The following is a 52,642-nucleotide window of genomic DNA, read 5'->3' as shown; positions in this document are numbered from 1 at the left end:
TGTGTCTGCAATACTGGGGATCGAACCCAGAAATATTCCACCTCTGAGCTACACCTATTTATTTATTTAGATATTTAGATACTGGCGTTTAAAAGAAGGACCTTCTACCCCCAAGCTACATCCTCTGCCCTATTTTATTTTGTATTTTGAAACAGGGTCTCTCTAAATCACCAAGTGCTAGCCTCGAACCTGTGATCTTCCTGTCTCAGCCTCTCAAGTACTGGGATGCACAGGTGAGTGCCACCATGCCCGGCCTTGGTTCATGGTTCATTTATTAGCCTGGCTGAAACATGGCATCATTTCTCTAAGCCTTGGCCAGTATGGATGTCACTACAATGTGTCCCCAACTTCAGGATGTGGCTCCAGGGACCGTACGCTCCACTTCTAACAGCACTTGGCTTTCAGCATCCTGGTGGCTTACATTATCAAGAAGAGGGGAAATTGCGACTAGGCTAGAGAGGGTTGTTCTCTCCTCCCCTGTGGAAACTCTCCTCTCCCTTTCTGTGTACGACCGAGGCTTTGGCTACTGACCTCTGGGCAGACAGAGCCTCGTTGCCTTTCTCTGGAAGCTTCCTGAATTCCACTAGGACTCAGGGAAAGCCCACTAGCATAGCCCCAGGTCCCCAAGTGCCCTGAAATCAGGGTGTGATCCTGTCCTAGTGGGGAAGACAGCTGTGAGAAGGGGAAGCGCAGGTTCCTTTGGGTTCCTCGGTCCCAGTCCTACACCCCACAGCTGTGGACACTGAGACCAGCTGGCCAGTGCCTTCTGCCCGCGCTCTGAGCCTACACTGCCACCTGCCGGCTCCCTGCTGCCACTGTTCTAAGTGAACAAGGCGGCTGCCAGTGGGGAAAGCCTTCTCCCACTTTAAAACCCACTGCCATGCCGGGCGTGGTGGCGCACGCTTGTAATCCTTGCACTTGGGAGGCGGAGACAGGAGGATCACGCAGGTTTGAAGCCAGCCTCGCTGGCTTAAGAGACCCTGTTTCCAAATAAAAAAATGTAAAATAGGTCTGGGAGTGTAGCCCGGAGGTAGAAGGGCTTCCAGGAACCCCAGTACCACCAAAAAGAAAATAATAATAATAATAATAATAATAATAATAATAATAATAGTAATGGGCTGAGGGTATCACTTGGAGATAGAATGTCCCTGGGTTCAATTCCCAGTGTGTATATATATATATATATATATTAAAAAGCAAAGAGGTATAAGGTCCTAGGCAGGGTAGTAGCTCAGCGGCAGACCACTTGCTCTGCATGCATGAAGTCCTGCGTTCCATACCCAATACCACAAAAAAAGCCCCTAGCCAGCTCCCAAGGGCTCAGTTCTCCTGGCTCTGAGCCACCCTGCCCTGCCAAGGAGGGACCTTACCTCATTGTCCTCTGAAGCCGCAGGCCAGCGGGATGGACGCAGGCTGGCTATTGAGGCTAGCACTTCTCCACACCCCAGGCAAGGGCATTCAAAAGGAAGCCAGGCCCCAGGAAGCTGGGGCTACCCTACCCATTGCTCCCTCCTGGAAGTGCACACCTCCGCGAGCCTGGAGGCAAGAGGCCCCAGGGCCCTGGCTTGGCCCAGTGTGTCCTAGAGTGAGTGGGCCACAGGGAAATTTTACTTCCAAAAGACTGCTTAAGAGCCCCAAGCCATGTTCCTCCTCCAGGAAGCACACTGCGAGAAAGAAACGCTGACCTGGATGAAAAGAGTGAGTCGTGGAGGGGCTGGAAGTCAACGGGTACAGGAGGTGAGGGAGGAGGGGCAGCTGGGAGAGCAGAGAGGGCGGTTCAGTCTGGATTTTCCCCACAGTCCTCCACGAGGTGACCCAGGATATTACTGGAGGAGCAGGGAGTTTAGCGGAAGGAAGGCAGGCTGGCAAAAGCACATTACTGGGCCATCACCACCCTGGGCCGTCACCACCCTGGGCCAGTCCCTCAGACTCACCATCCCCGTGTTCCCGCCCCTTGGCCAGTGGCTGGTTGAGGCGTGCCCCTGGCCGCCAGCTCCCTGGCATGTCCAAGCTGCCCCAGTAGCCAGCACAGCCTGCTCCTATGGCCCAGAGTCTCAAGCAGGAGGCAGGAGAAGCCTCCCAGGTGCCACACAGAGCAGGCTGGGGCGTGGAGTTTGCATGCTTTTGTTTTGGGGTCAAAGCAAGAACAGAGCCTAGCCTAGGCCCTGCCCCACGGGGAGGGGATGTGGACAGGGCTGAGCACAGGCCCAGGACCCTCAGATCGATGGCACACACCCCCACCCCAGCAACAAGCCACACAAGGCCAGACTGTACAGTTTGGTCTCCCCCTTCCGTAACTTCCTTCTGGGCTTCCTGACTGAGGTGGGAGGTAGGCAGAGGCAGGCCCCCGCCATTTCTCCCAGCGCCCAGCCTGGCCTGGCCTGTGGAAGCCCAGATACTCTCTGCTTCCCTGGCAGCCTCTTCAGAGCCACCAGGAGTGGGCTTGACCCTGCACCAGGTAAGGCTGCTCTCAAAACCTTCATGAGGACCTCGTCAGCCACTGCCCAAGGAAGCAGCGGAGGGCTGGCTTGGGGTCTGGGAGCAGGCAGCCCTCGCCCACAGGGCCAGGCGGCTCTGGGCAGGGACCTTTCCTGACTCTGTCTCACAGAAGTGGCCCTTGCTCTGGGTGACTGCTGCAGAGGGGGCAGCCCAGCCCCCCACGTCTGCCCCAAGCTTGCCACTAGAGTTCTGGAGCTCATCTGCTTCCTGGAAGGAGGAGCTTGGGTCCCTGTGGGCAGGCACCCCACCAACATGTCTCAGGGAGGGGCTGGGCTCTGCTTGGGGGCAGCAGTGTGCCCCTCATACCTACCCACTTGGGACCCATTTTACAGTGGGAGACACTGAGGGCTAAAGAGGTGTGGTCAACAACCAGTAGGTGGCACGAAGCTCCTGACCATTGGACTACGCTATCTGTCTGGAGAGAGGAGGCAAGGAGCGCATAAGAGCCTGGGAGGGACGTGACTTTGGAAAGATGCTGAGAGCTTTTACCTCTTCCAGCACTAGTCTCGGCTGCTGGTGGGGAGCAGGATAGCTGGGGCATTTCCCCAGCTCGGACACTTGCTGGTGACTTGAGAAGGTCTTGTTGTTTCTTTGAGCCCCAGTATACCCCTCTTGAAGATGAGAGAGAAGATAACATGATCATGGGCGAGGCTTTCCTTTGGCCAGATCCTCTTCCACGCCTGCTTCTTTGGAACTCTGGTGTTGGCCATCAGCCCTTGGTCCTGCCTGGCCCTGCCCCTCTCACCACTCCATTGGGCTTGTCCCCCCTCAAACAAACACTATTGTTTGTTCCAGATGTGCACTGAGAGTTGTGCCTATTGGGTGCGGCTTGTGCTTTCCAGACACTTGCAGGTCACCCTCCTGGGCAGGCAGGGCTCCCGGCCACCTCAGAGGCTGAGTTTGCACTGGTCCAGGCCCTCCATGAGCAGGACTCCGAGCAGTAGTGTTTGAGATCCTTCCTGGCCAGAGTCACAGATAAGGTCCTTCACAGAACTGCAGGCACACAGGTCCTCGGGCCAGGCACAGAGAAACTGGCCAAACTTGATGGTGGACACATCTCCTAGAGGCCAGTGAAGGCCCACAGCTGCCCCTAGAGGGCCCAGCCAGGCCCAGATCCCGGGGCTACAGGAAGGCCTCTCTGAAGGGGGGGTGCAATAGGGCCCTGGCCAAGGCACTGACCAGCAGCAACCCTGTCAGTGTCTCTAGGCCCATCTGAGGTCTTAGCAATCCCCATAGCCCCTGATCTCCCTTGAGCCAGCCCTGTGCCAGCACACAACTTGGAAAGTGAGGACATCCTTGCTGCTACAATGACCTCCTCCTGCACTAGACCTCCTTCTTCCCCAAGGACATTTGTCTGAGCAGCCTAAAGGGAAACCAACCCCAGACCCAGCCCTGGCCTTCCTGGGTGCGGTGGCTGTCCCATCGGATAGCAGCGGCAAGCAGCCCCCAGTCACCATTGCCAGCCAGCTCTGTCTAACTCCAGATCCCAGATCTGCACGGAGTCCTGAGACCAGAGCTGGCAGCAAAGAGGGGGCTGGGCAACCTTGGCACAAGCCTGGCTCCTCCAAGTGCCTCCTCGGAGATGGATGAGCTCCATGAGTCCCTCTCCCCCTGACTGGGCCCCTGGCTCCAGCGGGCCAACCTGGAGGCTTCCCAGGCCCAGGGGTGAAGAGCACAGGCAACTACGGCCTCTTGTAGGGCTAAAAGCAATGCTATCATTATTTTGTCTCTCAAATTAGTCCAGCCTGGCCATTAGAAGCTCCTTCATGTGGCCCTGTGACGTGTTTTTTTTTTTTTCTTTGCGGGTCTGAGGATGGAACCCAGGGCCATTTGACCTCTGAGCTACACCCCCTACCCTATATTTTTATTCTTTATTTTGAAACAGGGTCTCACTAAGTTGCAGAGGGCCTCACTAAGTAGCTGAGGCTGTCCGCAAACCATGATCCTCCAGTCTACAGCCTCCCGAACGTGGGGATTACAAACATGCGCCACCACGCCCGGCCTCCTCTTTTTCTTTTAGCATTTTCTTACCTCTAGCACCATGAGATGCTCCAGGATCATCTAGTGACTTCCCTGCTGTGTCCCTGGAATCACCTCTTTCTGCTGGGAGCCCTGGTCCCTCTACTAGAGAGTGTTCAGACACCATGCTGCAGGTGCCAGGTGTGCTCACTGGTCCCAGCTCAAGGTCAGCTGGACCCCAAAGCGAGGGCCACTGTTCACTGCTCATTTCTCTAGGCATTTCTGGAACTGCCAAGTTCTACTCATCCTTGGCTACAGATATACAGATCTTCTCTGTGCATTAGGGGAAGGGGACGGAGGGTATGAGGCCATCTGGCCCATAGAGAGGGAGGTCTGCCAAGAAATGTGACAACAGATTAGAAAACCATCAGTTCATGTAAGGAACCCCAGGCCTCATCAGTACAAAAAAGAGGTGTCGGTTTCCCAGCATGAGAAGCAACCTCGGCACTGCCGGCCCCCGTGCTCACACGACAGAATGTTAGGTGTGGAGTCAGAGTCCCCCTGGGAAACGAGAGCAGTTTTTAAAAGAAAAGAAAGGTCAACTGCTCTCCCCGTGGTCCGTAACTGCAGAAAGGCCCCAAGACACTTTTCAGAGGTACAGCCCCAAGACTCAGGCTGGGCCAAGCCGGACCAAGGCACAGGTCAGTCAAGATGGTCTCCATTGGCCTGTGAGAGCCACACATGCATGGCACCATGATGGAAAAGTGTTGGTGACTGCAGTTAAGGAGACCACTAACCTCGCCAGGCCCAGGTTTTCCAAGCACCTCAGCTGAACTAACATTTACAGGGCACTTGCTATGGAGCAGGCCCTGGTCTGAACCCCTTCTACACAGCAGCTCCATTTTCCTCACAATCCTGAGAAGCTCCCAAATTACTTAATTAAGATAACCAGGGCCGACGAGAGGTGGAATGGCATGCCAATGGTTTACCTAATTCTGGAAAGCATAGAGGTAGAGAGGTGGTTCTCAAAGGGAGGTTCCTGAACCAGCAAACTCAGCTGTCACCTGAAACATTGCTAGAAAAGAAATCCTCGGGCCCATCCCTGGAGGCTGAATTAGAAACTGTAAAGGTCGGGCCCAGAAGCTGCAATTTTTAAATTTTATTTTATTATTATTATTATTTTATTTTTTTGGTGGTACTAGGGTTCCTGAAAACCCTTCTACCTCCGAGCTACACTTCCAGACCTATTTTTATATTTTTATTTGGAAACAGGGTCTCGTAAGTCAGCGAGGCTGGCTTTGAACCTGCGCGATCCTCCTGTCTCCGCCTCCCAAGTGCGGGGATTACAAGCGTGCCCACCACGCCCGGCATCTTAACAAGCCCTCATGCGACTCAGATGTGCCAAAGCCTGAGAACCACTGAGCTAGACCTCCTGACTGCACAGGACCTGGGAGTCAGCAGCAGCTGTGATCAGCCAAAGCAGTCCTTCCCAAAGTGTGTTCCAAGGAGCACCAGGGCTTGTGAGGTTAAGGGCAGCCCCCAGATCAGGAGTCCCAGCAGCAAATAAGCTGGAGAGGCTCTGGCCGAAACAAAGCTCAACAAGGCGTTGTTCCTGCAGGACTCCTTGAGTTTTGCATAGGCTACTGTGCCTTGTACATCTCAGAGTACATGCGTGATTGCCCACACTATCAGGACTCTCTTCTCGAAGCATCTATTAACCCTCCCCAGGACACCCATATTCCACAAAGCCAGTCTGGTGAGCACTAGTCTTGAAGAAGGAAAACCTGAGAAATAAAGACATTCGAGATCGCTTCTGGGAAGGGCAGCAAATGCCAACACCCTCTGGATTCCGTGGGGCAGGCTGTCTCTTTGCTTTAGAATAACAGCGTAAACCAGAGGAACACAAAATTCCCTCCAGCCTCAGGGGAACTGCAAGGTTGGGGTCATTAGGAAGAGAAAGGCCACGCCAGCAGCCATGGGCCTTTGGTGAGCAATCCTAAGCCATGCACAGAGGAGCCAGGCTACATAGGATGCTGTTATATTCCCAACAACGGAGGCCTGACATTTCCAAGAGCCCATCAGTTATTTTAATAACTAACTCTCCAGGGTGGACAGGCCAAGGGGGTTAATGTTACTCATCCCACAGATAAGTAAACATTTAGTAAGTACCTCTACCTGACCCTGGGGCTCAAGGAACACAGAGGTGGCCCAGGTTCAGCAGGGTAGACAGGTTTCAAAAACATCTTTTACCTGTTGTGAGTTTTAATATTGCCACCTTTCCCCAGGGATCCCCTTTCCCTGGATTCCCTGAGGAATTGTATTCCTCAGGTAGGGGGCACATCTCATCCAGAAGGGCTTGGATAGAATTAAAGAAGCAAACAGAGAAACTTAAAGGTGAAAACAGACTAGGTGGCATCATTCGCAGGGTGATATTTGATCATTTGTGAATCTGGTCACTCAGGGGATAGGACCAAGGAGAAGATGGTCTCACTTCTCCCAGGGCTACACAGCATCAAAAGCAACGGAGCCACAGACATCACAACACAGGGTGATGAGGGCAATGTGACAAGATATGGGCCCCTAGGGCATGAGGTACTGAAACCTCATCATGGGGCCCATCTGTGGGCGCATTTCCCTGGCCCCAGAAGGCCTCTAGCAAAGTCCTGATATCCTAGTTCTACTCTGGAAAGGGTCATTATCCAAATATGAATTAAAATGTGAATGGGAGCAGCCAGGCCCGTTGCCAACCTTGACCAGAGAGAATCTCCAGCAGCCAAGCCTTACAGCTAAGCCACCGGAGGAAGGAAACCACAAACCAGGAAGAGGAACCTCCCAGAACCAGAAAGAGAAATGTATTTCTACCGTGTGTGTGTGGTGGGGGGGGGGGGTGCTGAGGATTGTACCCTGTACCACATACAAGCATTCTATCTCTGAGCTACGTACTCAGCCCTTTTAACTTTTTTGTGTGTGTGCGTGTGGGGGCGGGGGTACTGGGGTTCCTGGAAGCCCTTCTACCTCCGGGCTACACTCCCAGACCTATTTTATACTTTTTTATTTTTGGAAACAGGGTCTCTTAAGCCAGTGCATGTGGCTTCGAACCTGTCCGATCCTCCTGTCTCTGCCTCCGAAGTGCGGGGATTACGAGCATGCACCACCACGCCCAGCTCCCTTTTAACTTTTTAAAATTTTGAAATAGAGTCTTGCTAAATTGCGGAGGGCCTCACTAAATTGCTAAGGCTGACCTGATTCTCCTGTGTCTCAGACTCTCAAGTATTGGGATTATAAGTATGTGCCGCTAAGCCTGGCTATGAAAGTTTTAATAGTCTTAATCGTATATTGGTCATGTGAAACCTAAACACTTACATGTAAACTGAAAAATAAGAATTCAATATGAGAATTCAAGTGGACAGGGTGGCAACATTCCTGTTATCCTGGTACTTGGGAAGCTGAGAAAGGAGGATCACAGGTTCAAGGATAGCCTCAGCAATTTAGTAAGGCTCTTAGCCACTTAGAACTTGTTTCAAAATAAAAAATAAAGTAGGGCTGGGGATATATCCTCTGGATAGAATGCCCCTCGATGTAATCCTCAATACCACACACACAAAAAAAAAAAAATGTATGAAAGAATTCAAGTAGAGCCAGGCATGGTGGGGAACTCCTATAATCCCACTACTTGGGACGATGAGGCAGGAGGATCACAAGTTCAAGGCCAACCTCAGCATTTAGCAAGGCTCTCAGCAACTTAGTGAGACCCTGTTTCAAAATAAAAAGTAGAGCCGGGCGTGGTGGCGCATGCTTGTAATCCCTGCACTTGGGAGGCAGACAGGAGGATCGCGCAGGTTCGAAGCCAGAGCAAGAGACCCTGTTTCCAAATAAAAATATAAAAATATAAAAATATAAAAATAGGTCTGGGAGTGTAGCCTGGAGGTAGAAGGGCTTCCAGGAACCCCAGTACCACCAAATAAATAAATAAATAAATAAAGTTCCATTTTCAGGCTCTCCAGTGTATGTGCCAGCACACTGCTGTTTCTTCTTTCATTTCCTACTGATTTTGTAATAAAGATTTGTTAAAGCTGCACCAAGCTACCTATTAGTTTAAAAAAATAATAAAATAAAATAAGAAGTAAAATAGGGCTGGGGGGGGGGGTGTGGCTCAGAGGTAGAGTGCCTCTGAGTTCAATCCCTAGTACCACTACCAAAAAAAAAATGCGAGTGGAAGAAAATGTATATAGAATTTAAGGAAACAAGCAAGATTCAGAGCAGCTGAGATAGCTCTCAGTACACTGATTTTCAGCCCCACATATCCCCGGCCTCAGAGTAAGAATGGGCAATGCTAACAGGTCTGAAATGTCATTGCACTGGCATACCTCCCCTGGCTTTTTGAGGATGCCAGCCTCTGCCATGGGCCTGACCAGCTGTTCCCAAGAGGCTCTAGAAAGGCCCCCATGTCTATGAACGAGGCCCTGTCATGCCTACAGCTGTCATCTGTGCTTCCCTGGCCCTGGCACATGTGAAGAGCCAGAGCAATGCCATGACAGGCTTCAATAAAGGCTTTAAGTATAGTAGGCCTAATCCCCCCACCCCTTCCCTGGAATAACCACAAGATGTCGCACCTGATCTACCTCTAGCAACAGCATATCTGCATAAGACACCGTGTCTGGTATTCTTAGGAACCTGAGTAGGGCCATAACGGCCAAAGGCACAAAATCTAAACCAAACCAATCAGGGAACGCTGAGACACCTATGTTAAATGTCATCCAATTACATCTCTTGCTATGTTTAAATTTCCCGCTCAACTGTAAAACCCTCTAAAACCCCGCCGTACCATTGTCCAAAGCGCACACGCGCTCGCTCCCTCTCCCTCTCCCCCTCTCCCCCCCCTCTCTCTCACACACACACACACACACACACACACACACACACACACACACACACACACACAACTGCTGCGATGGTGAAGAAGGGAGCCCAAGCTCGAGCTTGTAATAAAACGACCCTCGAGTGTTTGCATTGGATTCAGCTCCTTGGTGGTCTTTGGGGATTCAAGATCTGGGCATAAAACACGGTGGCTTTCACAAATATCTGGGACCCTGCCTCCCAGAAGCAGCTCTTGTGCAAGCTGGCTCTGTCGATCTTAGGCGTGATTTCTGAGCTGGGAGGTTTTTGTCACCCGCCCCCGCCCCCACCCCCAATGCTGCTCATACAGCCTTCTCTCCATGGTGCCAGGGTGGGAGTGCAGTGGGCTCTTTATAGACCCATACAAACTGTGTTAGGAAACATGGTATTTTAAAAACAAAAACATTAAGCTGGGTGTGTTGGTGCATGCTTGTAATCCCAGCATTTGGGAGGCTGAGACAGGACTGTGGTTCGCGGACAGCCTCAGCTACTTAGTGAGGCCCTCTGCAACTCAGTGAGACCTGGTTTCAAAATAAAGAATAAAAAAATAGGGCTGAGGGTGTAGCTCAGAGATAGAATGCCCCTGGGTTCCATCCCCAGTACAGCAAAATAATAAATAAATAAATAAATAAATAAATAAATAAATTTATTTATTCTACTGACAAAAGTATGCTGCAGGGAGCTAGTCACTGGTGTAGAAAGCACTCAAAAATTAACACTGGTGTAAAAAGCACTCAAAAATTAAAGTGAAGGATTTATTAGCTACCATGTAGCAAGAGAAAAATCATACTTCTCCCAAAAATGAGTGCTCAAAGTGAGCCAAAGGGAAAATACTGGACTGTTCATTTATAAATTCCCAAAGATGGCCCCAACATGTCAGGATTCCTGGCAGCAAAAGTTCCAGCCTTCCTCAGTTTTCTGGTCCCCAGTATTTGGACTATAGGTGCTGAGGTCACAGTCCCCCCTTGGCTGCTACCCTTTATCCAGCTGACGAGGCCCAAGAGCTGACCACAAGCCTGGAGCCCTGAGCTGGCAGCTCTATTTTAGGGATGGGCCCACCAGGGAGCCTGGAACCACTGGGAGGCAGAGGCTGCACACATAGCTGTGCTTTATCAGGGTTCACAGCCATGCTCCTCGTGTTTGCGCCCAACGTTCTCCAGAATGCCAGGTGCAGCAACACTTCAAAAGCCTTTGTTGGACCCCAGCTCTCCTGTCCATCTGCCCAGAGGGAATGTCTACTTGGTCCATGCCTTCAGCACAGGGCTCTAGCCGTGCAAAACTCAGATGTGTTCTGAGCTAACAGAGATGGTTTCCTGCTCTATGGCCCAACATGTCCCCTTGGGTGGAAAAACACTTCCACAAGACTTGAGGCCACTTGTGCCTCTCCCTGGGACACTCAGTGACTCAAAGATGATGCTTCTCACACGAGGACACTGGGAGTGAGGAGCCTTGGGCAAAGCGCAGGCTCCCTTCATGAGCTGGTGGCAGTGAGGCAGGCCTTTGGAAACTGGGCACCTCAGGAGTGGACACATGGTTCTCCTGTGGTCACCACAGTCCAGACAACAAAGGGGAGAAGCCACAGCAGCCTAATGTTGAGAACTCACTGGACACAAGGCTCCAGCCAAACAAGAAAACTTGGTAAAAGTCTAGAAATTCTGACTGTCCTTGAGAACTGCACGGTGACACAATGAGACGGGCTCCACTTGCTGCCGGCGCTCCCCACACAGATGCCAGGGGCTGCGGCAAGGAAGACGGGTTAAGGGGGTAGCTCTGAGGACAGGCGGCCTGGCTTCCAGGTCAAAATCGTGCCAGCCCCACTGTGCGCCACCGAGTGCTCATGGAGAGTTCCTAATCTCTCTGGGCTTCAAATTCCTCGTGTGGGACGCAAGACTACTACCTTGCCCCCATGGTGGTCCAGACGCACACTGCCCCCATAACGTCCACACACAGCAGGCGATATACTCAGAGTCACAATCCCTCCATCCAGCAGTGGAGGCCACGAGCAGAGGGACCAAGGGAATGTGAGGCTACAGAGGCCAAAAGGCGCCGGGCGTGGTGGCGCACGCTGGTAATCTCAGCATTTGGGAGGCTGAGACAGGAGGATCAGGGTTCATGGTCAGCCTCAGCTACTACTTAGAGAGGCCCTCTGCAACTCAGTGAGACCTTGTTTCAAGATAAAGAATTTAAAAATAGGGCTGGGGGTGTAGTTTGGAGGTAGAATCCTCCTGGGTTCAATCCCCAGTACCACAAAAAAAAAAAAAAAAAAAAAAAGCCAAAGGGCACGTTGAACCCATTGGTCCCACTTGTCATTTACCCACAAGGCCAGAGTCCCACAGTGAAGACACTGGCCAAGGAGAAAAGACCAAGAGGAAAAGAAGTCTGGCTGGATGAAAATCCTCCTAAGGGCGGATTTCCCTACGTCGCTCCTAAGGGCTAGCCTGGTGGCAGCGGGCATCCCTCCTCGCATGCTCCTCCGGACGTTTCCCGGCCTACAGGCCATGCTTCCAGTTCTCTGGAGTTAATATCCGGGCTCGGTTTTTTTCAAAGAGTTCTAACATTTTCTCCATGTTGTAGTCAGCCTCGATCACCTGGAAATGAGACACACGGGTCATGGAGCTGCGCTGACCTGGACATCACCCTCCTCCACAGACGGACACAGGGAGGTGGAGGCAAGAAGGAAGCAGGTGGGGAGCCGGGGCACCTGAGGCCCCAGGCAGAGGATCAGGGCCAAGCAGCTCCCAGCTCTAGGACACCCACATGCTGAGCCACGTGCCACCCAAGGACCCCAACAGTTGTCCCCGCAGTGAGCTCATGACAAACCTCTCGTCATTTTATAACCTCCAATTATGTTATAATAAGGGGAAATAAACTTTAAAAATCTACCATAGTCATCTCTCCCTTGTGAGCAGCCCGGCGCTTGCAAGAGCTGTGGGTAAGTGTGTGTGCAGTGCGGCCGCGCGGGAAGGCTTGGTCCCCACTGTGCCTACACCAGCCCTTGCTGTGTACGCCCCCCCTGGGGAAATTGGGAACAGCAAATTAGAACACAAGGGCATGGGCGAGGAAATACCTATGGGGCGACACATGAGTGTCAGTTAGCAGAGGCGTGTGTCAGCAAGAGAAAGGAGGGCTGCTATGAGAAGCGACACAGGCCTCCAGGGCACAGGGTCCTACACACCCCAGACCCTCCCGCGGGCATCACCATGTGACAGCCCGCAGCAGCTGACCATCCTTCTCAGGCCCCTGATCACCCAGTGAAGGTAAACGGTGGCTCTGCGTCATTCACTGAGGAAGGGAAATCACATCAAGGGGACCACCATCCCCAAAGATTCAGAGCCACACCAGGGCCCTTGGCTTCCATGCCTGGGGCGCCCCCCTGTGGCCAATGCCAGGATGAGACCTGCTACTACAAACACCCCCTGAAAGGGCACCGGGGCGATTGCCTCCCTCAGGCTGCCAACTCACTCCAGTCTAAAACTGAGGACTGAGAGAGAGGTGTCCTTCCAGCTTCCCACCCTTTCTCCTTCCCACCCTTTCTCCTAAATCCTCAAGCTCAGCCAGGCGTGGTGGCTTGGGAGCACCTCGAGCTCAGCCAGTACTTGGGAGGCTGAGGCAGGAAGACAGCAGGTTCACAGCCAGCCTCGGCAACTTAGCCCTCTGCAACTTAGTGAAACTGTTTTCAAATAGGAAATAAAATTGGGCTGAGAGTATAACTTGGAGGTAGAATGCTTTGGGTTCAATCCCCAATACCAAAATAAATCAATCTTCGTGCTCCAAAGGGCCCCCCTCCCATCTGCAGAGTGGCTGAGGTTCCCTGGGTCACCTGGCCCGGGAGAAGGGCATCGTGCCCCGAGAGGGGAGATGGACTCACCAGGACAGGGGCCGCCATGGGGAAGAAGCTTCCTGAGATGAGCCACTCCTCGTAGAGGTGGTGAACAGCTTTCAGGTACTCCTGCCAGGGAAACAAGGTGTGGGCTGTTGGGAGCAGGGAGGGGTGAAAGTCCTCCCATCAGGGGTCTCAGCAAGGGCAAGAAGTTCTCAGTGACCCTGGGGAGGTGACTTGGACAAAGAAAACCTACAACAGCCAACCTGGCTGGGGGTGGGGACAAGCTCCCCGGGGCCTGTGAGCATGAACACTGCCCCACCCCAGTCGGTTCCCCACCTGCCGACTCTCATTTCCTGCCCCCCTCCAGCAGCAGGGCCCCAGCTCCATCACCACGCCCACCCGCCCACTTGGGGAACAGATGTCCTGGCAGCCTCCGCCCTCCCTCTGGCTTGCCACCCAGAGGCTCTGACCCACCCTTTGCTACCTCACCAGACCTCATCACAGAGGGGTTCTCTGCACCATCAACACCACCGCACAAAGTCTGTTTGGCAGATGGTCCCCAAGCCCCAGCACACGTGGTCTCCAGCAATCAGCCCGTGCGTGCGACCGCCCACGGGCCCCTCCACAAGCGCAGACCCAGGCGTGTGTGAACCGTGCCGCCAGATCCGCCTACAGGCTTATCAGAATCATTAAGACAAGCGCGTGGATAACAGCTTGGAAGGACTCCAGACTTGGCACCTCCTGGGACTATCTGGGTCACCTGGAGCCGCCCTGCCTTGTATCAGCACAACCTGGCCACCTGCTCCGCTCGGCTCCACCTGCAATCAGTCCTGGCCCTGGATGCCCACGGTGAGGCCCAGCCCACCCTCGTGGCTCGAAGCTGGACAACACCAGGCTGGGCAGGCTTCAGGCGCCCACAGGGCCTCAGTGCACAACGTCCTACTAACTGCTTGCAGAGCCTCCGTCTGTACACCCCGGGGCAGCTGGTCACTAGAGGCCTTCAGCTCAATATTAACTGAGAAACTACTAGGTGCTGGGGCCCAGGGCACATGCTGAGGCTGCAGAGGGAGTGAGATCAAATCTTTAAAAGATCACAACTTTGTAAGGGTTTGGGGAAAAGCGGTATAAACAAAACTGGAAGCAAGCTGTGCCAAGAGCTGTCAACATAGTAAGCCTATGGGCAAGAAGAATGCAGGGAGAAGTCAGGGAAGGCTTTCCAGAGGAGGTGACATCTGATCTGAACTTTAAAGTCAAAGGAAACCAGCACCAGAAGGCACAGTGATGTAACTCCATAGCAGCCCAACTAGCCCCTTATGGTCAGAGCGTGGAAGGCAGGAATGCAGGTGATAACGCCAGGAGGCCATTGGGCCTGAGTCACGTGTGACCCCACAGCCACTGGAGACTGGATTTTGGAAGGAGACATGGGAGCGAAGGACCAGAACAAGAACAGTCCAGGCCCATTTCAAGAGTCCCAATTAGAGCTGTCGTGGCCCCAAGACAAACAACAGAAGGGCATGGCTGCCCTGTGCTGGGCGAGCAGGACCAAACACTGAGCACAGGGCCACACAAGGTACTGTGCTGAGCATGAGGGAGGGAAAGGCCAGGCCCTGCCAGGGAGGGGGCCTCACGGGAGGTGCGGGGCCAGCGGCTCTGAACATGCACAGGGTCCCTGCTGCAGGGCAGGTGACAGGGGACGGGGAGGGGCCCGGCTGAGGTGGACCCTGCAGCCTCTCACCAGCGGAATGACCTTCTCCTCTTCCCGGCACCTCATCTTTAGTCTCTCGTAACAGGTCTCAGGAGTGGTCCGGAGATAAACTGAGGTTAAAAAAAACAGGGGCTCTGATCATTCTGCTCATGGTTTGAGAGAGAAGCAGGGAGAGGAAGGCACCCGGTGGGAGGTGAAGGCACAGACCGGAGCCAGCTGCTCTTCACCACTGGCCCGCTGCCGACCCTGTCCCTTCCCGTGTCACCAGCCCCGCGGGATCCCTCTGAGCTGCACACGTTTCCAGCTGGACACAGCTAGGCAGGGGCCTGGCACAAGACGGCCCTCTGTAAAGTTGTTTCCACGCCTCCTCACAACCCAGAAAAGCCATGAAATCACAAGGTCTGAGAGGAGCTGACCTGGGGGAGGAACAGCAGATGGAGCCAAGGTCAGGGCTCCCCACCTGGGACCAGAGCCCCCAAATCCTGTCTGCCCCCGGGGGGAGGTGGGGAAGGCTGAACCAATTAAATTAATGCAGGGAAACAATCATTGGTGGCTGGTGCCATCCCCAGCCACTGCCCTGCGTGTGCATGTGCGTGTCCCTGCAAGGGGGGGACGCTGCCAAGCACCTCACAGGCCAGGGGAGCGCCCTGGAGGATGGCCGGGGGAGGGGAGGTCTCACCTATCAGATCAACGGACACATCAATGTTTCTCACGATCCAGTCAAACCATTCGGACAGAATCACATAGTCCACTTCGGGCATCTTCCCACTGTGGTGAGTAGTCATAGGAGTTAGGTCACTCGTGAGAGTTCCTGGGGCGGGTCACCCCCCCCCAAAGGATCTGGGGATGCTCTGCTCAGAGGCAGTCACCACGCACGGCAGCACGGCATGGTCCTCAGGATGCTGCACGTACAGTCGTGGCAGGACCCAGCGTCCCTGACCTGCCCCGCCGTGGTGGCCCACGCTGCAGGACAGGAAAATTTATCTGGAGTTTGAACTCCAAGCAGAGAAAGGCCCTTCAAAGCTTATCCCCTGAGGAAAACTGATCTGCAAAGCAATTTCACTCCTAGAAATTTATTTGTGAAAATAATCATAGACGTTCACAGCAGCACTATTTAATACAAAACTGAAAGCTGGCATATCTATTTAATTTTTTAAAAACTGCAATAACTGAAGGGTGATACTGTAAAGGGATAACAAGGAAAACACTCAGAATCTAATGTTCAGTGAAAGCAGCATAATATAAAACTGTGTATACAGTATGACTTCAACCATGTTTTTAAAAATATTCACAGGTTTTGAAATGATTGGGAAGAAAGACGGGCACAGTGGCACACGCCTGTGATCCCAGTACCTCGGAGGCTCAGACAAGAGGATTGCAAGTTCAAGGCTGGCCTCAGCAATTTTGTGAAACCCTGCTTCAAGATAAAAGATAAAAGGGCTGGAGTGTAGCTCAGAGGTAGAATGTCCCTGTGTTCAATCCCCATATATAAAAAAAGGAGAGAGCGAGAGAGAAAAAACAAACACCAAATGTTGACAGGGCTTTTCCCTAAGCTGTAGAACTATAGGTGATTCTTTCTCTATTTCTTTCTTTCTTTCTCTCTTTCTTTCTGTATTTCCTAAATTTTAATATATTAGTTCTCAAATCAAGAGTGGGGGTGGGAACATTTTACATATTTTAAATGTTGTCTTAAAAAGAAAGAAAACCAAGAATAGAGAAAGGAAGGAAAAGCCCAGGAGTGAGGGAGACCTGGCGTCTGCTCCTGGCATCACCGTGGGTGCCTCCACTGAGACCGGGACAGGGATGGGAGTGGAAGCGGCGGGGCAGGGGGGCACAAGCCCAGGGGCAGCTGGGGGTCCCCAAAGGCCCAGGAGGATTCTCCCACTCCCTGCAGAGCCACCTGCAGCTCGTGCAGACCCACCTCACTCTGCATGGGGCAGGCTGTAGGGAGGGTGTGCTGCGTGCAGGGCCTCTACCAGGACTGGAGGAGGCCTGGCCGGCAGGCAGCACCTGCCCCTGCCCAGCTGTGGGCAAGCCAACCGATAAATCAGAACAGAAAGCTCACGTAAACCCTAGCTACCTGTAGACATTCTTTCCTTTTGTTTCCCCAAGGCCTTGTGAGGCCAGTTTTAGTCCCGATTTCTAGATGAGAACACCTGAGGCCTAGAGAAGTTAGGCTGCGCCCTGTCTGAGCAGGCTTTCCACCTGGCTCTCCTGACCCCAAACCCATGTGCTCTCCACAAGCCTCCCTGTTCTGTCACCTGTGGCGCTGTCCTGAGTCAGGCCCTGTCTCCGTGGCCTGAGCTCAAGGAAATAGCAGCTCTCAGGGCCAGGACCCAGGCTGGGTGCCTTGCCTGGACAGGTGCGGGAGGGTGGGGCGTCCAGCCCCAGGCCCAGCAGGAAGGGAGAAAGACCCGCCTGTCATTCCAACATGCCAGGTGAGCCAGCCACCACGTCCCCCTGGGCCCCACCCCATCCTTCTCCATCTGATCTTAGAAAAAGGAAAACCAGGCAAACCTAGAAAAACTTTGTGTTCCATTCTTCAGCCCGGGGCAGTCACACAATCACCTTGGAGGCCTCTTTATTTCTTTAGCTGCAAGGAGCCTTCTCAACACCGTCAGCTTTTCATTTCAGCCCAGTGCCCACACTTCAGAAGTTCTTGTCTTTAGGGACACAGTGTAGCCAGAAACCTTCCTCTTCAACAATTAACACACCCCTCCCAATCCCTGGTACCATAATTTCACCCACCTTCTTCCCACTCCACCAACCCTGCTGGAGTGGGGTGCCAAGAGAGGTGGGTCTCGCCCTAGGTGAGCTTTTCACTTGTTCAAACCCTGCAAGAATGCCCTTCAAGAAACTTCCCTTTGGGGAGATGCAAAATTCCAATGTGTGCCGGGGGGGGGGGTTCTAGAAACCTGAGCAATGGCCGCAGACAGCAAGGCCATGCCTGCTGTACGCCCTTCTCCCCAGGGCCCCACAGAGCCTTGGCAGCCAGTCGCCCCTGCCTTGTGAAAGGGTGCCTCCTCACAGCACAGCAGAAGCTCTTTGCAAAGCATCCCAGGGAGTGAGGAAACGCCAGCTCCCAGACAGGAGCTGAGGCCCCGCACGTGCCAGGGCCCAGCTCAACTCCAGCAGGTAGGAAACAAAACACCCTGCTCCCAGTATGGGCAAAGAATCCAGCCACATTTGCTACAGGTGTCTAACAACTACAGGGATCCGGCTTGACATGACCCCAGCCGTCTTGGTTGTAACCCCCATCTTGCCCACCAGGTGACCCTGGCACGCATCCTAAGCCCTACAGGACACACAAAGTCATTAGCCAGCCAGCTGAGCGTGGTATGGCAGTCACTGACGCCTGGCCTGCTTTTTAGGTGATGCTGGGTATGTAATCATTTTGAGATGGCCAGGTACATTTCGGTTGACAAAGGTGGTCCCCCTTTGTCCAGGTTAGCAGGTAAGCCTTTCCCTCCTGCTTTGGAGTGCAGGGATTCTCATGTCTTAATGGTGCCCGAGATATACAGTGTCGGTGAGTCTCTAACTGTGGTCTGTTCAATCCTGGACCTGCCTCTTTCAGCGGTCCTCGGCACCTCCCACCTTTGGCAGCTGTTCTCATACACCAAGGCCAAGTTTTCCAAACCAATGGCAGTAATCAGTAATTGGGGAGAGCAGAAATCTCTTAAAATCTACTTCTTTAATAGATGACCCACCACACTGAAGGAACCTGGTGCTGGAAGGAAAGAGAGCATTAAAAAATAAAAAAAGCCCAAACTCTATTATCCATCCAATTCATACCTCTGCAGCTCTGGCCAAAAATACTCTCCACTGTTTCTCAAGAGAAAAACACCTGTGGCCTGCAGCTCAGGGCCTGGGAGTAAATCCAAAAAGCTTTAAGACAAAAATAACACAACAAAACCTCCACCAACCAAACCCCAGGCAACAAATGTGAAGTGAAGAAAGCGCAGGCCAGCCTCAGGAAACAGGAAATCCTGCAGGATAAGACAGCCTCGGACCCTCTTGCACTCATCACCCCCAGTGGCAGAGGCCCCAAGGAAGCCGCCGGGGCCGAATGGGGAAAGGCCGGAGGCAGGACCGAGGCTGGACGAGGGCTCCGGTGCACCCGGGCCGCTGGCTTCTGCTGGGCCTTACTTCTCAGAGCACACGCCCTAATGAGAATGAGGCCTCACCTGGGTGCTTATGAGAAACGCAGTAGCTTGAAGGCAGCAGAGCCCTGTGCTCAACCCCAACACCACAGATTAAAAGAGAAAGAATACATGCAGATTGCCAACCCCACCGCAGGCCTGAAGCAGGACCTGCGTGTTAACGGGTGTGCAGGTGATGCCTTTAGTAACACAGGAAGGTGTCTTTAGTAACACAGGAAGGTGCCTTTAGTAACACCAGTGTGGGGAGAGGTGGGGCCGCCCACTGGCATCACTGGAGAGCTTCAGCCAGATTTGGGGCTTCCAGTGGGCCCTGAAGCCTTGGACCTGAAAGAGAAGTGTAGATCTAGTCCCTCGCCACCTCCTCACTTCTTGCTTGCCCAAACATGAGCAGAAAAGCTTCCCCTGCCTTGCGTAGTTTACTGCATAATCAGACAGGGGCTTTATTTATTTGTTTGTTTGTTTATTGCGGGTCTGGGATGGAATTCAGGGGCATTATACCTCTGAGCTACATCCCCTGCCCTATTTTTTATTCTTTATTTTGAAACAGGGTCTCACTGAGTTGCGGAGGGCCTCACTAAGTCGCTGAGGCTGTCCCCAAAACGTGATCATCCAGCCTCAGCCTCCCAAATGCTGGGATTACAAGCGTGTACCACTATGCCCAGCAAGGGCTGCTTTAAAAGCTCTTCTCAAGTTTCTTAACTGCCAAATAAGACCAACAACCAGAAAATCAATGTAGTTCCTGTCCCCGGGTCCTGGCCTGCCCTCAAGCACAAGAGCACAGCACCCCACCCCGTGCCCAGCGACGCAGGCTTCTCAACGCCTCTTCTCCTTGGTTCTCTGCCTCCTGACATGGCTGAGGGAGGGGTACTTCAAGCTGCATGCACCCACTTTTCTCAGTGGTAAGTATGCAAACCATTGTTTTACATATGAACAAAAGAACATATTATGGCACAAAATGGAAAATGAAAACAAATTCCTAGAATAAGACGACTTGGAAGAAACGTCGAGGTTGTTAGCCAGTTGCTACTCCAGGCCATGGTGCTGGGGAGGAAGGTGAGGAGGCAGCACCCGTGGGGGCCTTCCTGTCTCCAGAGAACCTCGGGCAAAGAGTCTAAGGCTCACCGTCCTCTCCCACTCCCCTGAAAACTGTGGTGGTGACCCTGCCCCGGGTGCCAGGCGCTGCCCGCAGGCTCTGGAGCTCCCAGGGCACGTGCGACCACAGCCTTGAGCTCCTTCATCGAGGGTCCTGAGGCTCCACCACGTCCTCAGGGGGATGCGCGCCCCTTGGAGGCTGCATGTCCTTAAGATGACTGGTTACCAAGAGCAGAAACAAGGGCACTGTAAACTCCTCTGTGCTTCACTGTCCCAGAAACCCAAACCACAGGTGCCAGAGGGCAGCTGGGAGGCGGCTGGGAGGTGGCATTCATACAAAGTCACCAGGACAGAAAAAGAATATTTTAAAAGTTCTATCTTGCTGAGCATAAAGGCACACACTTGTGATCCCCGTACTTCAGAGGCTGAGACAGGAGGATCGCAGGTTTGCAGCCAGCCTCAGCTACTTAGTGGGGCCCTCTGCAACTTAGTGAGACCTTGTTTCAAAATAAAGAATAGCCAGGCATGGTGGTGCATGCTTGTAATCCCAGATTCTGGGAGGCTGAGACAGGAGGATCACAGTTCACAGACAGCCTCGGCTACTTAGTGAAACCCTTTGCAACTCAGTGAGACCCTGTTTCAAAATAAAGAATAAAAATTAGGGCTGGAGATACAGCTTGTAGGTAGAATGCCCGAGTTCCAATCCTAGTACTACAAAAATAAATAAATATATAAATAAATAAATAAATAAATAAATAATCAGGCTGGTGTTATAGCTTGGAGGTAGAATGCTCCTGGGTTCAATCCTCAGTACCAGAAAAAAAAAAAGTTATATCTTCCATTGGGGATAGTGACACATGCTTGTAATCCTACTATTTGGGAGGCTGAGACAGGAGGATCACTGGTTCACAGCCAGCCTCAGCAACTTAGTTAGGTTCTCAGCAACTTAGCAAGACCCTATTTCAAACTAAAAATTAAAAAATAGGGTTGGAGATAGAGCTCAGAGGTAAAATGCCCCTTAGTCCAATACCCAGTGCCATTAAAGAAAAAAGTCACAACTTTCTATGCTATCCACAAACCGCCTAGGGCGAGGCCCATGCTACCCAAATCAATCAGCCTCGGAGACTGGGAACCCAGAACTGACTCATCAGAAGTGTAGCGGTGGAGTGCAGGCAGGGGTGAGGCACCAACGCCCCACATGTGGCCAGGGAGGGGCAAAGACAAACAGCTCCCGGAAATTCTTCTGGCATCAGAAGGCGCCACCTCATATCAGGACCGGCTCCCCCAGGGAATGACGGCAGTGTCCCAAGCTCAAGGTAGAAAGAAAGAGGTGGGAAGTTGGGGGTGGAGGGCCAGGCACACAGCTGCAACCTGTGACCAATGGAACGCGGGCAAATGTGGAACAAAGGCCTGAAAAAGTGCTCATGCATCTCTTCCAGGCTCTTGCCCTCTGCCATCCGACAGGATGTGAGCACCCGGGCTCGCTTTCTGGTCCCCAAAGAGGACGTAAGGAGGAGAGAGAAGTCACTCCAGTCACCCTGCCAAGACCAGCCTAGCCCAGCCAATCCCCACACCTCACCACACCCAGCCAAGGTCAGGAAGCTACGGGCTGACCACCCTGCCGACCTGTCAACAATGCAAGCAGGTTACCCAGGCTTGCGGTCATTTGTCATACAGTGTTACTATGGCAACAGGTAACTGATCCTGCATGGCAGGTACCATCAACTGAGTGAATTGAATGGAAGTTCCAAGTTCGTTTCAAAAAACCAATGGCTTAATAAGGTATCAAGGATACAAACTATAGTACCTTCTATACAGGTTTTCTACAAAAATGTATCTTGCACTGTGAATTGACCGCTCCATCAGCCGTACAGGTGACGTCTAAAAGAAAACAAAAAGCAACTCACTACCTCGAGTGAAGAGCAGAGGTCAGGAGGCCTTGGAAAACCTGTGCAGCCCCAGTCACACGCCCATACTGACTGAACACAGGAACCGAGAGGCCGGGGAGCAGGACGGGGACTGAGGAGAAGCCTGGGCTGACGCTACTCAGCCCGGTCCTCCCCAGGCCCTGAACACGCAACCTCAGCTGCAGGGACAGCACAGCGGGGCAGGGCGGAGGGCTGCCTGCCGCCACCTTCCCAGGAGAGACAGGCACACTGGGGGCACAGCACATTGGTTAAAGGTCTACACAGGGTGAACGCAGTGCAGTGGAGGATCCAGGGCCTGAGGCAGAGCCCCGAGAAGGGTGGGTGGGGCGGCATTCTGGGCAGGCTGTGGCCAGCATGGGGGAGTGACAGGCCATCGCCCCTGCCTGCCAGGGTGCCCACATCTCCACAGACGACCTTCCCCCTCGTCCAGTGTCCACTTGGGAAGCAGGCGGGGCTCTTGCCCTTGACGCCAAGTGGGCAACACTGCTCTCACTCTGCGTGGCCCGCCTGCAGGATACAGGATACGGTCGGCACCTCAGAGAATCATTCAGAGCCCTCAATCAAATCAGCTTCCTCTCCCTGGTTGTCTGTCAGTGCCTCCAACCTCCATGCATCCATCTTTTCCCATCCTCTTCATCCTGTGGCCTCACGCCATCTTTCCCTGGCTCCCCATTCACCCACCTCTCTGCTCATTCTCCCTCACCTGCCCGGCTTGCGCACTCTCTTTCTGCCTCCCTAAAAAGGTAGATTTCCACCTGGGTGCCATTATATTTAGATATCATTAGGTATGCTCTGGGTCTGCAGTTGAATGCCCACTTGGGGACGTGTGGTAACGAGCTAACTGCAGACCAGAGGATATTCAGAGAGAAAGAAATTCAGTCGCCAACAAGGTTCTGCTCACATTCTTCAATTTTAAAAAATACTATTTGTGTGACTAGAAGAACGATAACTATAGCTCAGGCGCCCTGGATCAAACCGCCTAGCCCAGTCCAGTGACTGAGCAAGTGTAACTGGCTGTGGGGTGTCCCGTCCCTTCCTAGAGAGCCTCTAACTCGGGTGTCATAGGTTGTATATAGCTTTGACCCACAGGTGCCCATCAGGGCCTCCAGAGCCACCCTATTGTCTAAGACAGTCTGTCCTGAACCACATCCCTGCTGCTGGAAGGACTTAAGCCACCTTGCGTGCTGTTGGCTGAGCCAGAGCAGGCCACCTGACCCAAGCTGAACCAATCATATTCTTTCGCACAAGCATTTGAACTAAGAGCCTGACTCCACGAAGGTTATATCTGTGGTTCTCAAACATGCAAACACACAAAGCATGCATCCAGGGCACCTAGACAGCTTGATAAAGCACAGATTGCTGGGCCTTATTCCCAGAATTTGACCCAGTGGGTTTAAGGTGAGACCAGAAAATGTGCACTTGCAACAAGTTCCCAGGAGATGCCGCTACTGCCGGTCAGAACCCACACTCTGAGAAGAGCTGAGTTAAACGGTGCTGAGCCGAGCAGTGGTAGGTCACCAAAACGTGAGCCCAGGCTGGCATCAGAGCGGCCGCCTGGTGGCTGGGGACGCTGGAGGCTGGTCCTCAGAGAGCGGCAGGGCAGACGAGCTGCCGGAACAGAGAAGGCTGTGAAGCGCTAAGGGCCCGGCTGGGCTTCCTTGTGCGATTTCCCATCCTGGCAATCACACTCCCTAAATGTGAAGACAGTTTTGTGTGAGAGGGTGAAACTGAGCATCTGAAACATACCTGGGGACGAGTGTGCTGGTCCAGCATGGTGAGCTGCACGTACGTCTGCAGTGTGAGGCCCCATCGACAGGCATCCTGGTACATCAGACCCTGCAGAAGGGAGAACATAGCACACGCCGTCAAGGTGGCACCTGCAGACCCTCTCGGTCACTGAAAACCACCTCAAGAAGGCCACGTGACCTGGGCCGGGCCACAGATGAACCCAGGATGGCCGCAGGGTCCTCAGGACAGAGTGCACAAAGCCAGTAAGCCAGGACAGGGCGGCTCAGTAACAGCGAGGCCAGGGTGTCCCCCAGGGAACACGCATTCAGTTGTTCAATAAATGTTCTTTAGCCAGTCATGGTGGCGCATGCCTGGAACCCTGTACCTGGGAGGCTGAGACAGAGGCTCAAAGGTTCAAAGACAGCCTCAGCAATGTAGCAAGACTCTCAGCAACGAGCAAGTCCCTGTTTCAAAACAAAAAATAAAGCCGGGTATGGTAGCTTACACAGTAATCCCAGTACTCGGGAGGCTGAAACAGGAGGACTGTGGGTTTAAAGCCAGACTCAGCGACTATGCAAGACCCTGTTTCAAAAAAAAAAAAAAATGGGCTGGGGGTATAGCTCAGAGGTAGGATGTTCCTGGGTTTAATCCCCAATTACCACAAAATATGAAAAATAAACTAAGTAATGTTATTAGAGCCCCCTGTGGTCTGTTCTGTAACCAACAGCCAAAGTGACCTACTAAAGCTAAATCAGTTCTGTGCCCCTCCTGCCCAGATGGGCATGGGGCCACAGAGTCACTGTCACCCTATCTCCCCTCACCTTCTCCCTCCGGCCAGTCAGCTTCCAGCAGACAAGCTTCCCTGTGTTCTACAAACCCTGAGCAGGACCACCTCGGAGCCTTTTCACCTCTAGATGCCTGTGGCGTCCCCTCCTTGTGTCTGGGTCTCTGCTCAAATGCCACCTTATCAGATGTGTGTTCCCCCAGCTATCTTATCTAAAATAGAAGCCCACCCATCACAACCACCATCGCCCACAGACACAAGACTCCCAGCTCCAGTCTTCCCACTAATCATCTTTTTCTGTTCTTTCTTGCATCGTTGCCTTTTGTTTTTCTCTTGGTACAAACACATGACACTCCAATACTCTGCAATGAGAACTGCAGACCCTCCTAACTGCAGTAAAAGAAAATTTCAGAAAGGCCAGGAATCAGGGGGCTGCAGTAACAGACACCTTTCTGCAACAGAGAACCAGATTGATGGACCAACATTTCTCACAAAAGCATCTGATGGGGTGTGTCCATAGAGCGCCTAAGGAGATGCAGCCTCCCTCGGTGGCCTGAGCAGCCTGCAGCCTAAGGCAAAACTTTAAGTAAAGTGATTCAGCAGAAAAGGGGCTAAGATGGAGCCTGGAGGAAGCTACGAAGGCGTGGTTTCCCCACTCATTATGGGTGGGGAGACTGAGCGGTTTTTCCCTTTCTACCTTTAAAGGAGCTTTCCACACACATGAATGGCTCATGTACTGGCCTGGGATTGGCTGTAAACTACGTGCTAGTGATCTTTATCCCGGATAGGCTAGACTATTTCTCATGGGAATTCCCCTCGTGGTTTGGTGCTATATATATGATTCTTTGGAGAAAAATAAACGAGATCTTGTTTGACATATCTCCCGGCTCTGTGTGGTGATCGGGCCGTCGGTACTCATCATCTCGTCAAGCCCCGCCGCTGTTGGACTGGTTCCCAACAAGCATCAATCTTCCTCTTCTGTCCAGAGTGGAAACTTGTGTAAAATCTCTCTCTACTGTTATTTCTTATTATAACACTCTCACTGGAAGTCTGTGCCAAGGACTCTGCGTTCTGAGGCTGTGATTCTGTCCTGTGATGTGTCACCTAAAACCCCTGAAGAGGCAGCACAGGCTTCCACGTCCCAGGACCTTAGACAATTGGTTTAAGCTGCAGCTTCCTCCGATGAAAAATAAATTATCATTCCTGTGACATGGCATGGTAACCCAGAACCAACATCTCTTTAAGCCTTCTCTGGCAGGCCCCAGGTTGTAACCATCCCTTTCCAGCAGGCCTAGCAGAGCCTTCTGAATGGGGAAGGGAGAAGAGACATGGGTACTTTAGAGCCTCTGCTTCCTGGGTTCGCCCTGGGAAAGCTGACGGTGGCTTCCGGCGAGCCAGAGGCAGACCCTGTTACTGGACATTGCCCAACACAAACCCAGACCAGGGTTTAACCAAAGAACCCAGTTACCCAGAGCCAGGTGCTGAGGAGCTAGGCCCAAGGAATCCTGGGTTCTTGTAACCACTTGGAATAGTCCGAGATACTGGACAGGTGTGCCTGGGCTCTGTGCACCTATCCCTGAGCCTCGGAGATCCTTGATCCCAGAACACCAACATGCTGCCATGTTCCGCGAGTCCTTCCTATTCTCCTCCAGCTCAGCTAATGAAGAGGAAGATGCCTGGGCAGGCTTGAGCTCAGGTGCCAGCACCATGATTCCCAGGGACCTAAGGGGAAGCTGGCAGTGTGTGCAAGAAACAAGCCACTCACCAGAGGATTGTGGCCACGGACATTTCTCCACTTGGACACAGGCTCCATTAACACCTGGAAAGAAAGAAGACATCAGAGAGCTGCTGTTCCCCAGCTCTGAGCTCTGACACTGTGCAAGTATGAAGAGAGAGAGTCAGAGGCACTGTCAAGATCTGGGTGATATAAGCCGGGTGTGGTGGCGCACGCTTGTAATCCCAGCATTCAGGAGGCTGAGACGGGAGGATTGCCATTCGCAGACAGTCTCAGCTACTCAGTGAGGCCCTTTGCAACCCAGTGAGACCCTGTTTCAAAATAAAGAATAAAAAATAGGGCCAGGGGTGTAGCTCGAAGATAGAATGCCCCTGGGTTCTACCCCTAAGTACCACACACAAAAAAAAGACCTGGGTGGCGAGGATGGGCCAAAGAAGCTGAGCAACCCCTGCGGCCACAAGCCCATCTGGATACAGCCTCCTGCGACTTCCAGAGAGGGTCTGAGAACCGAACAGCAGCTGAGATCTGAAGGGTGAGTGTCTTCCTAAAACCAACCAAGTCCTTTACACCAGAGAAGAACCAAACAAGCACATGGCCACTGGAGCCAGACAGCCTGGACTGGGATCTGGCCCCTCCACATACCGGCCATGTGTATTAGTCAGGGTTCTCTAGAGTGTCAGAACCAATGGGATAAATATAGAAATAAATGTATATGAGATGAGGTTAATTAGGGAGATTGGCTCATGCAATTATGGGGGCTGAGAACTCTGTCCCACTACAGGGGGTGTGCAGGCTGGAGACACTGGGACGCTGGCAGCACGGCTCGGTCCTGGTCTGAAAGCCCCAGAACCAAGGAAGCCAATGGTGTAACTCTCAGCCTGAGGCTAAAGGCCCAAGCACCCAGGGGCCTCTGGTTTAGGTCCTGAAGTCCCAAGGCCAGAGAGCCTGGAGCTTGATGTCCAGGGACTGAAGCTAGAGTGTCCCAGGCCTCCCAGACAGAGAGGAAATCCTTCCTTTCCTTTTCTGTGCTATCAGGCTTCTAGGCAATTGGACGGTGCCTTTCCACACTGAGGGCAGATCTTTCCCAGTCTACCAACGCATGCATCAATCTCCCCTAGAAACACCCTCACACACACACCCAGAAATAATGTTCTACCAGTTCTCTATGTACAGGAGTCTCTAGTACCCTTCCCCACTATTCATGAGGGATACATTCCAAAACCCCCAGGAGATGCCTAAAACTGCAGACAGCACCAAACTCTACATATACTGTTTTTCCTATGCACACACACACACACACACATATATGCATAACAAATTTTAATTTATAAATTAGGCACAGTAAGAGATTAACAACTAATAAAAAAGAACAATGATGAAAATGTACTCTAATAAAATCGCCTGCATCATGAATCTCGCGCTTTGGGGCCATAATTTATTAAGTTAAATGAGGATTACTTGGACACAAGCATTGTGCTGTAACTGCAGCTGACCCTATAACCAGCATGGCTGCTCAGTAACAGGGGAGTAGTATATACGGTGTGGATACCCTGGGCAAAGGGGCGATTCATGTCCTGAGGGAAACAAAGCAGGACGGCATGAAATTCCATGAAGTACTTTGCTTTACAGTGTGCAATTTAAACCCTATGAATCGTTCGTTTCTGGAATTTCCCACTTAATATTTTCAGACCGTGGTTGACTTTAGATAACTAAACCACAGAAAGTGAAACCTCAGACAAGGGGGAGTCTACGATATTCTTTAATCCATTCAAGTTGACACCCAGCTGTCACACCATGTAAATTTATAAACCAATTAACTTTTACTGAGTCTTGGTTTCCTTGTCTGCAACTGAGGTAATAACAGTACCTACCTCAGAGAGACCAATCAAGATGGAATTACTTTCGCAATACGATGCACACTTAACACGGTGCCTAGCACGGGGTGTTATACTCAGCACATAGATATTAACTATTGATGCTGTTGTTACCATTGTTGCTGGTTGGCTCCACTGTCTTCCATGACACTATCAGCGTTCCTAAGGTGCCATTAGAGTTACATCATTGAGGCCAGGTATTGGATGTCCTTAAGGTCCCCCCTTTCCCCAGGTTTGATCATTCACAATACACAGCATACAAAACACACAGCTAAGATTTATTACCATGAAAAGACACAGAGCAAAAGCAGGAAAGGAAAAAGGTACCTAGGGGAAAGCCAGGCACCAGCTTCCAGGTATCCTTGCCCAGTAGAGTCACATAGGACACAGCTCATTCCTTCAGCAACTAGCTGTGACAGGTGTGAAATGTTGCCTACCAGGGACTGGCCTCTGCCTAAGAACTCAAGGTTTCCATCAGAGCTCAATCACACGGGCAATCACTTCCTGACATGTACCAAAATCACAGGTTTTCAGCAAGAAAGCAGATGTTGAGCATAAAAAATATTGTTTGCAGGGTTTAGGCACAGTGGCACTCTTATCAGTGAGGAACGGCGGGAGTCCTCCTGAGATACATATCCTGATAAGCTAGCCACGGCCAGCCGTTCAAGCAGGGCTCTCTAGTGGTAACAATCCAGGGCCTGCTACGTCAATGTTGTATGCAGAACACAAGCAAGACAAGGGCTATATGATGTTTATTATCTTTATCAAACCAGACATATTTTAGTAGAAGTAAAAATAGGAAAAGAAGGAAAAATCGAATGACTGCACTGATTCGAGAATTTAAAAATTCGTAGTACAATTTGACCATTTCTAACCTGAAAATCTGAAGTACAAAACTGCTCCAGAATCCAGAATGCCTACATGATGACCCTGTGGAAAATCCCACATTTGATTTCACGTGAAAGATCACAATCAAAATGTGGGCACAAACTGGGCATGGTGGCTCACTGCAGGTTTAGGGCCAGCCTACACAACTTATAGAGGCCCTCCGCAACTCAGTGAAACCCTGTTCCTTTTTTTTTTTTTTTTTTTTTTGGTGCGGGTGTTGAACCCAGGGGCATTCTACCTCCAAGCTATACTCCCAGCTCTATTTTAGGTTTTATTTTGAAACAGGCTCTCACTATTGCAGAGGGCCTCACTAAGTAGCCAAGACTGGCCAAGAACCTGTGATCCTATCTCAGCCTCCCAAGTACTGAGATTACAAGCATACACTACCATACCCAGCTGACCCTGTTTCAAAACAAAAAACTAAAATAGGGCTGGAAGCTCAGAGGCAGAATCCCCCCGCCCCCGGGTTCAATCCCTAGTAACACACACACACACACACACACACACACACACACACACACACCCCACAGGCACATAAAAATATTATAATAAATTACCTTCAGGCTATGTGTATAAGGTTTATTTAAAATATATGAGCTAGGTGTGGTGGTGCATGCTTGTAATCCCAGGACTTGGGAGGCTGAGACAGAAGAATCGCAGGTTCATGGCCAGCCTCAGCTACTTAATGAGGCCCTCTGCAACTTAGTGAGACATTTATTTCAAAAATAAAGAGTAAAAAACAGGGCTGAGAGTATAGCTTGGAGGTAGACTGCCCCTGGGTTTAATCCCCTATACTGCAAAAAAAAAAGGGAAATAAACATATATAAATTTTATGTTTACAATTTGATCTCTTACCCAAAATACCTCCCTATGTATATGCAAATATTCCAAAATGTGAAAAAATCCAAAATCCAAAACACTTCTAATCCCAAGCATTTGAGCTAATGGATACTCGACCTGCAACAAAAAAGCTCCATAAGCAGAAAAGATTACAAAATAAAACCTAAAATCTAGCATAAGAAAGAAGAGTCGGGGTCTTGGTTTAGAGATGATTCTTAAACATCTGTGAGTTTACTCTTAGTGGCTGGGCTTTGGGCTCTGCACAGTGGTACTCCCCTGCTGGGCACTGGTGCCTCAGTGTCATCCAGTCACCTTCTGGCCCTGCTACACAGCCTGACCTTTCTTCTTTTACATGTACACTCTTTTCCCAACAAGCCATGGGAAGGTCTATACCTGCATTTTCCAATACAATGGTCATGGGCCGCATATGGTTATTATGACGTTGAATTGTGACTACAGAGACTCCGCAACTTACAATGGAGTTATGTCCCAATAAAACTATTCTAAATTAAGCCAGGTGTGGTGGCACACACTTGTACTTCCCGTGCTTGGGAGCCTGAGATAGGAGGATCGTGCAGGTTCGAAGCCAGCCTCAGCTGGCTTAAGAGACCCTGTTTCCAAATAAAATATAAAATAGGTCTCAGAGTATAGCCTGGAGGTAGAAGGCCCCTGGGTTCCATCCACACTACCACCAAAAAAAAAAAAAAAAAAAAAACTATTCTAAATTAGAAACATCCCAAGTTGAAAATGTATTTAATATGACTACCTAATCTACCAAACATCATAGTACAATTTCTACTGAATATATATTGTTTTTGCACCACTGTAAAGACAAAACTCAAAAGCTGAGCCTTCATAAGTTGAACCATTGTGAATTGGGGACTATCAGTAGTGCAAACTGAGAGATGCTATTAAGGATAAAATACATACTACATTCCAAATATTTAGTCCGTAAATAGAATGCAAAATAGCGCCTTGATTTTTATACTGATTATGTACTGACATGATATTTGGGGAATCGTGTGTTAAATAAAATGACGTGATAAATATCTGTGATATCTTGTGTTAAATAAAATGTTCTTTGCTTTTTGTAATGAGGCTGTTAGAAATGTTAAATTATATATATATACATATACATGTATACATATATATGTATATATATTATATATATACATATACATATATATATATATATATATATATATACACACATACAACTTGCATATCTGTCTGTTAGACTGGGCCAGTCCACACCCTCCGTAAATTATTCCATCAAGCCTTTCTGGTTCCTCCGAACCTAGTGTAGACACCATACCTCGACATCTGTAGTGCTGGAGAAGAACTCCAGGCATGTTGTCTTCCCACTTGCAATATTGCCCTCAACACAGATCTGGCAAAAAAACAAATGCACATTAAAGTCTGAAATCAAAATCCTAGGGGAGCATCAGAAAATGATTTCTAGGAAAGGGTTCATTCAGGTGAAGAGCAAAACTGTTTCAGTCCAAGACTTAAACAAGTAAATCAAAATCTCACCTCAGAAACAACCAGCCCCCAAGGTCCCACTGTTTGCAATAACAGAAAAATATACTCCCTCCCCCCACTTGCAAACCTAAGAGGTCCTTCCAGCCAGACCCTCCTTTATAGCAATTCCTAAACTATACGTATATAGTTTGTTCACCCAACCCAGCCCTACCCTTCCCAAGCTCAATCCCTCGGACTGTTAGATTTTAGGTATGTCATGTGTATGTGTTACCAGGAATGGAACCCACAGGCATTTTACCTCTGAGCTATACCCTTGGCCCTATTTTATTCTTTTATTTTGAAACAGGATCTCACTTAGTTGCAGAGAGCCACAGTGGGTAGCTGAGGCTGTCCTGCAACCTGTGATCCTCCTGTCTCAGCCTCCCAAGTACTGGGATTATAAGCGTGAGCCACCACACCTGGCTAACTCTGCCTGGTACAGAAAAAAAGCACGCACTGACTGGCTGGAAAGTATTAGGAAATGGAAGAAGAAGAAAGAACAAGGACTTTGGCCACAGGCCAAGCCTTAAGATGGGTAACATATACCATCATCACTTTTAAGGAACTGAAAGCCTTCCTGTTTCCAAATAAAAAATATAATAGGGCGGGGGGAATAGCTCAGAGACAAACTGCTCCTGGGTTCAATCCCCAGTACACACACACACACACACACACACACACACACACACACACACACACAGTGATTAGGTTATGAGGGTTCTGCCCTCAAAACTGGATTTATGCCACGATTGCAAAAGTGGGTCAGTTATCACAGGCATGGGTTCCTGATAAAGGATGAACTGGGCCCTCTTCTCCACCCCACCCCACCCTCACTCCTGCTCTCCTCAGAGGGGATAACTCACACATGCAGCACGAAAGCCCTCGCCGGATGCTGGCCCTCAATCCCGGGCTTCCCACCCCAGCCTTCAGAACCACAAGCCAAATAACTTTCTGTTCATTATAAGTCACTGAGTCTGCGGTATTCTATTACAGAAGCATTAAAATGGATTAAAACTAAGACAGGGGGTAAAGTCCTCCAGTGTCTATGGCTGTTGGGACTTATCCCCAGTCCCTCTGCACAATTCCAAACCTTCCTCCAGCCCTTCTCTAGGGAATGGCCACAGGCCCAGGCCTGCAGGTTCCCTTCCCTCCACGACATGCATCCTGTCCCAACATTCCTGCCTGGAACTGCTCCAACTGGAGGCACCACAGTTTCCCAAGGCTCAGTCATCAGCCCCTCTCCTGGTAGCCCCTAAACTCCCTGCTGCTCTGGATCCATTATTGTCCTATTTACTGACATCATCCCCACAGACTGAGCTTGGGCTCCCTCAGGACAGGGGCTCCTTGATTCCTAGGTCCCCACTCAGTGCCTCCCACACAGGACCTCACAGGTCTAGAATGGTTACCGGCAGCCCTGAGCCTGGAAGCAAGCCCCACACAACCTTTTTTTTTTTTTTTTTTTTTTTTTTTTTTTTTGGTGGTACTGGGGATGGAACCCAGGGGCTATTCTACTTCCAGGATACATTCCTAGACCTATTTTATATTTTATTTGGAAACAGGGCCTCACTAAGTTGCTGAGAGCCTCACTAAATAGCTGCCACTGGCTTTGAACCTGTGCAATCCTCCTGTCTCAGCCTCCCAAATACTGGGATTATAAGTGTGCCCCACCACACCTGGCTACCCCACACCACTTCTAAGGACCCCAGGCTTAGGAGCCACTGACTTCCAGCCCCTGGACTGATGGTGACCAAAATATTGCCCCTGACCCCAGCCAGCTAAAGCAGCCAACATCTGCACAGACAAGTCCAACCTAAGCCTCCTCTGACGTCGGCCTCACATCAGTCACAGCTCTGCTCCACAGCCAGGATGCACGAGCCCCCTGAATGACTGAACCCACGTCTGTGGACCCTCCTGGATTCTCCCAGCCCACTAGTCTCAGCACTGGACAATCGAAGGTGGTGGGCAGACCTCCCCTCACACCTAGGCTGCCCACTCACCCACAGTGAAAGCCACCTTCCCAGGCTGGATGAGAATCCTATCACTCCAAAGCAATCATCCCTTTAGCTTTTGCAGTCTAAAAGATAAGAATGCATATGCCCCCACCTATGCAGACTCTGGGAAGGACAAAAAAGAAACAGGTGGCCTTTGGGGATGTTCTGATCCCTGGAGAACCTCTTGTATTTCTGTCTCTCAGTATATGTACATATTTCTCCACTTCCCTTCAAAAATAAAAAATCATTCCATGCTGGAGAATTCACACAAAGAAAGAACTTACCACTGATTTTTTTTCTTTTTCACTTTCTCTATCTACAAAAGAAATCAAATTTTAAACTTAGTTTTAATTCACTCGCACTTCCCTGCACGAATTTGCTTGAACGACCACACATAGTCACTTTTATTCGTGCTCCTTGGCCTAAAAAGTGTTTTCCACTCTTGGGACCCTCGGCGGGCGAGGGAAGGCAGCGCACGGGGTCTCCCTGTGTGACGGGCTCTAGCGGCTGTCTGGGTCCCCTAGGCACATCAGGGTCCCAGGCATTTATTTTTTCACTTGGTAGACTTCCCGTTATGCCATACCCTTCGTATGTGGGACATTCACAGACCGGTGTCCCGCGAATGAAACCAAGGGGCCTCAGCACTTGGGAAAGCCCGGGCCTCGGAGGACGTGGATTTGGGGCCAGGACTCTGGACTGTCCTGCAGGCCAGGGCTGAAGGCGCAGCCCGCCCACCCCACAGGTGAGGGTCTGAGGCCCATCTCAACAGCCAGAGGCCGGGGGACGCCCCAACCTGGCCCTGAGGGGGCCCCCACTTCCGAGGGGGAGGGTCCTCGCTGCCTGCGGGGTGGGCGGGCGCAGGGAGCCTGACCCAAGGCTCTGGCTGGCAGCTGCATCCGCCCGAGGGCCGATTAAATGCATCCCCGAGAGGCCGAAAGCTCAGCCCCGGGAAACGGGCCGGAGTGGCCAGCGCCCCGGCCCCACGGTGGGCGTCGGCGCCGCTCTTCGGGTCTCCCCCTCCCCAGCCCGGGATGCGGGCCCCACCCGCCAGCCGCCGATGGCCGCCTCCGCCCTCCCCGCGCCCAGGGGAGCGGAGCCCGGAGCCCAGGCGAGTTACCCGGAGGCCAGGCGCGATGCTGCGCCCCCCGCCGCCCCGAGCCCCACAGCCCGGCGCGGCGCAGGGCCCGGCCGGCCCAGCCCCGCAGCGGCCGCAGCAGCATGGCCCGCGAGCCGACGCGGCGGCCGGCTTCCTTCCTGCGCAGCGGCGCGAGCGCGGCCCCGGCGCGCGGCCCCGACGCCCCCTCCCCCGCCCGGGCCCGCGCCCTTAAAGAGACCCCGCCGCTTTTCACCTCCGGGTCTAAGAGAGCCATTCCAGCCGGATCGGAGGGTTAGCCAGCCGCTCGGAGCTAGCAGAAGGCACCCTGACTTGTCTAGGCCTGGACGGCGGGTGGCTAATAATTCCAGGGACCGGTTGGTTGGTGAGTTATTAAAGATTCCTTAAATCGAGAGCTTACTTCATGCACACCTGGCACACGCACGCTCAGGTCGCCACGTAGCTCTCTGAACAACTCTGCTAGGTAGATACCGTCACTCCCACTCTCTGGGCTCGTCCTCAGAGAATCGGGCAACTTTCTCTGAATAGTCCTGGATTTGATCTCCAGCACTGGGAAGAGAAGGACGGTATAGCTGGAATTCAAGCCCGCCTCCTCTTTTTTTTTTTTTTTTTTAAACTGAGGATTGAATTCCAGGGCATTCTACCTCTGACTTAGATTCCTCGAGCCTTTTTATTTTTTATTTTGAAACAGATTCTGGCCAAGTTGCTGAGGCTGGCCTTGAACCTGCCACCCTCCAGAACAGCCAAAGAAGTACTGGGATTACAGGTGTGCTCCACCAGCCCCGGCTATCTGCCTCTTTTCTTGCTTCACAGCTCCAGTTCTTTCCCCTGAACTTTGACATTTACAGAGTCTGGACTCTAAATGCGCTAGATCCTTCAGGAGAGCACAACCAGTATTCCAGTTGGACTGACAAATGGGGTTAGGGAGGGAGCCTGTAAGTCCCATCTGTAGTCAGGTAGCAAAAATTCAGCCCCAGCCGGCATGGTGGCACACACTTGTAATCCCAGTACTGGGGAGGCTGAGAGAGGAGGGTGGCAGGTTCGAGGACAGCCTCAGCAAGTATTGAGACTCTCAGCAACCTAGCAAGACCCTGATTCCAAATAAATAAAATCGGGCTGGGGGTGTAGCTCGAAGGTAGAATGCTTCTGGGTTCAAGCCCCAGTAACACACACACACACACACACACACACACACACACACAATCAGCCCCGCTTTGGGGTAGGGGAGATATTCTAATTCAACAGGTTCACCCAATAATCCCTGCCACACTCTTTAAATCAATACATAAAAATTATACCTATTTGCCAAGTATCATGTGATATTTCAATGCATGTGATACATTATATAATGTAACTCTATCTCTTGAACATTTATCATTTATTTGTGATGAGAGCATTCAAAACCCTTTCTTTAGCCAGGCATGGTGGCATACACTTATCCCTGTATCTGGAAGGCTGAGACAGGAGAATCGAAGGTTCGCAGCCAGCCTCAGCTACTTAATGAGGCTCTCTGCAACTCTACACCACCAAAACAAACAAAACTTTCTTTGAGCTTTTTAGTGTTAAAATAAAACACTACGTTATCGTTCTCTAGAGTCACCATCCCGTGCAATAGAACACCAAGACTTCTAACTGTATCTTAGTACCCATTAATCAACCTTTCCCCGTGGAATTTATATGTGTATGATAAATATCAGCTAAATGCTGGAGAGCGACGGAGCAACCAAGGCAATTCCTCTTCACGCGGGCAGCATTTGAAATGGGGAAGCAGGGCAGCCACCCCTGGGCCTCCCTCCCTTGCCTGTCTCCCTCCTCTACCCTAACCCAGCTAGCGCTTGCCGACAGGAAAGCTCCTGGGGGAGAGCTGTGGCTCCCTGGTCTCCAAGGTGGACCCGCGGGTCCCGCAGCCCTAGCCCAGGTCGCCGCTAGGACGGGGCGGGGCCAGAGGGGAGGAGCTACGGGGGAGGGGCGAGGGCGGCTCCCGCGGGCGCATGCGCAGGAGCGCGGGCCGCACTGACGCGGACGCGCGTGCGCCAGGGCGGGGGTCCCGGGCGGGCGGCGGCGGTTGCAGCGGCCTCGCGGAGCTCGGCGGGGCGGGGTGCGGCGGGGCGGGGCGGGGCGGGACGCTGGGAAGGAGGGTCGAAGACGTGCGGGTGTAGGGGCCGCGGGCGTCATGGAGTCCTCGCAGCTGAAAGCAGAACACCGCCCCTTCTTCTTCAGCGTAAAAGGCCCTGTGAAGATGCTGCGGCTGGTGAGGGCCAGGGCTGGGCACGGGCCGGGAGGAGCGCGACCGTGGGCGGCGGCGGTGGCCGTAAAGCGTAGGGCAGGACGCCGCGCTTGCCGGCGGCGGGGCTCCCATCCAGGCCGCCCTCCAGCCAGGCATTTCGCTCCGCGCCCTGGGGACCGAGATGCGCCCTAGGGCACTGTTCCCAAAGGGTTTAGGGACACGTTCAGTAACCAAAATCTACAGATCTACCCGAATGCTCCGCACTCGGACCCACAAACCTGCTGTCCAGGTTGCTAGGCGAGGAGGCTACAGCGGTGCTGCTCAGAAGCCAACGAGGTAAAAGTCTTAGGGTGGATGCTGAGGTTGCAGTGAGTCTGACCTTTGACGTGACCAAGCTGGAGGCTGAGACAGTCAGTCCAGAGCAGGAGACAGGGAACTTCCCTTTCCAGGTCTTCAGACTTACTCAGGAGGACTGCAGGCCGTTCTGAACAGTTTTAGATGAGTAAATTATCACCCAGAGGATAGAGACCTGGCTAGAGTACATGAAAATGGTTATAATTAAAGGAATTAAGAAAACTCAAGGGGAAGGGAGAAATTGTTTTAAAGAGTTGATATGTGAGAGGGGAGGTTGAAATAGTCAAAAGTTAGAGGGAAACTTTTTTTTTTTTAAAACTGGGGATTGAACCCAGGGTCATTCTACCTCTGGACTACATCCTTAGCACCCTTCCTTTTAAGTGTTTGGGGGGTGTACTGGGAATTGAGCCCAGGGGCATTCTACCTTTGAGCTGTACCCCCAGCCCTATTTTTTTTTATTTTGAAACAGGGTCTCACTAGATTGATGAGAATCTCACCAGTTGCTGAGGTTGTCCATGAACCTGTGGTCCTCTTGTCTCAGCCTCCCAAGTACTGGGATAACAAACCTGTACCATACGCCCAGCTCTCCCCCTTTCTTTATTTATTTTATTTTATTTATTTATTTATTTTTATTTTTTATTTTTTTGCAGTACTAGGGATTGAACCCAGGGGCATTCTACCTCCAAGCTACACTCCCCCCCCTCCATTTTATTCTTTATTTTGAAAGAGGGTTTCACTAACTTGTAAAGGACCTCACTAAGGAACTAAGGCTGGCCAGGAACCTACAATCCTCCTGTCTCAGTCTCCCAAGTACTAGGATTAAAAGTGTGCATCACCATGCCTGGCTTAAGCAAGGTCTCACTAGGTTACTGAGAGTCTCACTGTGTTGCTGAGGTTGGCCTCAAACTTGCAATCCTCCTGTCTCAGCCTCCTAAGTACTGGGTATTTATTATAGGTGTGCACCACCACTCCCAGTTTAAGGCCCCAAAATTAAAAGGCCACTTGAAGGCCATACATTCCCAAGCAACAAAGATGAGAAACAGATGAGCACATGGTAAGGATGTAAAGGAATCACACTTGAGGTGAGTGAGTGGGACAGATCACATGTATGATCCTCCCTACGCCACGAATCTGCAGTTCTGAAAAACAGCTATAAAACAAGTTAGGAGGTATACAAGTTAAAAAAAAAAAAACTACTTTGGAGTCAAAGGAAAGAGATTGTCTTTGGTTAGGAATAAATTATCAGGAGCGGTGGCCTGTAATCCCAGTTCTTGGGAGGCTGAGGCAGGAGGATCCCAGGTTCAAGGACAGCCTCAGCCACCTAGTGAGACCCTGTTTTTCAGGGAAGACGTGACATGAAGTTCTAGGGTTTTATGCCAGTTACTGAAAGCTCGGGAACACTGGAGGAAGAGAAAGGTTTTATGAGTAAATTTACTCCACATTAGTTCCTTAAGCAGTCTCAATATTTGGTGTTTTTCAAGACCTGGGATAGTTCCTGGAACAACAAATATGAACCGATACAAAAGTCCATGACTCAGAATTCTTCAGTGTAGTCAGGGAGACAGACTCAGGAGCAGATAGCTTAAAATAGAGGATAAGGTGGAGTAGGGTGCAGAAGTAAGACACGTATCCAAGGAAATAAAGAGAAGTGTTAGAAAACTCTTCCTCAGAGGAACCTAGGATGGGGTCTAAGAGAGTGCTGACCAAACCAAGATGTCGAGGCCAAAAATAGCACAGTTTATTCTGCAAACTATACGAAGTTGAACGTTGCCTCATTGGGGCAACAAATATTTATAGAAAGCCTGTGCCAGCTCTTGAGAGCCATCAGTGAACAAAGCAAAAAGATCTTTACCTTCCTGGAGTTTACAGAGTGGGACGAGAGGGCAGAAGGGAGACATAGAATAAATAAATGATGTCTTATTGTAGGAGGCCCTAGAAAATAAAGGCCCGTGAGAGGAGAGGCTTGGGGAGGAAGAGTGCAGCCTGCAGTAACAGAGTGATGGAGTTAGTCTTCGTTGAGATGACATCTGTTCAGCCGTTGAGGGAGTGATGAGAAGGGGAAATTCCAGAATGGCCCAATGGCAGGACTGGGCTGAAGGGTGGAGACGGAACTAGGAAGGCCGTGCGGCTTGGGTGGAGTGAGTATGAGGACTGGATGGTGATAAGGGAGGCTTTGCAGAAAGGAGTAAATAATTGGACTCACACTGGCTGCTCTGTTGACATCAGCTGATTGGTGGGGAGGAACCCAAAGGGCTGCTGCAGGGGCAAAGGGAGAGCCCAGGAGGGTGTTAGAGCTACTGCAATATTCTGTGCAAGAGATGATAGTGGCTCCGACCAGCCACCTAGTGGCTGGTGGCAGCAGAGCAGGTAATCAGAAGTAGGCACATTCAGGATGTACTTGTTGAGTCTCGTCCCAAATGCTCGGGGACCCGGAGTGTTTCAGATTTTGGAATATTTGCATATATGTAATGAGATATGTTGGGAATGCTGCCCAAGTGTAAACATGAAATTTGTTTATGTTTTATATACATTAGATACATGGCCTGAAGGTAATTTTGTACAATTTTTTAAATAATTTTGTATGTGAGACAGAGTTTATGCACCCTGAAGCATCAGGGGTCAAGTGTGGAAATTTCTACTCGGGACATCATGTCAACAAAACGCTTTGCATTTTGGAGTATTTTGGATTTTCAGATGAGGGATACTCAATCTGTCCTTGATTTGAAAAATAGCATCAACAAGATTTGCTGATTAGCCAAGAGAACTGGAGAGGAGTCCAGGATAACTCCAGAGTTTTTTGACTAGGCAACTAGAAAGATGGGATTGCCATCCACTAAACTGAGAGTCCAGGGTAGAGCAAATGCAAAAGAACCAGAAGTTCAACAGAGTAAAGGCACCCACTGTCCATCCAAGGGTAATACTGAATAGGGAGTTGACATTAATAAGACCGGATTTTAGTAGAGAGGGCAGACTCCACAAATAGAAGTATATAAAGTCACTTAAGAGAAAAGCGTAGATAGGGCAGAGAAGGGCACACTTCTCTGTGGGTGGAGCCCTGGCACACATCAACATCAAGAGGGCAGGGGAGAGCCCGGCGTGGTGAGGCATTCCTATAATCCCTGTACTTGGGAGGCTCAGATAGGAGGACGGCAGATTGGAAGCCAGCCTCAGCAATCTAGCAAGGTCCCTAGCAATTACTGTGAGATCTTGTTGCCAAATAAAAAAATAAAATTAGGGCTGGGGGTGTAGCTTGGCAATAGAATGTCCCTGGGTTCGATCCCCAGCAACAACTGCGCCCACGCAAACACACACACACACACACACACACACACACACACACACACACAAGGTTGCGGAGAAGGGAAGAAACTAGCAAAGAAGAATGAGAGGGAGCGTTGGCAGAGGTAAGAGAAACTAAGAGTGGTGTCCTGGGAGCTAAGTGAAGGAACTGGAAGGAGTGCTCAGCTGCATCAAATACTAGTGATAATTCAAGTAAAACGAGGACTGAGAACTAAACATTGGCATTATGTTGTGGACACATTGTGAGACAAGTTTCGGCTAAAGATGTAGACAGGAACTGAACCCGCAAGAACTTGAATGCATGGTGAGAGGTGGGCTCTTTTTTTTTTCTCTTCAGTACCAGAGATGGAACCCAGGGGCATTGTACCTCTGAGTTACACCCCCAGCCCTATTTTATAGTCTTTTTACTTTTGAAACAGGGTCTCACTGAGTTGTGAAAAACCTCGCTAAGTAGCTGAGGCTGTCCACGAACTGCGATCGTCCGGTGTCCAGCTCCTGAATGCTGGGCTTACAAGCATGCACCACCACGCCCAGCTTAGGTGGGCTCTTTTCCAAAGACCACAGAGTCATGCCTCTCGTGTGTGTGTTTATGATAGAAACCTATTTACATGGTCATTTTAGAAATCATTTTTATAGCTTATATTTACATTCAGTAATCATTGACTAAATCGTATTTTCTTTCCTCCTAGGTACTAACTGTGACATCTATGACCTTTTTCATCATTGCACAAGCCCCTGAACCATACATTGTTATCACAGGATTTGAAGTTACTCTTGTTTTATTTTTCATAATTTTATACATATTAAGACTTGATCGATTGATGAAATGGTTATTTTGGCCTTTACTTGTAAGTGTCCAGTTTCATTTTTAAGATTTAACCTCTTTTTCCTGCCATAGTGAGACGTTTTAATAAACTCTGTTCTTTGGTTCTCTTAACCCTTTAAGGTGATCTTCTGTAGGCTAAGAGGGAAGAACTCTGCTTACTGTTAATGTACTCCAGATGTCCTTGCAGGGAGTTCTGAGACCCAGGGCTTCTGTGGAACCTAAGTTTTCCTCTGTGCTCCATCTATCAGTAAATGTAGCTAACCTTTCTGATAGGAGAATTTACTTACGTACAAGTCTTATAAAAAGATTTAAATGTAGCCGGGCGTGGTGGCACACGCTTGTAATCCCCGCGCTTGGGAGGCGGAGACAGGAGGATCGCACAGGTTCGAAGCCACCCGCGTGCGCTGGCTTAGGAGACCCTGTTTCAAAAATATAAAATAGGTCTGGGAGTGTAGCCCGGAGGTAGAAGGGTTTCCAGGAACCCCAGTACCACCAAAAAAAAATAAAAATAAAAATAAATAAATGTAGGATCATGTTAATAAAATTATAGAGCATTCTTTTTTATTTTTTATTTATTTTTTGCAGTACTAGGGATGAAACCCAGGGGAATTCTACCGAGCGACACCCCCACCCCCATTTTTTATTCTTTATTTTGAAACAGGGTCTCACTAAGTTGCAGAGGGCCTCGCTAAGTAGCTGAGGCTGTCTGCGAACCGCGATCCTCCTGTCTCCGCCTCCCGAGTGCTGGGATTGCAGGCGTGCACCACCACGCCCGGCTTTTACCTTCCTTTTAAATGCACGTTGATGTGGCTTCAAAAACCAAGGGCTAGAGGTGGTGATGGATATATAAGTATTTATCCTTTCAACTCCCTGATCACTAAATGGAAAGTCAAGTTAATTTGGGAAGCTAAATAAAGTAAAATGTTATCTTTCTTGGAAATGTTATAGTCATTCATGTAGATATTATAATTAAATAATTTTAGCTCATCTTATTGAACCTTATTTTGTAGAATATAAACTCCAAAGTACAAACTCATAGCCTTAGGAATAACTGCCCCAGGGGAGTGCCCAAATGACTAAGAAATGTGTTAAAATGGGCGGGTTGAAGGTTAATGGGCGGAACGAAGGCCAGTTAAGGTGTTCATGGCCCTTCAGCCTGGACTAGAAGCTGGACTAGCAAACACTGATTGGCTTCACGTCTGCCCTTTGGAGTCTCATCCCAGCGCCCTGTCTCTATAGGTCTCCCTCCTGTGTCCACTGCCCGCCTGCCTTTGGTTCGACTGGTAGCTGCCGTATCCTCCTCTGTTGCCCTCGTCTCACACTCCTGGGGCCCAAAGTGCGAATGTCCAAGCTATAACTTCTATAAGGAGAGAGGACGATAGAAATATCCTCAAACCATAAACGTGCCTTGAAGTGGTGCCTGGACCACCTTTGCGGGCCACTGATGAGCATTTCCGCTAATCATAGCTCAAAAAGTCCCCAAAGGGGAAAGCCAGGAAATAGATGAATATATAGGGCCTTCATAGCACCTCTCAAAAACTGCTACTGGGCCAGACATGGAGGCACACACGTGTAATCCCAGTACTTGAGAGGCATAGGAGAATAGGTTTGCGGTCAGCCTCAGCCATTTAGTGTGGCCCTCTGCAACGTAATGAGACTATTTTGAAATGAATAATAAAAAAAAAATGGGGGCTGGAGATATAGCTCAGAGGTAGAGTGCCTCTGGGCTCCATCCCCATTACCACAAAAGAAAAAAAGAAAACCTGCTTCTGGATCCCTTCAGAGCTGGACCTGGTTGGAGGGAGACCTGGGAAAACAGATGACATGTCCTTCTCAGCTGACCCTCACTCAGTGACAGAGGAACTAGGCTAGATGATTCTAAGGATTTCTTTTTCTTTGTGGTAGTAGGGATTGAACACAGGGGCATTCTACCTCTGAGCTGCACCCCCAGCCCTACTTTATTTTTATTTTGAAACAGTCTTGTTAGGTTGATGAGAGTCTCACTACCTGCTGAGTCTGAGTCTCACTACCTGCTGAGTCTGTCCTTAAACCTGTTATACTTCTATCTCAGCCTCCAAGTACTGGTATTACAGGCATGTGTCCCCTGAACAAACATTTTAACCTTTTTCTCCAAACTAATAATTCTCAGTTAATTACATGTCCCAGTAATAAAATTGGATCTCCAGCTTTAACAATACACTGAGAAAGAGGCCTGCGTGTACATACTGAAGGTCGTCTCCAAATTCCTAAGGCTCAAGCCTTACAGTATTGAAATCTCTTAGAAATGGTGCTTATGAGTAATTAAGTTATTGCACCGTTATTGCACCATTATGAATCCAAGATTCTGCTTGGATCTTAATGAAATTATTTATTCAACAAATGTTAAGTATCTGCTAATCCCAGGTTTTGTAGTCTTTTCTTTGGTATGATCAAACACAAATCTTGCACCCAAGCACCTTTTGATATAGCCAGAAGGCAAGATGGATGAGAATTTAGTGACCAGGGCCTTGGTACATGTATACCCAGGGTGCTGTGGAAGCATCCAGCCAGAAAGAGGAGCAGAATTCCAGTGGGTTTATGAAGAAAAACTCTGCCTGAGCCAAGGGGTGAATGACGAAAAGTAGTTAGCAGCTGACTGATAGAAGAAAAGGGACTTTCTCAGTAGAAGCAGTGGCACATGTCAGGGTCTATGTGGAAAAAGAGTGGGACTGGCAGGGCCCGCAGGGAGCTCTGAATGGCTGTGGCATTGACTTGTGAACAAGATAGGGCAGAAGTGGAGACGTGTCGGGCTTGGTGGCCCATGACTCTAACTGCAGTATTTAAGAGGTTGAGACAGGAAGATCACAGGTTTGAGACCAGCCTCAGCAAGTAGTGAGACTTTCATCAACTTAGTGAGACCCTGGTTTAAAAATAAAATTAGCACTGGGGGTGTAGCTCAGAGGTAGAATGCCCCATAAATTCAATCCCCAGTACCAACACACACACACGTGGAGTCTGGAGGAAGTAGGGGGCAAAGGATTTGTGTGCCCTGGGCTTTAACCAAAGAGCTGATCAGACCACAGGTTTGAGGCCAGTCTCGGCAACTTAGCAGGACTCTGTTTCAAAATAGGGCAGCCGGGCATGGTAGCGCACACTTGTAATCCCTGCACTTGGGAGAGTGAGACAGGAGGATCGCGCAGTTTCGAAGCCAACCTCAGCTACTTAGGCTCTCAGCAAATTAGTGAGACCCTGTTTCCAAATAAAATATAAAATAGGTCTGGGAGTGTAGCCCAGAGGTAGAAGGCCCCTGGGTTTCACCCCCAGTACCACAAAAATAAATAAAATAGTGCTGGGGGTGTAGCTCAGAGGTAGAACATCCTTAGATTCAATCTCCAGTACCAAATAAATATTGAAAGGCAGAATAGGCTTAAGGAAAGGCAGAGGAGAGCAAGATGTAATGAATTGAGTCTAAAAGATACTGGATTTTAGGAGGGGTGGATAACGGCACATGTAAAGGAAGATAAATACTGAAACATCTGTGTGCACATACAGAGAAAAGGCCCTTGGGGGCCTTTTCTAGAGCAGTTTGCCAGGAGTGGCAGATAATGGGAAACTTGTGGGACTGAGCAGGGAAGGGAAGAAAGAACTGTAATCAGAGAGGCCACCACTGGGGTGAGGAAATGTGGCCAGGGAGCGGCATCAGGTCCCTGCAGGTAGGTGGAAGGGGAGCCACAGACAGCTGAGGTTGCCAGGGCTTGCGTGCAGCTCCAGTGAAGGATGCAGCTGGCTGCCAAGCCCACTGTGTAGGTGAGACAGGCAGCTTGTAAGTAGTGTGCCCGGTGGCCACTGTCTTTACCCAAGAAAGGGCCTGCTCAGCCGCACTCAGACTGGGCGTTAGTATCATTTTCTCACAGTTGTCCCCGGCATAGTCTATAAAGCAGGCTTTCTCTTTCCCTGAAGTGTCATGTGTCAGAAAACACATGAAGTGAGTCAGCCCCAGGGCTTTGAGATCAAAATTTCTGTGAAATCTTTATTTTTGTAACTAAATTTACATTCTACTCCTTGGCATATTGATGTTTAGTTTTGTTTGTTTTGTGACACTGGGGATGGAAGCCAGTGGCATTCTACCTCCAAACTACACCCCCAGCCCTATTTTATTCTTTTCTTTTCAAACGGGGCCTCACTAACTTGCTGAGGCTGGCCACAATCCTACGCTCCTCCTGTCTCAGCTTCCCAAGTATCAGGACTACACGCATGTGCCACCATGCCCGGCTAATGTTTAGTGTTTCTATAAAAACAATTTTAAATTTCCAGGAAGCCGAGTGTGGTGGCACACGCTTGTAATCCCTGCACTTGGGAGGCGGAGACAGGAGGATCACGCAAGTTCAAAGCCATCCGCGCTGGCTTAAGAGACCCTGTTTCCAAATAAAATATATAAAAACAAAAAAATAGATCTGGGAGTGTAGCCCGGAAGTAGAAGGGTTCCATCCCCAGTACCACCAATACATTAATTAACTAATTAATTAATTAATTTCCAGTAAGGTGTCCTGGGGCAGGTGCATCATGCCCCCCACCCCGTGGTTCTGTTCACTCCCTGAAATACCACTTTTTCCCAAAAGCCATTTATAGCCCAAACTGCTCACAGCGGGCAGGGCTGCCTGGCTGAGACAGTGGCGCAGAGGAAAGGGAACCTAGACAGCTGGTCTCAATACCTCCTGCGTAGGAGAACTCTGCTCCCAAGTGTATCTGCTCTTGTGCCACCTCTGTTGAACTTCTTCCAACTTTCTTTTTAATAACCACTTTCCTAAAGTATCAGAATTTTGAAGTTTAGTATTTCTGTTTTAATTCCTTCCTGCCAGCTTATCTCCAATTATTTAAGCCATTCCAGAATAAAGATAACTTAGTTTCCCACACTACACATCCACTCAAAACTGTAAGTTGTAGCCAGGCGTGGTGTCGCACGCTTGTAATCCCAGCATTCAGGAGGCTGAGACCAGAGGATCGTGGTTCACGGAGAGCCTCAGCTACTTAGTGAAGCTCTGTTTCAAAATAAAGAATAAAAAATACGGCAGGGGGGTGTAGCTCAGAGGTCAAATGCCCCTGGATTCCATCCCCAGACCTGCTCCCCCCCAAAAAAGTGCAAGTCACATTTCTTTTCTTTCTTTTGGGATGGAACCCAGGGGTATACCTCCGAGTGACACCCCCCAGCCCTATTTTTTTATTCTTCATTTTGAAACAAGGTCTCACTGAGTTGTAAACGTTAAGTAAAAGAGAAAGAAATGTTAAGTAGTTGAATGATTGTTGTATTACAGGCAAAGAAAACCACTAGATGTCATTGCAAGCCAAATATTGTTATATTGTAAGTGTTGTTATACTCTGGCACTTTGACATTCTGAAGAGTAGATGCTAAATATATTTACCAAAGGTCACTTCAAATTCTTCAGGTAGCTGACCATTTTTTTGTTAGATACTGCTTGGTTGTCTTACTGCTCTTGTTTTTTGTTTCCTTTTTGTTTTGTAGTACTGGGCAAGTGCTCTGCCACTGCCCACGCCTTGCTGACCTTCCTGGTTCTGTTTTTAGGATATTATCAACTCCATGGTAACAACATTATTTATGGTCATCATATCTCTGTTGGCACTGATACCAGAAACCACATTATGGACGGCCCTTGGAGGGGTAAGTAGGGCTCTTTCTAGTTTCTTTCTTCAGGTTTAATCAGAATGAAAATGTATTTGACAGAGAGAAATACAGAAAAGCTGCGCTCCCTGTTGGGGCCCCCAGGCCAGGTTATGGTGCCTGCTGGCTTCATATTTTGTATGAGAGAATGCATGTCCTACCTAACATGAAGGGATGTGATTTCATACTAGAACCAGAGTTAACCAAATCAAGAGGTTTCTATATATTATAGGTATATAGGGCTAAACCAGTCTGAGAAAAGCTGCTAGGAACAGTTATTGTAGTTAGCTCTGGAGAACCTGATGTCAAGAAAAAGAAAAACATGGTGGATGAGTTTTATGGTACTCCCTTTTTTAAACCTTCAATTTTAATTTTTATTTATTTATTATACTGGAAGTTGAACCCGGAGGGATTCTACCTCTGAACTATATGCCCCAGCCCTATTTTATTTTTTATTTTGAAATATGGTCTCTCTAAATTGCTGAGGCTGGCCTTGAACCTCTGATCTTCCTGTCTCAGCCTTCCACAGACTGGAACTCTTAGCCTGGGCCACCACACCTGGCTCATAACACTCCCTTTGAAGAAAAGGGTACCTATTAGTTGTCAAGGTGAGCCAGACTACTCTGATACTTCTTCAGCTGGAATACAGTAGATATCCTTACGATAAAGGACTGTGATAGGAGGCCTTGAAAAGGATTATTTTGAACACTGCTTAAAGAAAAAGCAGATCAACTTAATCAGACTTAATCCTGGAAAGCAAGCCAAAAGAAGTCAAGTTATTATGAGACTTCTGCCTGAGATTCTTCTGATGTTGAATATCATTTGTCTTTTAGGTCTGATCTAGAGAACTGGGTTAGAAAAATCTTCCCTCCTCCTTCCTTATTCTTTCAGAGTATGGGCCACTTTGGAGAACTGACCACTCTCAGACAGCCGTGTATGCCAGAGCCCCGGGCTTTTCATCTCCTGTAGGCCCTAAACAGCTTCAGGGGGGTTAAGATTACTTTAGAAATGAGACAACACAAAAACAGGACTTTCCTTTAGCCATTCGTTTGTTGTTTTGGGTTTTTTGAACCTAGGTACACTGGTGTGTGTGTGTGTGTGTGTGTGTGTGTGTGTGTGTGTGTGGAACCCAGGGGCATTTTTCCTCTGAGCTACACCCCCCTGCCCTTTTATTTTGAACCAGGACATCATTAAGTGATTGCGCTCCTCCTGTCCCAGCCTCCCAAGTAGTAGGGCAGGTGCCACCAGGCTGGGCTCACATCGTCTTTATCCATTCATCTGTTCGCAGACACATAGGTGGGCTCCGTAATTTGGCTCTTGTGAATGGTGCTGCTGTAAACCTGGATATGCACGGATCACTAACTTAACTCTCTCGGAAAGATGCTCAGGAGTGGAGTGGTGTCGCTGGGCCATGTGGTGCTTTTATTCCTAGTCTTTGTAGGAACCCTGGGCCGATCCCCATGGTGGTTGCGCTAATCACAATCCTTCCGACAGTATGTGAGCTCCTCTGTCCCTACCTTCACTAGCATTTATTAGTGCTTGTCTTCTAGATGATTGCCATTCTGACTGAAGTTACCTGGAATCTCAGGGTAGTTTTGATTTGCCTTTCCCTGATTGCTAATGATGTCGTTGGCCATTTTTATTTCTTTTGAGAAGTATCAGTTCAGTTCAATAGCCCATTTTTAATTAGGTTACTTGTGGGGGGTTTTGGCATAAGTTTTTTTTTTTTTTTTTTGTGTGTGTGTGTGTGTGTGTGTGTGCACGCGCGCGCGCGCGCGCACATGGTACTGGGAATTGCCCAGAGACATTCTACCTTCAAGCTATACCCTTAGCTGTGTATTATTTCTTATTTGGAAACAGGGTCTCTCTAGGTTGCTGAGAGCCTCAATAAATTGCCAAGGCTGTCTTGGAATCTGTGATCCTCCTGTCTCAGCCTCCCAAGTACTGGGATTACAGGCGTGCACCACCATGCCTGGCTTGTGGCATTGAGTTTTTGGAGTTCTTAATATACTCTAGATTTTAATCTTCTATCAGAGGAGTAGCTGCAAAGGTTTTTCCCATTCTCTAAGCTCTCTTCAGATTCTTTTGACTGTATCCTTTGCTGCACAGCTTTTTTATTTGATGCCATCCCACTTGTTGATTCTGAGTTTTATTTCCTGAGCTTTAGGGATCTTACTCATTCTTTTATTCACTTCTTAGATGTTGACAAAGTAGAGACCTGTGCTACCCAGTACAGTAGCCATTGTCCATATGTGGTTACTAGAAATATGACTAGTCGCAATTGAAATCAACCATAAATGTAAAATACACATCGAACTTTAAAATTTTATTATCCCCAGAAAAGAGAATGTAGAATACTTCACTAATAACTTTATTATATTAATGACATCTTAAATCATAACATGCCGGGCGTGGTGGCGCACGCTTGTAATCCCCACGCTTGGGAGGCAGAGACAGGAGGATCGCGCAGGTTCGAAGCCAGCCCCGCGCGCTGGCTTAGGAGACCCTGTTTCCAAATAAAAATGTAAAAATAGGTCTGGAAGTGTAGCCCGGAGGTAGAAGGGCTTCCAGGAACCCCAGTACCACCAAAAATAAAAAATAAAAAAATAATAAATCATAACATGTTGGGTATATTGGACTAAATAAAATACATTATTAAATTCAATTTTACCTATTTGCTTTTGTTTTGAAACAGGGTCTCACTAGGTTGATAAGAGTCTTGCTGCAGCTGGCCTCAAACCTGCTGTCCTCCTATCTCAGCCTCCCAACTACTGGGATTTCAGGCATGCGCCACCACTACCTGTCTGCTTTTTTAAGGAAAACCTTAATTATGTGGCTTACGTTGGTAATTCATGTATTCCTTTTGGACAGTACTGGGTTAGAGCATGAACCCTGTCTGCTTCAAGTCTCTGAGAGCCCAGCCTAGGAAACAGATGTGCAAACAGCTGCATAAAGCCATCGACAGAGTGCTACCAGGATCATAAAAGAGAACATAACTAACTCTGCCAGTGGAATCATAGCTTACCAAAGTAATGAGAAGAGGGGGAAAGGTTCCAGGGGCAGAAGCCAGCTTGGTACAGAAATGGCGAAGTCATAGAAGGACCCATAAGTCCTGACTGCAGCTGCCTGAATGGCGTGTAGGGGGTAGTCACCCTTCTCAGCCAGGTGCTAGAATACCAAGGGTCCTCAGAATACCAACAGACCCCTGGGCATGCTGGTACACACCTGTAATCTCAGGACCTGAGAGTCTGAGACAGGAGGGGCATTGGCTCAAGAACAGCCTCAGCAAGTAGCAAGACTCTCACCAGCCTAGTAAGACCCTGTTTCCAAAGAAGAAATTTAAAAATCGGGCTGAGGATATAGCTCAAAGGTAGAATCCTTTGGGTTCAATTCCTAGTAACACACACACACACACACACACACACACACACACGCCAGTCAGGTAAGGTGGCACACACCTAAAATCCCAGTAACTTGGAGGCTGAGACAGGAGGATTGCAGGTTTGAGGTCAGCATGTGTAGTAACTAAGTGAGACTTAGTTTCAAAATAAAATAGAGTGAGGGCTGATGCTCAATAGTAGAGTCCCTCATGGGTCCAATCCCCATACCAAAAATAAAAATAAATAAAAAGATTAATTCCAGCCGGGTGTGGTAGCACACACTTGTAATCCCAGCATTTGGGAGGCTGAGACAGGAGGATCGCGGTCTGTGGACAGCCTCAGCTACTTAGTGAGGCCCTTTGCAACTCAGTGAGACCCTGTTTCAAAATAAAGAATAAAAAATAGGGCTGAAGGTGGAGCTCAGAGGTAGAATGCCCCTGGGTTCCATCCCCAATACTGAAAAAAAAACCTAAAACTAAAACTAATACCTAAGGCCCCCTTGTGTTTGTTCCCTTTACCTCCATGTGGCTTCTTAAGACCTGCAAGGAGTGCCACCCCTTATGCGGAGGTAGCCTAGCCTTTGAGCGTTCACCCTAGGTGGTCATCTCATCACCCCAGTCTTCCAGAGCTGCTAGGGTCCCATGATTTAATCTTGCTGTTAGCTCTGACTCTCTGTCCAGTAGAGTGTAGTAATCAAGGTAGGAAGATTGCAGATTCAAAGTCAGCCTCAGCAACTTAGCAAATCTCTGCGCAACTTAGTGAAAGCCTGTTTCCAAAAATAAATAAATTAAATAGGCCTGAAGGTATATCATGGAGGTGGGATGTCCCTGGGCTCAATCCCTCATACCCCCCACATAAAAGAACACATGTGAGGACAAGTGAAGCCCGTGAGCCCAGTACTCGGGAGGCCGAGACGGAAGCCGCAACTTAGCATGACCCTCAGCAACTTAGACCATGTTTCACAGTTTTAAAAAGGGCTGGTTTAGCTCGGAGGTAGAATGTCCCTGGGTTCAGTCCCCAGTACCACAAGGAAGAAAAAAAAAGGAAGACCGTCTGGACTCGGGGGCACCTGCAATTCCAGCCTCCCAGGAGCTGAAGCTTCATGGGCAGCCTTGGCAACTTAGTGAGACGCTGTCTCAGAAGGGCTGGGGGATACTCAGTGGCAGAGCCCCCTGGCTGGGGAGGAGAGAAGAGGAGAGCCAAATACTTACTCCAAGTCCATACCACGTTAGCATCATGTCTGCTCATTAGGTCACCTTTTCCCTCTGTGTACACAGTAGAGGGGCTCGGCAATGCGGCCAGGACGTCCCAGAGGTCTTGGGAGGCTGCGCAGGGCGACTTCTCTGTCCCCAGATTGGAGGAAGGGGCGCCAGACCTCTTGAAACCTGCGATGGCGACTGACACTGTGTCTTTGCAGGTGTTTGGCCTCCTGACAGCAGCATGCTGTATCGCAGACGGCGCCATCGTTTACCGGAAGATTCTGTTTAATCCAAGTGGTCCTTATCAGAAAAAATCTATACATAACTAAGAAGTTTTGTAATTTTATATTCCTTTTTATTTGGTACTATTAAATATATTTCTTTATTCTTCCATGTATTTTCTGCAATTCTTTTTTAATCTCAATATGGGAGCTGGGGGAAGAGATTTCCAAACTCTGCCCAGAACTCGGCCTCAACAGTTGAGCCTGATTTTCTGCGCTGCTGGGTCTGACCTCAGCGGACCGGGCACCCTGCCTCCGGTGCTGGCCTCAGCGGACCGGGCACCCTGCCTCCTAGGAGGCTGCAGAGATGGGCTTCCTCGCCGGGACCTCCTGGGGCTGCCCGGGCCAGGCACGTGAGGGGCGGCGGCCGCGACCGTGGGGTCCCACGACGCTGGTCCCCGGGGCAGCCACCGCCACGGTGCTGGCCGGGGCTGCCATGAACCCTGAGTGATCCGCGACCCCTCCCGGGGACCAGGGAGAACCCGGACCGCCCGAGCCTCTGGCACCGCTGGCTGGCTCACGCAGGATGTGGCCGCCGCCCGGACGCTCGGGCACCTGCACAGCCAGCCTTGGGCCGGAGCGTGCGCTCTGTGCGCTCAGTGCCCACGGCGATCCCCGCACCTTCCGTGCGGCCTGGACATTCAGGGCCTCCAGGGAAATCCAAGCACAGTGCACCGTCACAGCGACGAAGGTGGCAGGACCTACAGAAGACCTTGGCAAAACAGGTGGGTGCGAATAATCAATTGGACGAGATAGGTTGATTTGCCCGGAAAAATATGAATTACCATAACTGACCCCAAAATAGAGAAAAACCTAAGCAGACCAACATAAACACAGAAGAAAATAAACACATTGTCAAAGGAGTATCTTTATAACGTGGAT

The 52,642-nt window shown here is 49.9% G+C and overlaps 2 protein-coding genes across 2 annotated transcripts; one reads left to right on the top strand and one right to left on the bottom strand.

Annotated features, from left to right (window-relative positions):
• Positions 1 to 11,843: 11,843 nt before the first annotated feature.
• Positions 11,844 to 34,643, bottom strand: TK2 (thymidine kinase 2; the record flags this gene model as incomplete). Its single annotated transcript, XM_080704149.1, has 10 exons — positions 11,844 to 11,942; positions 13,223 to 13,303; positions 14,913 to 14,992; positions 15,562 to 15,650; positions 21,942 to 22,015; positions 23,809 to 23,898; positions 26,340 to 26,393; positions 31,227 to 31,301; positions 33,708 to 33,739; positions 34,541 to 34,643. 10 exons carry the CDS (start codon positions 34,641 to 34,643, stop codon positions 11,844 to 11,846), a joined length of 777 nt encoding a protein of 258 aa, XP_080560275.1.
• Positions 34,644 to 36,710: 2,067 nt separating this feature from the next.
• LOC308268362 (chemokine-like factor) lies at positions 36,711 to 51,808 on the top strand (the record flags this gene model as incomplete). The annotated part of the gene is made up of 4 exons (XM_080703507.1): positions 36,711 to 36,788; positions 41,108 to 41,266; positions 46,805 to 46,900; positions 51,698 to 51,808. The coding sequence occupies 4 exons, from the start codon at positions 36,711 to 36,713 to the stop codon at positions 51,806 to 51,808; spliced, it is 444 nt and encodes a 147-aa protein (XP_080559633.1).
• Between the last annotated feature and the right edge of the window lie 834 nt (positions 51,809 to 52,642).

This window comes from Muscardinus avellanarius (genome assembly GCF_963383645.1).
Source record: "Muscardinus avellanarius genome assembly, chromosome: 10".
Classification (NCBI taxonomy): Eukaryota; Metazoa; Chordata; class Mammalia; order Rodentia; family Gliridae; genus Muscardinus; species Muscardinus avellanarius.
The sequence above is the reverse complement of the archived record's forward strand: the minus strand, read 5'-3'. Positions and strand labels throughout refer to the sequence as shown.